The sequence below is a fragment of the Pelodiscus sinensis genome, chromosome 14, assembly GCF_052426305.1.
Source record: "Pelodiscus sinensis isolate ZL-2025 chromosome 14, ASM5242630v1, whole genome shotgun sequence".
Lineage (NCBI taxonomy): Eukaryota > Metazoa > Chordata > Testudines > Trionychidae > Pelodiscus > Pelodiscus sinensis.
Window position 1 is genome coordinate 35,115,323 of NC_143065.1, and position 72,089 is coordinate 35,187,411.

A 72,089-nucleotide genomic window follows, 5' to 3' on the forward strand; every position below is an offset into this window, starting at 1 on the left:
AAACAAAGACCCATCCTGAACTTTTGCAAATGTTTGCAGAACCTAGCTTCATTCCCTTCCCTTACCCCATCATTTTTGTGTTTCAAGCCACCTCTGGAATTCTAGGTTCCACCAAAAATGGCTGTATACGGTGCCAAAAAAATTGCTACCTAGAAGAAAGCCCATTGATGTAAATGAGAGTTTTCTTCAATGGGGTCTTTGGATTAGGCCTTTAATGAAAATTATTGTGCTTGCTAGTATACAGTGTAGTCGTACCTATCTCATTTGTGTCATGTGGCTCAAAAGCTTGTGTCTCTCTCTTGCAGAAGCTGGTTGAATAAAAGATATGACGCTATCTCTCTGTGCTCGGTAGTGTATGTCCAAAAATAGGCCAGACAGGCTTTAATAGAAGAGCTAACGTTTAGCTGTCATCTCTTCCTCATTTATTTTCTTCTCCTTTTTAGTATACACACTCCCACCCCAAAACTCAGCAACTCACAGAGCCTAGGATTGAAGCAACATCTGGAAAAAATAAAGAACATCTTCCCCTCAGGTTTGCTTATTTCCACAAATCAGTTCAACTTTCTTTTAAAATGCATTTCTAAAATTGCCAGCATAACTATTTTCACTATAGTTCAGATCTGTGCCGCTCCACACTTGTACATTCAAGAGGAAGTGTCAACAAACTGAATACGAAAGAGTTGGTTGGGGGAGAAAACGGGGGGAGGGGAGGAAATCTTCCAAAAATTCACTGAAAATGTTTCAATTTCTTACTCTAATTTTCAAAAGTCTCCTTCCAGCTCCACTGTCTGGTGCTTCCAGTAGGTTTGTACTTAGGCAGGACAAGGATGTTCATCAGGGCTTTCCTACTGTATTTTAATGACTTAACACAGAGCAGATGAATGTTCATCAATTTATCCAAGCCAGGTCTGAACCGGGGATATTAGATATCGGTTAATTGACTAGTTGAGTAACCTCATGAATTCTTATCAGTGAGTCGACTATTCTATAGTCACCGGGGGCAGGGCCAGCAGCTCTGGCCCCACTCCTCAGGAGCCCCCTGCCACGCCACGCTGCTGCCTCTGTATCAGAGGCAGAAGCGCAGGGTGCCAGGCAGGAGCTAGTTTGGAAGGGCAGCCAGTTTAAAAACCAGCTCCTCTTGCAAGCCGGCTGCCTGTTGCCCTGTGCTGCTGCCTCTGATAAAGATAGCAGCATGGGGTGGCAGTAGCCCCTGTCTAAGGGGGATGGGGTCTGAGCTCCCAGATCCTGTGAGAGTTGGAACGGAACCAGGCTGCCTGCCTTCCCGGGTCCTAATAGACTTTAAATGCAGAGTTGCAGCAGGGGTAGGTCCCAGACCTGTCGCAAGCCAGGACTGAGCCAGGTTGATGACCAGTCTGCTAAAATATTTACTGGCAAGGGCAGGTGCCCCAGGTGGAATGTGCCATCAGCACCCCCACCTCCACAGCCCTCAATGGTGTGACGTCATCATTGGGTGCCCCCGAATCGGCCTATACGCACAGGCTGCCCCTGAGTCTAAAGCATTAACCGATACGCTTTTGCTTATCGGTTAATCGACTACACTATTACATCCCCGGTCTGAACACCTTTTGAAGTTTGACCATTTTCAGTATACACAAAAGATCATCTGGACCTAAAACCGTGTCTATAAACATCCATGAACTTTCGGGACATTTGAAACTATATCTGAATTTGGCTATGAGCCTAACTCTGTAAAGAGTAAAATTACAACTCCATTATCTAAACAACATCAGACCCAGAGGCAATTCAGATCTGAATCTTAGCTTTGTGCTCAAAGCCCATCTTCAGCACACATACAATCTCACTGAACTTATGGAGTGATGCTTATGGGTATCTGAAAGCACTCAATTGTGGTTTAAACTTGGTATTAATTTCATCATATGGGAGAAATAAAACCCCAAATTTAAATAAAGTTGCTGGTCTCCTCTCCTTTTATTCCAGATGGTTGCTTCTTTTGGGTTTTGTATGCCTTTTAGCGTCACATCCTATATAAGCCTCAAACTCCTTAACATGATTATCGCTTTCCCCTGCCTGTTTTTTGGCAGAGTGTGTATGTGTGTAGAAGAAGTGGAGTTCTTATAATAAATGCAGTTTTTTTCAGGCGTCTTGATTTAATTCATTACTCATAATTTATTGTTAGCTGCTTGGATCTAGCAGTCATGACAGTTGTAATGAAAGCATTTAAATAGGGATCTGTTTCTATGTAAAATATACTAACTGTGGTCATGCAAGTTTTCAATGAGAGACAAAGGTCCTCTTACTAACAGCCATAGCTCTTAGGATAGTGATTTTGTTTCACTTTAAGAGGCTTTGGTTCTTAACCGTAACAGAGCAAATCTATGAATTACCTGCTGACTTATTATTTACATTAGCATTTGGTATTGTGTTAAGGACTTTGTGGCAGAAGCACTGTGATTTGATGGGGGCTGGTGACTAGAAAACACTTTGTTAGTCTGAAATCAGTTCCTTGGAGGCAAAAGCCCTGATTTACTATAACTGGAGTGGATTGTCTTAATCTGACTGCTCGAGTATTTTATGTCCAGTCATTCAGGCTTATATCTGTAAATGCTTAGATAAGCTTGAATCAATTACTCCAGTGTTTCTCTTTGTCTCCTATCATCAGAAATGGTGGAGTGTCATAATATAAGCAGGCAGAACAGTGGGATCAGGGATATGATACTTCATGCTCATGGAACAAGGAAGTTGTTTGTTACAACCAGAGGGAACAACTGCCTACAAACATTGGTACTTACATTGGAATAAGGAAACACTGTTTTGATTTCTTATTCAGTACAAACAAGCAGGAAAGTGAATATTGGTACTGGTGAAAGGTTTTGGACTAATGTAATTCTGAATGTCGGGTTGGATCAATATTCATTTTTCTCCAGTGGTGTCCCATTTTGGGCTTTAATGTCTAAATATACTGTAGAATTCTCTGTCAAAATTTGCAGCTGTTTCCTATAGACTAAAGTGCATGGAGAGTTTGTTTGCTATACCACTTTGATTACCTGGGTTCACTGGAAAGATTTATGCATCGCACTTGCCCTAGCTTTAAAAAAAAAGGAAAAGTGATGAAGCAAACTAATTGAAATATAGTATTCTGCATCTCACTTCAGCACCATCGTGCCAAGGGGGAACCGGGTGGTTCAATGTTAATAGATTGGAGCATTAAAGATGGCATTTACCAGTGTGAAATGTAGCGCCATGGAGGGCAAGCATGGGGAACAGTATTGCTCTTTGTAACCGGCTTGGAGACCTGACTACATTCTCTTTAGTACCTCTAGATGCACAAAGGCCTGGTTGTGAAGGTGGTGGGATCATATAAAATCTATGAGTGCACAGCTTTGTTATATTTTTTATCATAGGCTGGTCTCAGCTCTAATTAACCTACTCCCCTGTCATTACCCCTTTCCCATATGCTTTCCCCCCCTATTTTTGTGATCTCCATTTCACAGAAGAGATGGCCCAGCAAAAAGACATTATTCTAGTTAGAAGCCAAGCACCTCACTAGGGGTGACAGGCCTGTTTTTAGGTCATTTATCTAATTGCTCTTTGCAGATAAGAATTAATTAGCCTGATTATTTTTCTTAGTTTTAGGATGGATTCCCCACCTGGAGAGAAGAAATTCCTCTATGTCAGTGATTAATTGCTGAGCCAGAAGCTTATTGCCTTGCATTTGTAATAAATGTTGATTGGTTCTTTAGGTCGCATTAGGAACGAGGCAGATTGCGGTTAAAATGCGCAGGATAATAAAGCAAGTTGTACAAACAAGATCACGGCTGTTTGAATTTGATTAAATATTTCTATTTATCTGGGGGTTGATGCAGGCAGCCAAAGGTTTAAGGTCTCCTATTCCTGCACTTTGTATTAATTCAGCAAGATCAGTGCATCCCTTTGCTGCATAATACCAAGGACACCGGATGGCAAGGCTTCAGTTTAGGATTTTTCACAGATGCTTGGTCTCACAATGCTTGTGGTGTGTGCAGGGGAGGCGGGGGGAGGGGGAGAGAGGAGAGGGGAAAAGGGGCTTACTGATGTGTAGCTGCTCCAGCTCTGTTGTGATCCAAATTGCCTACATTTGCCATTGTTCCACCCAACCTCTTGCAGAAAGTCTATGTAAGCAAATGGTGGCTGATTCAAATCCTGCCAAATGCACAACAGGGGTGGCAAAAATCCTTTCAATGGGGCAGTGCATTCGATTGTAAATTAAAGGAATGGCAGTTCAGGCCCCTTCCCGCCCCTTCCCCCTCAGCAGAAAGATTTGTTGGTCTTGAATTTTGCTTTGGTTCGCCTGAGAAGGGCTCCTTTCCTACCTTGTATTGGAGGTCAGACTACATGATATAGCTGTCCCTTCCTGCCTTAATTCCTGGGGCTTCATCAAATACCATTATCCCATTTATTTCATTACACTTTGGATCAAGCCCATGATAATGCTCAAAGCCTGTAGGAGAAAATATTTGTTCATCTTATTCAGATAAATGATCACTTCTTGCCCACAAACTCCTCCACAAGTATCGCTACTGTTGGCTGTCACTTTGGTTGAGCACAGGAATGAAAAAGCAATGTGAATGAAGTACTCTCTCACTCCTAGAATGGGATCCATCCCACATATAATCAGGGGACTTCATTGGACAATGTGGGTGCACATTGTATGGCTGTTGCCTATTCGATAGATAAATCAAAGTCTCTCATCTCCATCTTCTCAGAAACACTAAAATAGTCCCCTTTCATGAAAAGGTTTGGGAATCCCAAGGGTTCCACTGTTACACACAGAATTATTTTGTTGTTCTAGGATTGTATGGGAGGGAATAATTCCTTCATTGTGTTGTGAATAGGTGGGGATAAATGACATTTATTTTATTGATAAGAAAGTAACATATAAATATATACACACAGAGTGAGAGAGAATGAGAATACATGCTGCATGGTTGAAAAGGCCTGCGGGGACCACAGTAAGTCTGACCTCCTGCATAACGCAGGCCCTGAAATTCGTCTCAGTGATTCTTTCTATTAAGTCATAAAGTATTGGGTCTTTGTCCCCAAAATCAAAGGTGTTTTTTGAAAATCTCATCTCCAATTTTGATTTAAAGATTTGGACGTGTTGGAGAATTTACTAGATGTCTTAGTTAGCTGTTCTAATGACTAATTGCCCTGAATGTTTAAAATTTGCTCCCTATTTACAGTTATTTCCCTCTAAGTATCATTTACAGCTATAGGATTCAGATGTCAGATTAAGTGTCTTGTGTCAGGAATCCTCTCACGGTGTAGATCCACATGGACTATGATCAATCCTGCTATTAACCTTCTGACTGATGATTGCCCTTTCTTTAATAAGTTTGATTTTATCCCTTTTGTCTCATTCCTATGTCACATGTAAACTCTTCAGGATGAAGGCATAGCACAAGGAACACCAAAATTTGAGAATTTTGGACTCTACTTATAGTAATAATTTTGGGAGAAGCACTATATATAATATTCCTAAAGCCACATCTTCACTGCCAGGAAGATCAACACTGCAGAGGTCAATCTTCCAGAGTTCAATTTAGTGGGTCTAGTAAAGACCTGCTAAATCAAATGTTGAGAGTGCCCCCCTTCAATACCTTGATTCACATGGAGTAAGGGAAGGGAGCATTTGCTTCCATCTCCTTCCACTGATAGCCCAAAGGTCAAATTCATGTATGTCGACTCCAGCTGCACAATTAACGTAGTTGGAGTTGTGTATATTAATTTGCCCTTCTGGGAAAGTATAGACAAGCCCTCAGAGGAAAATTTTACTACCCCCATTTTATACATATAGAAAGTGAGAGACAGTGAAATTAAATGCTTTTCTGAAGGCCTTAAAATGAGTAAATGGAAAAACTAACTCGAAATTTTAAACATTCCTGGCTTCTATTCCTGTTCTCAACCCACATTAAACCACTTAATATAAGTAGGATTTACCTCCACCACTTTCAGTTTCATATGCTGGCACTATACATAAGGAAATTTAACAATAACAAGGTGAGGGGTCCCAGTTATGATGATGATAGATGGCTGCTGAGAAAAATCTTTATGAGAGCCAAGAAATTTATAATAGAGAGATGGAACTTTCCTTATAGATGCAAAATAATAGATGTGATATATCAAATGTGTGACTAATCTATTCTCAAGAATTTATCCTTCAAATTACAGAACATGGTGGAGACATTTAATGCAATATGGTCTCCCTTCAGAGAGATCTAGCATGTGACTAAATATCTCCTGTGAGTAATATTCACACTTACTCAAATATTGTAAATATATCCCTGATAAATCTGGAGAGCAATTTCTTGTAAATCCCTTGTTTAACACCGGAAGGGAGCTTAATAACTTTCCAGTCTTTCAACATGTTTTAATTTTCTACTGTGCAGCCTGTAACTGAAGCACGGTGGTTAATCCATGAGAGGCAAAACTAAGCTGGAATGGGCTATCCTGTGTCATGATTGCTGAGAAATCTCAGGATCAAAAGTGCTATAGACTCATTGTGTGGATTTAGCAGGACAGCTTCATTTTTAAAATCTAGCTTAACATTGTAGCCATACTTAACTGTGGATGCAATTTTGCAATTAAGTGCACAGGCAATTGAGGTCCTGTAGTTTCGTTTAAACAAAAACAAATTCATGAGTGTAAATGGCTAAATACTTGATATATGGGTACATCCGCAATTAAATTTAACTTGATCCACACATATTTTGTAGGTACAAAAAGATAGCAGATTTAGAATGAGGCATACACCGAGTCTACCTATCTCCCACAGATGCTGATGGAACACTAGATGGGGAAGGCTCTGAGTTACTACTGAGCAGGCCCACCCAAGCGGGAGGGAGCAACTCCTTCGGGGCCCAGGGATTCAAAGGGATCCAGGTTGTGGCAGCTGCCACTGTGACTGTGGTAGCAGCAGTGGGTAGAATCTCAGACCCTTTAAATAATTACCGGAGCTCCAGGTGGTGCACTCTGGATGGCACTAAGGGGGTGGAGGGCATGGTCCCAGTGGTGTTGAGGGCCTACTGCTCTGGCACTGCCCCTTCAGCCCAAGGCCCCACCACTTCTAGAAGCCCAGGGGCCTGGCGAGTCTATTGGCAAGCCTCCTACCAAGAATTCTGTCCCCACTGTCTGGCTAGTGGGGCTTGCCCATATGTTCAGGGTCTAACTGATCACCATATTAGGGGGCAGGAAGGAATTTTCCCCCATTGGCAGCGACCACAGTGAGTTTTCGCCTTTCTCTGCATCATGGAGCATAGGTCACCTGCAGGCTTTAACTAGGGTAAATGGATTCTTTGTACCTTGAAGTCATGATCTGAGGATTTCAGTAACACATCCCAAGGTTACAGGCCTATTACAAGAATGGGGAAAGTTCTTGAAGTCATGATCTGAGGATTTCAGTAACACATCCCAAGGTTACAGGCCTATTACAAGAATGGGGAAAGTTCTGTGGCCTGTAAAGAGGAGGAGGTCACGTTAGATGATCATGTTGGTCCCTTTTGACCATCTGAGTGAAGATAACCTATTGCAAATGGGGTATAATATGCTAAGATATGTGACCTGCTAAGGTTACTATAAGGATTGGCTACTTAATAAATTATGTCTATAGAGTGCTTTGAACAGTTATCTGCTTGGGTTTTGAGTAAGGTCATGTGTCCTATATCCATGCTGAGGGTTCACATATTGTGGAAGAATCCAAAATAATCTTCCAAAACCCCAGTGTTTTCTTTTGTTTTGTCAAGTTATTACCTAAATCTTATCCATTACACTATTCTAATACAGGCAGTCCCCTGGTTACGTACAAGATAGGGACTGTAGGTTTGTTCTTAACTTGAATTTGTATGTAAGTCGGAATTGGTACATATTGTAGGGAAACTCTAGCCAAACATTTCTCCAGAGCTCAGTTTTATTTTCCAACACCTCACTTCCCTCAGTCCTTTATTCTCAAGCTGAGGTGTCTGCTGAGAAAAGCCGCTCTGTGTCTCCCTGGTCTGCTGGGGAGGCAGGGGGGTGCTAGCTTCGCGTCTCCCTGGTCTGCTTGGGGGAAACAGCTAGTGCGGGGTTGCCTCACTCTGTTTGTAAGTAGGGATCCAATGTAAGTCAGATCCATGTAACCTGGGGACTGCCTGTATGTAAAAACAAACGTGAATGATCGTTTGCTCACATACAGCTCACTCCCCTGCCCGCAAGCTAAAATCTGAGAAAAGAGATGGGCCATAAAAAGGCATTCTGTTTCTTAACTCATATGCCGTGGTGTTAATCAGAAGCATGTCTACTGCTGTTCCTTACATTTCAACCCAGAGGCCAGAAGACCAGAACCAATTTATCAGGCTCTGTTGATCTGGGGGAAAGCAAATTCCCAAATTAAGGGATTTCCACTGAGAAACTGAAGAGGTAGCTTTGATCTCAGTGACAACAGTATGAATCATCAACCACTGCCCTGATGTCAGAATGTCTGCTCCCAAACTGACACAAAAAGTCAAAATCTAGACAATTTTCATGAACTGAAAATACAAGAAAAAAGTGGCTCAAGTCAATTGAAATACTTTTTTTGGGGGGTGGAGGAGTCTTTTGATTTTTTAAAATTTTTGAAATTCACTTCTTAAAACCTTTTTTACTTTTGATCTCACATCAAACAGGAAAAAAAAAAGGGTCCGGGGGCAAGTTATTGAGCAAAAAAACAAAACAAAAAAAGGTTGCCTGACCCTTTTAAGGTGGCCATTTTGAACTGTGTTGTTCTCCGCAGCACACCTCCAACTGCCTCACAGCACACCGGTGTGCCACAGAACACAGTTTAAGAAACACTGGGATAGATTGTTATCCATGTTCTTTTCAAACTTCTGGGATACTGCTGTGTTCTTTCTCTTCCAGCGGTGGCAACTTTTGTTTAAGATTGCACTGCACACCAAAAACACTGATCTGCTGCCATAGATATCACCTAAGATACCACCTTACTTTTGAAGAGCATGTCTATACTACAGAGAAGACCGACTCATTTGCTCCTGTCGGCCTCCCACAGCATAGAAACCTCGAAGGCTCAGCTTATGGTAAGCCGAATTCTGCTGCACCTTAAGCCGACCTGCCTGGTCTAGTGTAGACCAGACCCAAAGATAGTACTTATAGGGGACAAAACACAGGACAATGAGAGCTGGAGTATTCTTGGATAGAAACAGCTCTTATGCTTCCAATTGGATGTTTTTATTGCATATTAGTTTACTGTCCAAAATCTTAAGGCAGTTAAATGGTGCTGTGTCCTCCCCTAGAAGGGTCTACATTTCACCAGTGGGTGCAGTAGAAGCTGAATACTAGTTTGTAAAGTGTCTTGGGAACTTTCGGCATGAAAAGCATTAAGTATGATCACAAATGTTATTATTATGCTATTACTATGGTCACAAATGTGCCTTCAATCCCAGCATGAAAGCATGCAAATTATCCAGGATAGCAACTGGCACAGAGCTGCATTAAGAAGCAAAAGCAAAAATGACGTTGTTCATGAATCGCAGTGTTCAAGTGGTACCTGCTTGACGGCTATGATCTTGAAAGTGTTAATGTGGATGCTTTTTTTGGCCTTTTCCCTTCCTGGTTTTTTTTTTAAATATAATTTGAAAGAGCTCCCTTCAGAATTCCTATACTCTTCTGTGTTTCCATGGTTAATTGAAAATAAGTAGATTTTTCTTCTTCTGCCACCTGCCAAGACTTTCCTGTACCTCCTTCAAGGCTAAGCATTTTAGATCTTTTCTATTTTTTTCCCCCCATAGAAATGATGAAATTAGCTAGCAAGCTGTCAGCCATAGAGATTTTATGCAACATTCTCTTTTTCCATAAGCTGTTTTAAAGTAATTATTGACACAACTAACATTCTACTCAGTTTACTTTAATGTGTTTACAATTCCAATAACCTCAAATGAAGACTTTTTTTAAACTTTCCATGACATTTCAGACATGCTTAAAATTTGGTCCTACTTACTGTATTTATATATTGCGTTATGTGCCTGCAGATTGGTTCAATTGAAAGTGAAGAAAAATCAGACATGTGGCCAAAGAGAAAGATTGTAGTAGCTAATCGTGGTAATGTGGGTCCGTAAGTGGAAGGCACTCCACCAACTCAAAGCACTCCATGAACGTGAATGAATTAATCCAGATAGGCAAATATTGTCACCTGTTTTGCTACAGATGGGGAAACTGAAGTATGGAACAGCATGTGCTCAAGGTTTCACAAGGAGTCTACAGCAGAGTTAGGAACAGAACCCATGTTTTCTGACTCCTGATTTTTAGGCTCAAGACTATGCTTACTCTAATACATATAGCTCGGAATTTCAGCATTCTACAGACCACTAAACTGCACACAGAAAGGTCATACTAGCCAGCAAACAAAGAATCAGATCACAGGAGTCTCCCTTTTTCAATACCGATATAACTTTTATGGTTCCACTATGTGCTCGCTCTCTCTCTCTTTCTCTGTCTCTCTCTGTCTCTCTCGGGAAGTGCAGCTCTGTATACTCCTAAAGGCATTCTGCATCAAAAAATTAACTACGGTGCACAATATTTTAAAATTCTGCAAAATTTATTTGTCAAATTTAAGTGGTGGCTCCAGCATGGAATCAGGGACCACAGGCCACTGGCTGCACAGAGAAGGGAGATGATTGTCAGGGCTTGGTGCAAGCTCACCATCGAATCTGTGTTCTGGGGAGCAGCTGCACAAAGCATGAGGACTGGGTCTTCCCCAGAAACATTCCAGGGCCCTGCCCTCCATGCCAGGTGCACCAGGTGTGGGCAGGCAGGATCCAAGTGTGGAGGGACTTAGTGTGTGTGTGTGTTGGGGGGGGGGGTGACAGGGCAAGGCAGCCCCGCACTGAACCTGCAGGGCCCTGCCAGGGTTACCTGGCTGCAGAGGCCCTTCCCCACAGCCCTACTGAGCATGCCCAGGCTGTAGCTCCACTATAAAAGCCTGGGGAAGGACTCAGTTGGGGGAGACAGCCGGAGGAGAAGGACTGGTGAAAGGGGCTCCTGCACAGCTGTTGCCAGGGTCTCCAGGAGAGGCCGGAGGGGATGCAGGGGACACGGAGGAGAGTTGGTGCGACCCAGGGACTGCCTGCAGAGGAGACGCTGGCCCGGAGCTCGCAGCAAGCTGGGCAAGTACAGGGGAAGGAACCCCAGGGAACCAGGTAGGAAGTGGCCCAGGGCAGGAGCGGGAGCCGCCTCTCCCATCCAGAGAACCTCGGCGTGTTTCGGCCGGATTGCCCCGCCGAGGGAGTGACCCACTACCCGGTCGCTCACAGGGCCCTGGGCCGGGACCCAGTGGAGTAGGGTGGGCCCGGGTACCCCTACCTGGGGTGCATCCCCGCTACAACCCTGAACTGTGTTACGGACTCAGGCCGGAGGGCCTTGGACTTAAGAGGGCAGGCGGGAGGGGCCCGCCACAGGGGGGGGGGGGAGATACAGGTGTGGGTTAAGAGGGTTCTGTGTGGGATAATCCGGGTGTGGGCAGCTCAGTAGATGATATGAGTGTGGTGGGATTTGGATGCAGAGAGGCTGGTTCAGGGTTCTGAAGCAACAGTGATGTGACTCTGCAGGAAGGGTCCTGGTAAAGGTGGCTGGTGTTCAGCAGAGGGGCTGCGTATGGGGGAGATAGAGCTTGGAAACAGGATATGGGTGTGTGGAGCTCAGTGAGGGGTCCAGATGTTCAGAGAGTGGGGCTCAGTGGGGTGGGGATTCAGGTGTGGCCAATATGTACTCACCTGGATGGTGATCCAGTTACCTCATTGGGGTTCCAGATGCCAGGGGATTGGGGCTCATTGTGGGAGTTTGAGTGCAGGGGAGGTGATGCTTGGCAGGAGGGCCTGGGTATGAGAAGGTCTGGATGCACAGGACTTAGGCAGATGGGGAAGCAGCTCGCTGTACAGGGATCCTTCCTCCAGCAGCCAAGGCATGATGGGTTCAGGAAGCAGGTGGGGGAAGAGTTCCTGCAGTTCGGGGAGAACTCTGGGGTTGTTCTGACACAGCCCCAGATGCCATGCAGAGGACAAGGAAGTCCCTGTCTTCCTCAACCCAGCTAGGATTAGCGGCTGAACCAAGAACAGGGTAGGAGCCACCAGCTGGGTCTTCCCCAGTTCAATCCCATGCTCCACAGTGATTTACCCTCTGCTGGCTGCCCTGGGCACCCAAAACACATTGATGGGTAAGGTTGCATTCCAGCTCATATCTAAACCCTATGGGGAACCACAGGACTCTGCAGGGTCAAAAATTCCATGCATGCTCAGTGGTGCAGAATTCCCCAGTAGTATCTGTATCATCCTTAATATACGCCATGCCTAAATGGCACAACTAAATCTTTAGTAGCTCTCCTTCATAGCTCTACGACCTGTGTTTGGTCATTTCTGGGCCATGTTCATGAAGACTGGTCCATTATCATGACCATGAACTTGACACATTGTGTACCTCTGAATCTAGAATTTGTTAAATGCCTCTTTGTTAGTTTTGTCTGTTACAGCATTGCCTGAAGAAACTTGCCAGTGTTATTTTTGCCTCTGTAAAGTCTAAAACTCTAAACGATACTCTTGGTTAGATGTAGTATATCGCTGAGGATATCACTAACCCCTCTGAGCCCATCTGTTTGACTTCTAAATTCACAGCACTAGGCTGTTTGGATTTTTTTCTCTCTGCTTAATCCTTAAGCATTTTCTCCTTAATCCAGAAGTTTCAAATGCCTTGACAAACCAGCTAAGTGTAAAGAAATAGCTGCTTCTCTTAGCTTCTTCTCCTGCCAATCATTTAAAACCCAGAGGAATGTGTGATGAGGATGACTCAGATTGCAGAAAAGCGGTTGCACAGCAGCCGGTTAATGTTTTGAGAGATGATCTGTTTGGTCAGACAGGATGCTTACATTTCTTATCTTAGCACCATCCCTGATTAAGGATTCTTAGTAATAGGATGTACTGGCTATCGCAGCATCAGCAATGGTAGGTAATGCTCTGATGTTCACAGCTTACATGTAATTCTGTAAGTCTTGCTCATTGTATCCTCTGGTCCTGTCAGAGAGGTGTTTCAGGGAAGTTGCAGTGTATTGGGGATTGCCAGGTAATTTATGCATGCTTGAGGAAGTGGCAGATTCAACTGCCTACCAGTAATTTAAAAGATGGACCTGCAACCCACTACTGGGAGTCTTCACATTGACTTCTGTGAACTTTGGATCAGGCCCTAAGTGATTTTCTAGGGGGATGACAAAATATGGCCAGCAAACTGTGATCCCACATGTCTGTACATGCCCCTCCTGGGTGGGCAATGACACAGCATCCAATTTAATGGAGCTGTCCAATATAGTTCAAGAATTGTATTAGTCAGTTTTGTATCATCCGGCCCACTCCTTACATTAAATACATAGGGCTGTGTATACTAGCAGATGTAAAGCCGTGGCAGTTACAGTGCGGCTCACAGATCACAGCAAAATGCCATTGGGTGTCCACATTGTCAGCTGCCAGCGCATCGGTGGTCACACCACACACACGGCACACGCAGCACCTTTAGGAGTGGTGCATTCTGGGCAACTCTCCCACCAAGCACAGCTTCTCCTGCTGCTGCTGCAAAGGTTTGTGTGGAGGTGCGGGGCCTCTTGTGTCCTGTCCATATGCCCCATGGTGCATCACTTTGCATCCCAGCAACCTCTGCAGTTTTGTCCGCATTTGGTACCATCTTTCAATGGCTTCTGTGCAGCACGCTCTGTCTCCTTGATCTGCAGGAATGGATCCCCAGCTGTTGATGCAAATTCTGATAGGTCTCACTAACACATCATGCATGGCAAACGAGTTATTCTTGAGGCTGCAAAGTGAGGAGGAGTCGTCCAGGCAGCATTCACACAACATGAGATTTCTTGTGGCATTCACAGAGGTGCTGACCACAATGGAACATTACGTTTGGGCTCGGGAAACAGGTTCTGAGTGGTGGGATCCCACTGTCACGTAAGTCTGGGATGACGAACAGTGGCTGCAAAACTGTCAGATGAGGAAAGCCACGTTCATGGGACTGTGTGCTGAGCTCACACCCTCCCTACAGCATCAGGACATGGAAATGAAAGCTGCCCTGCTGGTAGCAGCCCATTGCTAATGCTAGACTCAGCACTGGCGGAGGGGCTGGGGAAAGGGCCGGGAAAATCCGTGCTTTGGCAGCGTGGGTGAGGGTATCCCTTTGTGCAGGTGGGCAGTGGAAAGGGCAGGGGAACCCCTTGCTGCAGAATCCTGCTTAGCCAGCTAATTTGAGGAGAAGGATGGCACAGCAGCTGCATGAAGTTTTTGATGAGGCTAAATACAGAGATGTAAGACATTTCATCAACCGTTTGTTTGCCATCTCACTCACCCTTTGTTGGTAGCAGTATCACACCGAACACCTCCTTCTGGAATGCTCCCGGCAAGTTTCTTTAGTGCTTTCCAACCCACTTACCAGGTGTCACCGAGCAAACGGGAAAGGGATTTTCAAATTTGAAAAGGAACACAAGGGCAGGTGTTGGTCACTTGGTTGGTCACTTGAACAGGACAACAGAGTTAAAACAGATTACCAGAGAGGCCAAAACAGGTGTTGTAGGAAAGGTGCCAGACACCCGTCAGGATGCACTACGGTGTCCACACTGTCACCCCAGCATACTATCAAGAGTGAAGCAAGCTCTACGCTTCTCACAAAGGTGGTTTACCTAGAGCTTACTAGCTGTGGAGGCACTAAGCGTCTTGCCAGTGTGAACACCACAAAAGTTACAGCGCTGGGGGCTGATTTAACTGCACAGGAACTTGCCGGTGCAGACTTGGCTTTATCTATTACGTAGCTGGAGATACTTGCACTTTTCTCCTACAGTCTTTGATTCAAGTTGGATTAACATTCATTTTCCCATCCCTGTGAGAATTTAATTGATAAAAGACCCACCAATTGATTACCATTCCCCCAGGCTTTTCCTCAAACTTCCTATCTCTTACTACATGTGATTTTGGATTGGCCTGTAAAAATTTTATGACAATTATGTGTTGACCCAGGTATTAGAATATTTACTATATGACTGCATTGATTAAATTTAATAGTAAGCTATTGGGGGGGAAAACAGGAAGGCAAATCAATTACATAATATAAACCATCACTCAACAAACCCTTCCGTGTTGTTACAAGACAATGGAAGAGACAATGCCTGAGTTATTAACCGTGAAGTTTCTACCTTCCAGTTCCAGAGGAATCACACTCTGGCTGCGTCTAGACTGGCAAATTTTTCCGCAAAAGCACTTGCTTTTGCGCAAAAACTTACCAGCTGTCTACACTGGCCACTTGATTTTGCGCAAAAGCACTGACGTTCTACTGTCCGAAATCAGTGCTTCTTGTGCAAATGCTTTGACGTTCCTGTTCGGGCAAAAGCCCTTTTCCGGAAATGTTTTTGCACAAGAAGGTCAGTGTAGACAGCTAAAAACTGTTTTGCGCAAAAAAGCCCCGATGGCGAAAATGGCGATCGGGGCTTTCTTGCACAAAACCGCGTCTAGAATGGCACGGATGCTTTTCCGCAAAAGCACTTTTTGCGGAAAAGCATCCATGCCAAAGTGCTTTTGCGGAAAAGCATCCGTGCCATTCTAGACGATCTTTTCCGCAAATGCTTTTAACGGAAAAACTTTTCCGTTAAAAGCATTTGCGGAAAATCATGCCAGACTAGACGTAGCCCCTGTGTTTTGCAAATGTAGGGAACAAAGAGATCAAAAGGACTATAAGAAGTTAAAATGGACTCTGGTCATCTGAAGAAGTGGGCTGTGCCAACGAAAGCTCATGATACCATCTACGTTTTGTTAGTCTATAAAGTGCTACCAGACCATTTGTTGTTTATTCCTGTACAGACTAACTCGGCGCCCCCCTGAAGCTTCTCTTTGTCCAGTGACTGGGGAACTGTTCTGGTGAACTGACTAACTCCTGGATCCCCAAAGATTAGAGAACTGAGTTAAATAGGTCTGCCTAGAATTATTTAATAAAATAGACATGCATGTAAACCTTTAGTATTTTTAAAATCCTTTCCCCTTATGTTTTACTTTGTCCCTACTGTTAAGATTAAACTATACTTGGTTTAAGAAAGCTGTTTGGTTATTGTATTCACCAATGGTCACAAGTTTCTGAAGGGAAGATACACAAATACCAAACCCCTTTGCATCTGCTTGAAGAGATATGATTGGTACATTAGATGCTGTAGCCAAGGGCCAAGTCTGAGATTAGGAGTATTATATAGTTACATCTTTAGGGCTGTGTCTAGACTACATCCCTTTTCTCGAAAAGGAGATGCAAATTAGACACATCGAAATTGCAAATGAGGCCAGGATTTAAATTTCCCATGCTTCATTTTCATAATGGTGGCCACAGTTTTTTTTCCAACATGGGGCTTTTCGAAAGAAAAATGGCTGTTTGGACAGGGATCGTTTGAAAATAAAACCCCTTTTTGAAAGGTCCTGTACTCCAAAAATGAGGTTTACAGGTTCTTTCGAAAAAGGGTTTTATTTTCAAATGATCCCTGTCTAAACTGCCGTTTTTCTATCGAAAAGCCACGTGTCGAAAAAACCATGGCCGCCATTACGCCATGAAGCACAGGAAATTTAAATCCCGGCTTCATTTGCAATTTCAAAGTGTCTAATTTGCATTCGGGATGTAGTCTAGACACACCCTAGGAGAGGTAAAGGTGCAAGGCCTGATACCCGAAGGGATGCACTCAGCCCTGGTTTACAATAAGGCGTTATTTCAAAATAACTCCTCTTATTTCAAAATAACAAATGGAGTGTCAACACTACCAAGCCCGTTATTTCAAAATAAGAGACTGGTTATTTTGAAATAATAACTTCTGCTTTTAACGAAGAATAAGGCTTATTTTGAAATAGTTATTTTGAAATAGTGGTTGTGTGGATGCTTCTCTGCTATTGTTTGAATGACTCTGGGGAGTAGTTATTCTGAAAGTAATTACTCCCCAGTCCTTCCTGGGGCTCTATGTGAAGGTAGCACTTCAACTAATTTTGAGGCATGTAGTGTGGACATGCTATTTTGAATGTTAATTTGGGAGTTATTATTTTGAAATAAGTTATTTCAGAATAATTTCCTAGTGCAGACATGCCCTCAGAGACCAAAATGGGGCTATAATTGCAGTTAGCCTTGATACCCGACTCTTCATAACAGAGGCCTGTTGGTCCATGTAGGCAGATCCTGACTCAGAAAAGTTAGCACACGTTCTGTAACCAATTAATTATGAACCTGCAAATGAACTCTGTGGTTGACTTGAACTCATTCATCTCAGCATGTTTATTTGGCAGGATGATGATGATGTTTGATTTGATTGTGGTTTGCAGGTAAATTGTCAGGTAATTTTTTTCACCATGGAGCAACAATCCTGCAAAATCATGGAGAAACATCTGTCTAGTTTGCGGAGGGCAGCCAGTGCAACAGATATTAGTGTGGTGATTCATTAGTATTCTTGGAGTTCCTATAGTCGCTGGGCCTCATCCAGAGCAGTATAATGAGACAGTCAAATCCATTCATAAGCTAATACTGTATGCAATGACCATGTCACTCCCTTTCTGAGTCTCTTCCCTGACTCCTATCTGTTTCCACCTCACATTAACACTCCTTGGGTGAAAATGTGACCATGTTGGAGTCAGTGGCAAAGACACCCATTGACTTTGGTGGAGCAAGAATTTTCTCCTTCAAGGCACTTTATGACTGCACCCCCTTAAATTTCTTTGCTTCATCTCCTACTATCTACCTATGTGTTCCCTCTGTTCTATTAAATGCTCATTCTCATGTTCCCTTTTGTCACCCGCACAACTCCATCTCCTCTTTCATACTACTTCTTCAAAGAACGGCTTCTGTGTGTAGTAACATTCTTACAATCAGAGCCTTCTTTAAAACTCAGTTCCTTTGGCTAGTTTTCCACTACTCACCTCCACACAAGCACTCTTCCTTACCACTTCTGTATGTGACCACGATACATTGAAAGTTGATATATAAAAACCACAAGAATGAGGTATATGTTATATGTCAAATGATAGCAGCCCGTGTTTCCACATACAGAACACAGAGTAAAAAAAAATGCTTCCTACATGTTTTCTCCTTCTCTCTTTGGTTTCCCATTGTACTGCTCAGATTAGGGATTCTATAGGGCCATAAAGATATCTATTTATATATTTATCTGTAAATCATCATGTATAACTATCAAATAATAAGTTTGTTGGACACAGAGGCTACATCTACAAAGTTTCCTTCTTCCACAAAAGCCTATGCAAATGAAGCATGGATTAGCATTTTGCCTTGCTTCATTTGCATAATTAATTAGGAGCCATTTTTGTGCAAAAAGTTTTTGCACAAGAGCTGTTCTTCCTGAAAAAATGAGGAAGAACGGCTCTTGAGCAAGAGGGGTTGTTTTGCACAAAAGTGCTGTGTAGACAGTGCCTTGTTGTGCAAAAACCTCTTGCACAAAAAAGTGGCTCCTAATTAATTAATGAAATGAAGCACGGCAATATGCTAATCCGTGCTTCATTTGCATAGGCTTTTGCGGAAGAAGGGAGCTGTGTGGACGTAGCCAAGATGTGTACTGATTAGATGTGGCATGAACCGAGAGCTAAATTGTATTCAAGTCAATAATAGTTTGCCTGAGTAGGAACTGACTTAGAGCTAAAGAGGATCTCAGAATTTCCATCAACATTCAGTGTACTACTAATGAAGGAACAAATTTGTCTAAGCCAGGACTGACTAATAGGGAGCCCAAAACAGCTCCAACTGAAACCAACCAAAAGATTCCCTTTGATTACAATATGAGCAGGATTGAACTATAAATAAGGATTTCTATATTTGACCCATTGAATCTAATTGTACCAAGCAGTGAGGCAAAAGGGAGCTAGTAACCGGAACAATGATAAAACCCAGAAGCTTTATACTGTTGACTTTATAGTCTTGAGTTCTAAGACGAAACACCTCAGGAACAGCTATTCATAACAAAAGGATATCTATTTGCAATAGTGAGTATGGATCCCTTGTGTTGACCTAGTTTATATTTACAGATTCAACTTACACAACTCTTCTCACCAGCTGCTTTGAGGCTTAGGGAGATGGGGTGTTAATTAATGAAACATTTGTTGAAATTTATAAGGGCTTTTCCTATCCAGGTTAGACATAAATTATGAAGGGTGTGGGAAAGTGGGCAGCATATTCTGTTGACTGTAACTGTTCTTATTTTAGAAAATAGGTCTTTAAAGAATGGTTTATATTCAAGAACAAGCTTGGGAAGAAAAAGAACATTTGCATAAAAAGAAATATGCTTACTTAGTGGATTTTTTGTGTGTTCTCTTTACTATTATTTCAGAGATTTTCCTGTAATTGAGGACTTTTAGCCAATGCAGCTTCCTTTCCTCATTAATCCTTCTTGTAAAACATTATCCCATGCCTCCAAGATTCTCATCTGTGTGAAATGAATATAATGTCACAAAACTCAGAGTTATCTTCTGCCTGGATGTTGTAGAGATAATACATTAGAAATGCACATACAGAAAGAAAAATCAGATACACAGTGGTGCAGCAAATACTTTGATTTTGAAATTTGTTTTCTTTGTAAATGGGAAGGCAAGATAAAATTTTGAAAATTTCCTGTAAAATAACATTTATGCAAAAATTATTTTGGTTTCATAAGAACCATTTGTTTTGATGAAAACTAAATATCTAGTTTTTATGCCAATAAATCTGAAAGTGAAAAGGGATTTCAAAACAAAAACACTGAAATATACTGTTCTGAAAAAATAGAACACTTGAAAATGAAATTTGTTTGAAATTGATACATTCCTTCAGAAAGTTTGATTTTGACAAAACCACATTTTCTGACAGAAAATAATGTTTCTTTAGAAGTTTTTCAGCCATCTCGAATTAGATAGATTTACTTTGATTGTGTCCATATACTTGTAATGTTCATTTCTCACACATTCTAGAAAAGAAGTTCAAAGGCAGGAATAGTTAAGGAAACAGCCAATTTAAAGAAAATGCTATATAAAATAGAAAAAAAAAAGAACGTTACATTTCAGAACTATGAGCATTACAACGGCACTTGTAATTATAAGCATGACACTTCTTCAGTTATGGAAAAGAAGCACATAACCCTTGTTTAATCAATATGGCTCTGTCTCTCTCTCTAGTGGCTGGACCTCACATAAAAGTCCCTGAGATTCCTACTGTCATGGAGTTAACAAAGCTCTAAGTCTTTCAGCTCAAACAGCAGATGTTCTTGCTTGTGGATCTAGAGATTCAATCTTTTTGACGACCGCCCTCCCATGTGAACAGTCATAATAATTTGCTTTATGCATAGCAAATACAATGACCCCTTCACAAACCACCTAAAGACTAAGAATTAATTACAATAATTGTCCAGAAAATAATTTGGAATAATAAAAACATCCACAAACAGAAAAATGGGGGTGAAATCCAGTTAGTAAATTATTTCTTCACCTATCATTTGTCTGTCTTTCCCACCACCAGTAAGAGGATACCAGTTTCAGATTGTACCAGCTTATTTTTATGGCTACTCAGCCAACAAAGAGAAGCCACAGGTGCACTCAGTGAACATCCCTCAGAGGCCCAGGATGTGGTTGTATTGAGTTATTAGCAGCAGCTGTGCCTACTTGGTCAGCTCAGAAAAATCCTACATTCATCTTTACATAGGACCTACGACATATCTCTACATATGCTCTGTGTCTCTCTACTCCTGGAACTCTTTACCTATCTGCTTAGATCTATAGGACAATAAAAGCAGCCATTGTATATTTGGTATCGGGAATCAGGCCTCTTGATCTCTTATCAATTATCTGTCAGAAGAAAGGGTGTGCCTGCTAGCTAATGAGTCTCAATGTGACAATTAACAACTGATTATCAAAAGCCCTTCAGAGCTGAGCTCACAGTTGACCACTTGCTCAATAAATATTGACATAGACATCTGTAGAAGTATGTCAAACAGGCATTACATAAAAACAACTACAAAGAGAAAAGAGACAAACAAAGGACTCCAGCAGTATGACTGGCCTTTAGAGGATTCTTCTGTTACATTTCAATTCACCAGAGAGCCAAATTAAGGTGGGGTTTGTACAAATCCTGGTTGTCTTCTTTCCTTAGCCTGGAGTCCTCCCCCCCCCCCCCAATTTTTTTTGGACAGGGTGAGGAGGTAAAGGAGAGAGGGATACCTTCCTGTTGAAATAAACCAGTGAGAACTTTGTCAAGGAATGAACTCTTAGTGTAACCCACACCTCATTTGTCACCCTGATGGGCTGAGGAAAAGTGACATTTACAAACTGAGAAGGAAAGCACATCCATTTCACCAGTCTGACACCCTGATATAATAACTATTTACCTTGAGAAAGAGGGACTGAGATTTCCGATTCTTGTGAATCTTCTCACTTTGGCACTTATTTTCTCACTCTGTCAAACAGCCCCAGATTAATGGAACAATTTGTTCAACAAATCATATTAGCAGAAAGCGCACAGGGTAAAGAGAGGGAGGTGGGGGAGCAGAACATTTTTGCTCATTCATAGCAGTGGTATCTCTGCAAATAAAAATGTAGTTATGGCTGACATTTACAGAGGTACGATGTGAAAGGGAAAAAGTGTAATGACTTTGGGCAGTTGAGAGATCACTTTGCAAGAACAGTAGTGCTCAAAAGGGAATAAGATAAAGTTACACAGAACATCTAGATTGAGCGTCTTTCTGGAACATATTTGTCAAACACAGCAGGATCAGTCTGTGTTTAAAAAAGAGTTTTCTATTAAAATTAAGCACCCTGTGCTTTTCCTAAACTATAAAGGAATATTCTCTTACTGGCTACATTTCTGAAATTTTAGGCAAAGAAATTAAAGTAAGTTGGAGACATATGGTGAATAGTATTAATGCTTCTTGAGCTGCTTTGATAACATTTAAAATCCTGATCCAAGGTCCACTGAAATAAATGGAAAAATTCCCATTCACCTCAGCGGGCTGTGGATCAGGCCCAAATTGACTAGAATTACAGCAATGTAAATGAGAATGAAGTCTGGTTCCTTCAAAGTTACTGTGGTTCTAGTCTAGTCTATTTAGTAGTTGTGGGTGTATAATGAAGTGGGCTTAAATGGCCTACAGGCTGGACGTGGTTCTTGAGAGTTAGCCCATGGCAGGCTGCTGACCCTTTATTTACCTGCACATCTGTAAGTGTGGCCTCTTGCAGCTCCCGTTGGCAATGGGTCACTGCTCCGGGCCAATAGGAGATGAGGGGAGTGGTGTTCTGGTCTGTGCTACTTCCTGCATCTCCCACTGGCCAGGAATGGTGAAATCATAGAATCATAGAATAATAGGATGGGAAGGGACCTCGAGAGGTCATCGAGTCCAGCCCCCCACCCTCAAGGCAGGACCAAGCTCCGTCTACACCATCCCTGACAGATGTCTATCTAACCTGTTTTTAAATATCTCCAGAGAGGGAGATTCCACCACCTCCCTTGGCAATTTATTCCAATATTTGACCACCCTGACAGTTAGGAATTTTTTCCTAATGTCCAATCTAAACCTCCCTTGCTGCACTTTAAGCCCATTACTCCTTGTCCTGTCCTCAGAAACCAAGAGGAACAAATTTTCTCCTTCCTCCTTGTGACACCCTTTTAGATATTTGAAAACCGCTATCATGTCCCCCCTTAATCTTCTTTTTTCCAAACTAAACAAGCCCAGTTCATGAAGCCTGGCTTCATAGGTCATGTTCTCTAAACCTTTAATCATTCTTGTCGCTCTTCTCTGTACCCTTTCCAATTTCTCCACATCTTTCTTGAAATGTGGCGCCCAGAACTGGACACAGTACTCCAGCTGAGGCCTAACTAGTGCAGAATAGAGCGGCAGAATGACTTCACGAGTTTTGCTTACAACACACCTGTTGATACAACCTAGAATCATATTTGCTTTTTTTGCAACAGCATCACACTGTTGACTCATATTCAATTTGTGGTCCACTATGACCCCTAGATCCCTTTCCGCCGTGCTCCTTCCTAGACAGTCGCTTCCCATCTTGTATGTATGGAACTGATTGTTCCTTCCTAAGTGGAGCACTTGGCATTTCTCTTTATTAAACCTCATTCTGTTTACCTCTGACCATTTCTCTAACTTGATAAGGTCATTTTGAATTATGTCCCTATCCTCCAAAGAAGTTGCAACCCCACCCAGTTTGGTGTCATCTGCAAACTTAATAAGCGTACTCTCTATCCCAATATCTACATCATTGATGAAGATATTGAACAGTACGGGTCCCAAAACAGACCCTTGCGGAACTCCACTTGTTATCCCTTTCCAGCAGGATTTAGCACCGTTAACAACAACTCTCTGACTACGGTTATCCAGCCAATTATGCACCCACCTTATCGTGGCCCTATCTAAGTTATATTTGCCTAGTTTATCAATAAGAATATCATGCGAGACCGTATCAAATGCCTTACTAAAGTCTAGGTATATGACATCCACTGCTTCTCCCTTATCCACAAGGCTCATTTTCCTATCAAAGAAAGCTATCAGATTAGTTTGGCATGACTTGTTCTTCACAAACCCATGCTGGCTATTCCCTATCACTTTATTACCTTCCAAGTGTTTGCATATGATTTCCTTAATTACCTGATCCATTATCTTCCCTGGGACAGACGTTAAACTGACCAGTCTGTAGTTTCCTGGGTTGTTCTTATTCCCCTTGAAATGAAATGCAGCCAACGGGAACTGTAAGGCACCATACTCGAAAAACCACAGGTAAATAAAGCGCTGGCAGCCTGCCAGAGGCTAATCTCAGTGAACCCCATCTAGCCCACGGGCCACTTATTGCCCACCCCTTTGTATAGGGCTCCCATCATGTTGGTCTGAAAATATGAAGGAGTACCGGCTAAGCTTCAGCCAGTGGAGCTGTTCCAGATTTACATGCAGGGGCGGATATAGGGCAGGGCGAGCAGGGCGGCTGCCCCGGGCCCCGCACTTCAAGAAGCCCTGTGCATGCGCCGTGGCAAAGGGGGGCCCCGTGAAATTGTGCTGGCTTGGGCCCCACAAAATGGTCATCTGCCCCTGTTTACATGCCATACATAACAGCTGAGTTTGACACCAAAATTCAGTTTGGACAGATGTTTTGGGTAACTGTTGCCAATTATTTCAGATTGGGCCAGTCCAATGTAGTTTATATATGTGGTACCAAAGTTAACCTGCTTCCCTCCGCTGCCTGCTCCAGATCTCCTTGCCAACATTTTGAGTCACTATTCAAGATATATAAGAAGCTAGTTGATTATCTTTAAAATATATATTTCTTTAACACTGTTATGCCTTTTTTTATGATAGGAAAATATACAAGGCAGCCTCATTCCCCCCACAAACATACTTTGAGAGGATACTTCAAGTTTGCCGTGATATAAATGTATTTCTGTTAGCTTGGTATAATGGCACTGTACCTTGCATTCTCAATGAAAATTGATGCTCCCTTATTCCACGTATCTTTATGCCATGACCTTGAGTGTCAAGAGAAAATATTGCTTTGCATCCTCATGTTGCTTGAGTCCTGTTTCTGTCTTTATAGGTTATTACTTGGCACCTTCCAGAGTCTCATGGGCTACAGCGAGAGATGCACCACACAGCTGGGAACAGTTGGGTTCATTCGGACTAAAGAGAGAGCTGCAAGTCAGCAGTGAGTTTCTCAACAATTTGCACAGAGATTCAAGTTTTAAAATGGCTGATTCAACATTTTTCGAAGGTAAACTGATATTTCATAGTAAGAAATATTCTTTTAGGGTCTGTCACAAGGCCCAGTAAACCCAATAGACATTGGATCAGGTCCTTACAGCCAAAATCCCAAGAACTGTATGTATTCAGTCCTCTCTTGGGTTAAAAAGCCATTGATATCAGGCAAAGGATGAGTAAAGGCCTCAAGATTTGATCTATAGTTTTGTGATGCCTGTACAAGGGTTTTTTGGAAGTGGAGAGATGTAACCAATATGGCTCCCTGAGGCTGTGGTGACAGTGTGTGTATGGTGTAATGGAGATATGAGAGCAGATACAGGCTTCTACATAGCTGGGATGCATGTAGCTGAAAGGATGGAGAGATTTTACCACCTGCTAAACCACATTATTTCTGCTTCTCCTTGAATAAAACACAGCCGTGTTATTTAGAAGGTGCTTAGGTAGGTTCTGAACTCATGCAATTCTGTGCAGTTACTGAATTCAGCATTCGCATCCATGTAACTGAGCTCAGAACCTGGCCCATTACATATATAGAAGTAGACAGGAGGGCCAATATCAACGAGTCCTGAGCAATCAGAAGAAATGTACGGTAGGCAAACCCTAGCTGATCTGATCCCAAATGGAGATGGTTGGACCAGTTTGAACTATTTCAATAAAATGAGATTCCCCCTTAGGAAATTCTCCGCGCTGATTAAACTGATCCTGAAACTACAGGTCCCTCTCCCAGTGCCCACCCCACCCCCACAGATTATTTGTCAATTTTGAGTACCTCTGAACTATTCAGTCCTCGATGGGACTGAAAGCAGAAGTGCTGAAATACTGAACGGTTGGCCTGACCAAAAGACAGAAGCACCCAGTACTTAGTAACAGCTGTTCCTTAGGAATCGCCAGCAGGATCGTGCATACAAAAGTGGTTTGTATAATCATCAGAACAAATCAATCCTCTCTGTATGCTTTGAGGTTGGCCCATCACTAATCCTAATGGATGATCCCCACGCTCAGCACTCCACTGACAGTAAAATTAGAGTATAAAGAATCCTTGATAGGACACAAGTTTGCAAAACTTGGCGTGTATCATGGTGAGATGGAAGGCTCCAGTGCTGGTCTGTAACATAGGGAAAGATAGACCCATTCCAGGCTGGCAGAAGGAGATTCACGGCAAAGTTTCTTTGTTTTTCTAAATAGGGATCCTGTTCTGTCATCATGGTAACCCATGGCAAGGAAAGGAATCATGTTTTATGGCTTGAGGGTTCGATGAGGTATTGAATTTTGGTCAGTTGTGCAATTTGACTGAAAGACCCTCTTGGCACATTGATTGTGCTGCTATTGAAACAAGTCCTGTTTCTACTCACAGTAGCATGAAAAGAGGTATAAACAGGCCCCAGGTATAAACAGGCTGGGCCCCAGGGCAGTTGCCCCTATTATACCCTGCCATTGGCGGGCCTGGGTATAAAGGAGACCTGTTTAAAATGTGGTTATTTCACAACAGGAAAAATGCCATAAGAAAGGGTACTTTTTTTTCCCAAATTTGTTTCAAAAAATGTTTCTAATTGTCAAATTCATTGAATTTAAACCCTTCCTCAAGAAAAGCTCCTGTTTCAGTGATTTGGGATAGTTGGGGATTTTGACCAAAATATGCCTTTCATTTCACAGCTCCTGAGATCTAACAGGGAACTTTCTTCACCTTTTGCTCCCACCTATTCTGGAGACTCTCACTAGAGTACTTAGCATAACAAGGGGCACAGTAAAGGTGAGGTCTCAGCATAGACATGGGAAGTAGAGGTGCAGGGGTGTCTGGGCAGCCCCTCTGGGGTCCTGCAACTTCGCCCCCCCCCCCATGATCCCATCACTCACATCCCCGCAAGCTCTTCAACCCTCCATCCCTGGGGTGCAGACCACTGGCCCTGGAGGCTTTGCTGCCACTTGGGGTCCCATCACAGGCCTGGGGCTCCACAGCCATCTCCAATCATGGCTAGCCAGCTCTCCTAAACTGGATGTACTGGATGTCATTTGCAGCAATGGCATCCAGTCTGGGAAAACTGGCAACCCAAAGTGGGATCCCAACCTGATGCGCTGGGGGGCATGAACAGATGTCAGGGGGAGGGGTATGTGCTGTTCAGCACCTCCACCCTAAAAATACTTCCAGCATCAGTGGGCTGCAGCTATACTTCTACTGCATTAGCCAGGGGGGTTGGCCCAGGATGAGGAGTAAGGGAGCTCCTCCCTTTTAAAAGGTGGCATAAGTGCTGCTCCCATAGACAACCAAGAAGAATTTTGATGGGGGTCAGTCAGAATTCCACCAGTACCAGCCACTGCTTCTTGATCCTGATCATCTTCTTTACCCCATCACTGACTGACCCCCACCCCCGCATCAGCCTCATTGCCTACAGCAATAGACACACACACAACAACAAATCTCGTGCATCCTTACCTTAATCTTACTATATATTTTAGAAATGTGCATCTCTCTGTCTGTCTGTTTGTGAATCTGCTTTTTCAAGAACGCCTCCTACACAGTAAGAACTAGGACCACCAAATTTGGCGTGCAGCTTCCTCTTATCATAACTTCAGGCAAGGTCAGGGTATGGCTGTGCCAGGAGAATGGGAAGTATAGCTTTACAAGTTATGTAGACTAATCTATCTATCTATCTATCTAGCTAGCTTTCTCTCAGGTGTGTATGGAGGCAAACATGTATTTGTACGTATGCACACACACACTTACACACGTAAACATGTATACACATAATTTCCCTTCCTCAGAAACCAGATTACTTCATTCGTCTGTGCCAATACATAAGTATTAATTAAACGTGGCTCTACTTGCTGCATGACTCATCTAAAATGGGTAAGGAGGCAGGGTGGGTGGATTGTCAATTACCCATAACACATCCTTGGACAAACCAGCACTGGCCACCCACATATTCAGAAATCGAAATTACCTGTAAAAACTTTCATCACTCCTCAGGTTAACATGAAGAGACTGGTGTGAGTTTTATACAATCTGCTCATCAGGCCCCTCCGTAGAGTCTAGCTGAGCTGAGACATAAATATGGCCTAATCACCCAATGTGAATTCAGATCCCTCCTGCTGAGCAGGTAACAGTGTAAAATGCTTAACCTGATACCTGCTCAGCATGGGGTATCTTAATCAGCATCGGACTCCTCCACCTCTTCCTCTGCTGTGCTCTGCAGAGATGCTGATCTCTGGAAGATGGTTTAATTATACTCCTATGATTTGCCTAGCTGAATAATTCCTTTAACTCCTTCAGTGCCCCGTGGATGTACATTACAACCTCTGTGCAAAACAATGCACTACCCTGATGGAGGTGACTATAGTGATGGGACTGCAGGTGAGGGTTGAATATAAGGAAACTGGTTTCACATGTGTCTCCAGCCTCTGGGGGAAACAGCTTTTGGCTCCATTCCAAGAAATGCAGAGCATGGGGATGGCTAGGATCTAGCCTCAGGCAGATTTGCAGGGCACATTCTCCCCTGACAGGCTGCAGAGATGTGGGGTAACTACATGAATCTTCACCTAACTAGAAGATCCGGGCAAAGGCAGATTCTCTAGCACCCTTCCCCCAGACTGTTCTGGCAACCCTGCATATGGCCATGAGGGTGCTCCCTTAGAACAGAGGTCTCTTCCAGTCAGGGCACCTGCAACCTTTGTGCCTTCCTTCTATCCCACCTTCCCACAATGCACTGTAGAAGTGTGCCAGCTCCCCTGCTAGGGCACCCTACCCACCACTGCCATAGAAGAGGAGTCTTGGTTTATTATAAGATGTACTCGCTGCCTTTACAGCTAGCAGGACAGTCCATAAAAGAAAAAAATAAATTCTAGGTAGGAGCCTGAACCAAAACGCCAGAAATTCAAACCTAGATCTAGATTTTGCATATGCTCCTGATAGTTTTGAGCAAGCTGAATCAAACATATTAGTCTGATAATACTGTGTGTGTGTGTGTGTTCAAATTTCACAGCCTCTGATTTCAGTGCCTTAAATAAATGAGTCCCTTGAAAACTGTGTTTGAAAGGAGACGCTCGTGTATTTAAGCCCAAATGAAGGTTCCTATCCTTCCTGCCATGGGCCTGTAGTCATGCTTTGCCGTGCAGGTGAGGAAAAAGAATGGGTGGGCAGTTGGGGTGCAGGGGGTGGATGAACATGGGCTGAACTGGTGAGTGAGCTCACTTAGTTTCCAACTTTCACTCGAGTGTCAGAGAAGTTCAAGCAGCCAAGCCCTGTGTCGGATCAAGTAAAGGAGGGCTTATCTTTTCATCCCAGAACTTCCCCCGAGTATGTGTAGGAGTTAGCCTGTCATCAATTTCTAACAGTGGTGGGGCCAAGGCCTCCTGACAGGAAGGCTCTATTGCAGCCCTACGGAACAGCTCGGACGCTTGCCGGCCGACCGCGAATAGCGCAATCTGGCAGCTGCAGGGGTTTCCCGTCGCTTCCGCTCGTACAGGCGCAGGCCTTCTATCTTTTCCTGTGAGGGTGGCGGCGGCTTGGCAGTGGCCTCCCATCCTCAGGAAGCAAGCCATCCGTGAGTGGTGGCGGGCGGCGGGATAGGCTGTGGGGTGCGGTTGGCAAAAAAATATTTGTTAGGTGGCTGCCGCACCGACACGCGCTGGCCAGGCAGTGGGAAAACAAAAGAGGGATGTCTGCATCAAAAAGGCAGGAAATGAGGCAGCATGGGGGGACAGAGAGACCTGTTGGGACTGGGCTGAGGCTTCTCTCTCTTACCCTATTGTTTAATTAAAAAAAAAAAAAAACAGAAAAAGGAAAAAAAAAAGGAACACATCCTGTGACCTCTTATCAAGCCATCGGCAAGAAAAACAAACAGCTCATTCATCTAGAGGTGGAGGGCGGTTTTGATGTGACTGCTGGACCTGTGAAATCTGTCGGCTCAGACACTGCAGAATGGCAGGGAGAATTGGCTCCTCTCTGGCCTTATGACTGACACTGTACTGTGGTCCTATCTTTTTGCCACCACGTTCCTGTTTGTTTGTTAGCATTTCTACTGCACTGGGCACTTCCTAAACCCCCCCCCCCCCACCTCTGCAGCCTGTGCTCTGTTTTTACGGAAGTCTTTCATTCCTCTCTTATCTGCAAAGCAGAAGATTTTCTCCAGTGAGGATGACTGATACATCCCTTCTCCTGTCCCCTCCCCTTTTTTGGCCAGACACTTTTAATTTCCCACTCTTCCTTTTTCTTGTGAAGATGCTGACATTTTAAAGAAAACAATGCAATTGCTTTATATAGCTCCTACCTATCTAGGAAGGGTAGAATTGTGGCTACTCTAAATACAGGAAAAACTGGATATACTATCTTAAAACATTGCAAAGGGTAACATAATTTAGCAAGCTTCAGCAAGTTTTCATTGATACACACATGCACATGTAAACTTTATGTATACAAACAAGTGAGGCTCAGCTCTTGTTGGCAACTGGCTCAGTTCATAGATTCACATTTTTTTAAGGCTGCAAACAACCATTTGATGATCTGGTCTGACCTCTTGCATAACACAGACTATAGGATTTTATCCAGTTACCCCTGTATTGATCCCAATAACTCATGTTTGACTAAAGTGTGTCTTCCCATCTTAGTAGATGGATGAATCTGTAAATTCAGTGTTTATAAGTCATCCTTGCTGTATGTTGTTTTGGAATAGAAATGGCCAGTAGAGATCACTGAATCTAACACAGGTAATCTAAGAAACTGATTTCCCAAAGAAGCACCCAGTGTTGCAAATATACCTGTGAATCTGAATATACCCCTCTGTGTGTGCTTCTTGAACACTAATCTCATATATAGACAGGTGACAGAGTTCATCAGATATGCACACAAATGCTAGACTTTGCACAGGCAGAATCCACCTGTAAAACCAGGTTTATTTTTTCTCATGTGTATGCACACATTTCAGACAGGGGTCTCAACTCCCAGACCATGGGCCACAAGCGGCTGGCGCAGTTGTGCAATCTGGCCTGAGAGTCCTGATGGGCTGTCTCCCGAGCCCCACCCCTTCTCACCACTTCCCTGCCCTCTCTCCGTTATGGCACCTCATGTCTCAAGGATGCAGCTTCAGGGATTACTGGGGGCCTGGTGTAGGGCAGCGGCAGTGCTCAGGCCCTCCACTTTCCTCCCACATAGGCAGGAGTCACAGGGTAGCAGGGTGAGTGTGCTCGCCTACTGCACTCAGCATCCCTGTGGCTCCTACTGCTATAGAGAGTGCAGGGGTGTCTGACTGCTGTAGCCCCATGCCAGCCCCAGACCCCAGCTCGCCAGGACTCCCAGGCTGGATTGGGCAACTGCTCTGGAGGGGAAACCTGAGGGGTGTAGAGCTGCCCCTTTGGTGCTGTATCACTCCACAGCCGTGACACTGCTGGAGGTGATCCAGAGGGAAAGGGGTGTGGTCAGAGTATTACTGTGCTCTGGCTATTGCAATTGCTGAAATGGCCCTTTGGGGTCAGAGGCAGCTGATTGGCACAGGAGACAGCAAGCACCAGGCTATTCTAACTTGCAAAGCGGCCCACTGGCCAGCCCCAGCTCAGGAGCGGTGTAAAGCCTTTTTTGCCTCCCCACTCTCCTCGAACTTTATGAGCAACTGCGCTGGGATGCAGCAGTGAAACAGGCCTATCCTGTGTAAGTGAAGAAAAGGAGTCACTTTCTAAAACTGGGGGGGGGAGGGCATATTTTTATTTACACTAACACTGCTTTACAGCACTTCAGCAATGGAAGGGGCCTTGCAGTTGATGCGCATATAATTTTTAAATGTGTAATTGCCAATCCAGCGCTAGAGCTCTTAAGATTAAAATTTCAGATGAACCATTGCTAGGGGTGCTTCATTTTCTAGAAAGCACTCTGTGCTAAATACTGAATGATACATCACTGTGAAATGCTGCTTGGAAGGCCACTTGACCTCTTAGACTTGATACTTCACCCAGTAATCACATGCTGCATAAATTATGGGAGTGAAGATAATTATTTAGTTCCTTGCAGCTAAAAAACCTCACTACAGTGTTTTCTTTGCAGGCCACAGCCTTTCACAGACAACCAGGAAGCAGGCTAAGAGCATCATTGTCTTCCCATGATGCTGAGCTGTCTGTATATGTGACTGCAAAGCCTGAGAATGAAGAATTGCAGTCACTCATTACAAAATGATCACCGGTCAGTGAATTGAGGGGCACAATATTTCTCTTTAATAATAGGCACCCAAATCCAGATTTATTGGGAGATTTTAAAAGGAAAGATAAAATGGAAGTTAACACCCCATTCTGCAAAATGGTCAGCTAGCTTCCCTGTGAAAATTTCCCCACTAGATACCTTAAAAGGAGCCTGGTTTTCAAAGGTGCTAGAGTTAGCTGCTTAAATTAGGACAAATAGGTTTGAAACTTTTGACCAGAGGATTTGGGGCTACCTATACTATGTTGCTATGAATCCCCATTCTCTCTGCTGCATAGAACAGTTAGGGTGTGTCTCCACGGCCAAGTTATTTCTGAATAATGGGCGTTATTCTGAAATAACTATGTGAGTGTCTACACATCAATTCCATTATTTCAAAATAATTTCGAAATAACGGACAGCTTATTCTGATTCCTGTACACCTCCTTCTACAAAGAATAACGCCTGTTCTGAAATAGCTATTTTGGAATAAGGCATATGTAGACACTCCACTTCTGCTGTTTCGAAATAGCCCCTCACCAGGGCCATTCTCATTTATTCCTCCTGTAAATAGCACGTCTACATTAGGGAAGCCTGCGTCGGACTAATTTTGAGGCTTCCCTGCAGTGTAGACTATTCCGGAATAGCTTATTCTGAAACAACTGTGCAGTGTAGATGTAGACTTAGGCACCTGAATGAAAGTAGACTACTAAGCCTAACAGTCCAGTGTTTTAGCCAATTAGCTAAAGCCAATCCACTGCCATGTAGTCTTCGGCTAGCCACTTTATACTAGTGGTGGGCAACCTGCAGCTTATGGCCCACATGCAGCCCATCGGGGTTCTATGTGTGGCCCAGGAGACCAGGTATACCACTGCCCACATGCAAGGTTGCCAGGCTCCACTGGTTTCTTCCCCTGTAATTTTTTTCCCACCAGTTTTACTAAAGTGACATGCATGTAAAGCAAGGGCATGTGAAGTGAGGTGCGTGCTGATTGCACACAGCATTGACTGTGACAGCCGTGAGCTCCCACTGCATCCAACCTAAGCACTGCGACTGTTCATTCGACACACCCTGGAAATTCTATGGTAGGCAAGTGAAGTTAGAAAAACTAACCTATCTCGGGAGACCGCCTGAACTGTAATAATCTTGCAGCCAACTGAGATGAAGGAAAGCTTCAGGGATTACTGGGGGGCCTGGTGGAGGACGGCGTTAGTGCCCGTGCCCCTCCAGCTCCTTCCCATGTTGGCAGGAGCTGTGGGGTAGCAGAGTGAGTGTGCCACAGGGTGTGCAGGGCAGCCCAAAAGCTGCAGCTGCCCCATGCCAGCTCCATTCCCCAGCTAACCAGGACTCCCAGGCTGGATTGGGCAACTGCTCTGGCTGGGGATGGCCCACAGGCTGGGAGTCTGAGAGCCCTGCTCTTAGGGTTTTGATATCAGTGCTCTCCACCTCTTTATACTAGCTTGGCTGGCATAAAGGGGCAATCAGGTGGGACGGTTCGGCTATCTGGAAATTCCCTTTGGAGTCAAAGGCAGCTGATTCCAGGTTAGAATAGCCTGAAGCCTGCTGTTTCCTGTGCCAAAGTGGCCCACTGGCCAGCTCCAGCTCAGGAGCAGTGCAAAGCCTTTTTTGCCTCCCCACTCTCCTCGAACTTTATGACCAACTGTGCTGGGATACATCAGTGAAGCAGGCCCATTCATGTGTCAGGGAACAAATGGAGCTCACTCACTAGGCTAGGTTGCCCATTGCTGCTGTATAGTGTCCACTGCAGAGATAATCTACCTCTTTAATCCTTAATCGGGATGGGTGAATTGGTTCTAGTAGGAAAAGGCAGGAGGGGAAATGATGACTAAAGCTGAGATGCAACACTTCTCTAGAACTTTGTAAAAGTCCATTTAACCTCCTGTCCCTCTGGACTTCCTGCTGTTAGTCAGAAGCTATTCTCATGTTCTCTTATTGGTGTGGCTGAAACTCAGCATATATTAGACATCTTACTGGAAGGTTTGAGTGCTTATTCAATGCTTATCCAGATGTCTTTGGTCTGGGAACTGAGGAAAGAAACAAGCTCAAACTGTAGGAGTGTTCAAGATTCCATTCCAGTTCATATATAAAAGTTTATTCATCAGCTGGTTCTGAATCTTATCAGTCTGACTCTTCAGTTAGTGACAGGACCTCAGGATTGGAGACAGCATGACTTTCACTAACATGACTTTCACGCCCCATTGATTTCAGGGGGAGTCCTGTGCCTCGCATAACTGTAAGGACAGGCTTTTCTTATCCTCCCCTTGAGTGCTAGCAAGATTCATATTGTTCCACCGAGGGGAGATCATGGTCCTTACTGTCTGTTCCATTCATACATATTAGCCAAACATCCAATATGTGGAAGGTCAATAACTCATCCATCTGCCCCCCCCTTTCACTAGCTTAGGGTACCCTACTAGCTTAGGGTAATGTAGGCATACCGCACTTGCAAATGAAGCCCGGGATTTGAATTTCCTGGGCTTCATTTGCATAAGCGGGGAGCCGCCATTTTTAAAACCCCGCTGGTTCGAACCCCGTGCAGCGCGGCTACACAGGGCTCGAACTAGGTAGTTCAGACTAGGCTTCCTATTCCGAACTACCGGTACACCTCGTAGAACGAGGATGGAACGAGGTGTACCGGTAGTTCGGAATAGGAATCCTAGTCCGAACTACCTAGTTCAAGCCCCGTGTAGCCACGCTGCACGGGGTTCGAACCAGCGGGGTTTTAAAAATGGCGGCTCCCCGCTTATGCAAATGAAGCCCGGGAAATTCAAATCCCGGGCTTCATTTGCAAGTGCGGTATGCCTACATTACCCTCCTAGTTCGAACTAGGAGGGTAGTGTAGACATACCCTTAGTTCTTAGCTCTAAGAAATGTGTCTCTAAGATATCAGCCAACTACAACAGAGGCTGTTAAAATAGGCTCTAGCTACCAGCAGTGAAAAGGAACCCTTCAAAAGCTGATTTTCACACGGAGATTGGCTCCAGTTCCTTTTAAACACATACAAACAGAATGATAAAAAGTTGACAAATATTTGTACATATGGCTAATGAGAACACCTGGCAGAGCAGGTGAACAAGCTAGCGGGGAAGAGATGAATGGATGCAGTCTCATAGTACATACTGCATTCCAATCAACTCACCCTTTCCTGACAGCCCCATTGAATGGTCTGTTAAAACAGTGCCCTAAAGACTGCAATTCTCTCTCCGCTTAGTATCAGGATACATACAGCAACACCAGCATATGTGGCCCCGCACCATCGTGATTGAGAGATCATGTGAGTTTCCATGTACATTCTGTCATTGGATCCATTGCTGAGATAGCCATCAGTAGCTTGTTAGCAATGGGATAGAGCCACTTGTCTCCCAGGACCTGGACTGGCACCACCAATTTATTTCACACAGTCTACAAAACAACCATCACTTTGTAAAGACTTTCATTTATTACTAGTGACTGGTGAATCTTGGGGGAGGAGGGTTGCTGGGAGAAGAACCAATTCAACAGCCAAACCAAATCTGAACTCTCTGAACCTCTTGAGTGTACAAAATTGGGTTGGAAATCTCATCAGATAAGGATGTATCGAGTGATTGGTTGGACTGATTACTCCCAGATGGACTGGAATGACTGGTGGCACTGTCTTTCTTTTGCTATTTGGTGTTTCCACTTCTAGCCCAGGCCCTTTGGAAGTACACAGGTGACAAATCTAATCTATCAGTCTCTCTGTCTATCTAATGTAAATTTCATTTTACTGCATGATGGGTTTGCATCAAAAGCTGAGTTGTTTCCTATTTTACCTAAGAGGGCTTTCCCTTTAGCACTATTCCCACTGACCAAAGTGGGATTTGAATACCCCATGTATGGCAGTAATACTTTTTAACACTCAGGCTACCTCTAGACTGCAGGCTTCTTTTGGAAGAAGCTTTTCCAGAAGAGGTCTTCTGAAAAAACTTCTTCCGAAAGAGAGCATCCACGTTGACTGGACACTATCTTGCATTTAAGATGTGATTACAATAGACGGAGTGGCCACCAGTGCACCTGTGCTTTTTCCTCTTTCCTCTTCTTTTGAAAAAACTCCCTGTTCCCTGTCTACACATGCCTTTTTCCGAAAGAGCTCTTTTGGAAAAAGGCTTCTTTTTTGTAGAAAGAAGGTTAACAATGTCAGAAAACCCCCTCTGTTCTTTCAGTTTTTTTCCCAAAAGAATATGATTGCAGTGTGAACATAAGTGAAGTTTTTTCAGAAAAAAGGCAATTTAAAAAAAAAAAAAAAAACCTCCACAACTCTGTAGTGTTGACATAGCCTCAGATAAATCAGCATATGGACTGCTCCCAATTACTTCTCATTTTTGTCAGTATTAGCTAGGGTTTTTTAGGTTTCACTGTAGGTCTTTGGAAGAGATGTGAATGAACACAGAGAAGTTTTTCTATGACTAATAGATGCATAGAAACAATGAGCAGTCCTTGTCATCTTAGAGACTAACAAATGTATTAGGTTGTGAGCTTTCATGTGTTAGTCTCTAAGGTGCCCCAGGTCTGCTTGTTGTTTTTAAAGTTACAAACTAACATGGCTACCCCTTGGAAATTTTTTACCATGCTATGTGCATGGAAGAACACAGAGAGGCATTTGTAGAAGTAGACACAAGAGACAACAAGGCTACCAGCACTGGCAAACAGAATGGTGCAGAAGGAGACAAGGACCAAAAGGGACAGAAGGACAAAGTTATCTAGCTTCAGAGGGGTAGCCGAGTTAGTCTGTACAGGATAAACTTAAAAAACAACAAATAGACTACTGAGTTTTGTCGACAAAAGTGGACTTTTGTCGACAAAACTATACCAGCGTCTACACTACCGCTGAGTTCTGTCGACATAACGTCGACAGAACTCAGCAGTTTTGTCGACGCTGGTAAACCTCATTTTACGAGGCATAACACCTTCTGTCAACAGAGTTCTGTCGACAGAAGGTGTTATTGCCTGTATGGTTGCGTCTAGACTACAGAGTTTTGTCGACAAAGCAGCTTGCTTTGTCGACAGAACTGAATGTGTCTAGACGCTCAATGTCGACAGAAGTTTTGTCGACAGTATCTGTCGACAAAACTTCCATCGACAAAACCCTGTAGCCTAGACGTACCCATAGTCTGGTATCTCTTTAAAGGCTAACAAAACATGTAGATGGTATCTTGAGCTTTCTGGTCATCTGAAAAAGTGTGTTCTGACCACGAAAGCTCATGATACCATCTACATGTTTCGTTAGTCTTTAAAGTGCTACCAGACTATTTGTTGTTTTGGAAGTTTAAAGTTTACAGGGCTTTGAATGGGAGGACAAGGCACTTGAACTTGATGCATTGGAGGAGTAGAGGATCAGTGGGAGGATTCAGAGAAGGGGATGGTATTGTCAGGAAGATAAGCCAAGTGGCAATCCTTTATATAAACAGGAGTGGGGCATCAGGGAAGCCAGAGAGGTGGAGGTTATATAAATTGTTAGGCTTGTAAGACTAAGTATAGCTTAGAAGAAGAAGAAAAAAGACCCCCTATACTATGAGGCTGAAATGGGTCCATGAGCGACAGGCAACGTTGATGACACCTCATTCACTCCTGATTAGGAAGAGAGGAATTACCATCCGAGTACAAATCAATGGTCCATCTAGTTCTCCAGCCTCTCTCTTGACAGTGGCAATTTTGAAAGATGAGAATTGAAGATTACTAAACTGTGGTGTAGTCTCCCGAGGGAAGTGGTGGAAATCCCACGTTAAGGGACTTTTACAACTAGACCAGACAAAACACTAGAAAATGTAGTGCAGCTGTAGAAAGCAATTCTGCATCAGCAGGGAGATGGATTGAACGATCTAATATGGCTCTACCATCTGTAACTCCTGCGATTCCATGAATCACTTCTGTGTGCAGCAACGTAGAGAGTAAATACAGTACACAACAGCTTCATCAACTATCTTGGTATATCTGTAACAGTAACATGAGTAAATTAGGCAGACAAATTCCAAAATGAAATATGTTTGACTCTACAGTTCTAAATCCATCTTTCCATACTGGCTGCGGTACACTGAGCTCTGTGCTGGTACGTGGCTATAGTAGTTATATGTAAAATCTGTTATTAGAGAAGATTTATAACTATTATTCAGCTAACCCTTTTGCTGTAAACAGTTAGAGCATGGCTACACTAGGAAATTATGTTGAAATAACTTATTTTGAAATAATATCTCCTGAAATAACTTTTGAAATAGTATGTTCACACTACAGGGAAGCCTCAAAATTAGTCCAAGGCAGACTCTGGTCATCTGCAGAAGTGGGCTGTGCCCATGAAAGCTCATGATACCATCTACATGTTTTGTTAGGCTATAAAGTGCTACCAGACTATTAGTCTGTACAGGATAAACTTAAAAAACAACAATCTCAGCTACCCCCTGAAGCTTCCATTGATGTAGACATGCTACCTCCACTTAGAGCCCCAGGAAGCACTGGGGAGAAATTACTTTGAATAATACCGCTATTTCAAAATATCTATTTTGAAATAAGCGTTATTCCTCGTAGAAAGTGGGAGTAGTTATTTCAAAATAACCAGCCTGTTATTTTGAAATAATGGATTTGGTAGTGTGGATGTACCACTTGTTATTTTGAAATAAGTCCCCTTATTTCAAAATAACAATTCCTTAGTATAGACCAGGGCTTAGTGTTCCCTGACACAGTGACATGTTTTGGATTAATACAAAGACCAGACCAACCATCTATATTTTCCATGCATTTTAAGGTTAACCATATGGAAGAATTTGCAAATGCAGACCATAAAAACTGAAGAGATGGCAATTTATGATATACTTTGCTCTATGATTTGGGAGAGAGAATAGAAACACACACTTGATTTGTACATAGAGGTCAAACTGCCACTGAGTAATCACGGTTCTGTACAGAGAGAACTTTAGCATTGCTATTATACAGGATTAAGGGCTATGTGCAAAGATACCACTTTGAATGAGGAGATTTCAAAACTTTTATCCTGGCAGTGTTCAAGAAGAGAAGAGAGCATTTCCCATAAAGCTACACAGATGCTTTTATAGCATATAATTTTTTTTTAAATTAAGCAAAAATAAAATAATGACCTTACTTGTTCTTAACATTCCTGGTGTAAACTCCTACATTCCAAAGCTTATTTTCTCATCACTCCTCAATCCCTCCCCATACTCTTTGTGACCTTTGTATGGCCCTTCTTAATTGCCTTCATTCAGTGTTTCTCCATTTGCTGTATATGTACTATCAAATCTCTGATGGCACTTAGACCATGTTTAGAGATACTTTGTGAGAGAGAGAGATGGGCCTCAAATTGAATTCCAGATTAGCTTCTCTCTGCCAAACTCTGGGAAATTTCAAATCCGGATTCAGATCCAGAGCCACACTTCATAACCCAGGCCTGCATCACTAGTGAACTAAATAAGAAATTTGAACTTAAATGTATGCACATTAGATTTGGAACTAATTCTAGTTCAGATCCAAATTCTGTGACTTGGGACCATACATCTCCAGGGTGCATTTATGTACAACTCTAGCAAAGTTGCTCAAATTATATTAATGGCAATTCTTAGAATTCTTTTCTAAATGAAGTAAAATGTTGACTTTGTATATTATTGCTTGTGAATATTTATCATATTGCTAGCATTCATGAAAATACTTGCAGTTCTGAAAAGTTTAATGAATTTTAGCAAAACTGATTACTCACCCGAAATATCACCCAGAACTGTAGTATTAATTCTATAGTCTTCTTGGTTACGTCTACACTGCACGGAAGAAATACTCTGAAATAGCTTATTTCAAAATAGTGTGTCTATGCTACAGGGAAGGCTGGAAATTAGTCTGTGGCAGACTCCCCTAATGTGGACATGCTACCTTCATTTAGAGCCCCAGAAAGCACTGGGGAGTAATGACTCTGAATGGCCTGGGAGAGGAGCTATTTCGAAATAGCAGTAGTGGAGCATCCACACTATTAACTATTTTGGAAGAGGCATCATTCCTTGTGGAATGAGGTTTACAAACACCAAAATAAGCCACCCATTATTTTGTAATTATTTTAAAATAATGGGCTAGTTGTGTAGACATTTGCATAGTAATTTTGGAATACCATACTGTATTCCGAAATAATGCTGCTGTGTAGACGTACCCCTTCATTCATTACTCTTCTGTTTAATACATTGAATTATCCGGAAAAAAAGATAACTATGTGAACAATCACACATCTTAACAGACCTCAACAGCTTGCAAATAAACCATATTCTGATATTTGTGTGGCCATCCTCATGTACCTTTCAAAAAAAAAAAAATGATGACTACCTATGATTAGAATTTATTGGAAATTTTCCATCTACACTTTTTCTAAAATAGAAAGTATTTTTACATTTTAAACATTTTCATGACAATATTTGCAATTTTTTCTCCCATTTTTAGACTATCTTTACTTTTGAATTCATTGCAAATTTTAACCTCTTGTCAGTTCAAGAATAGTACTGCCAATGAATAATTCAGCGTGGTATGTTTAACTCTTATGTACAACGATTTCTTAGAACAGCATTGGTCACTAATAGTTGTCTTGGTAATATTCTTAAACACCCAGAATTCTAATTTTACTTGAACTTGGAGTTGTACCTGTATAAATCAATGATATAATTCTCCATACAACTGCTATAGATTTAATGCCAATATTTAATACACAAGCACAGATATTTATATAATATCTCTCTTGTAATTGGACTGTCCATAAATGAATCCATAACTGCAAGGAAGAAATCCTTCCATAAGATTCAGAGATGGAGTAGGTTGTGACGGTTGAGAAAGTCCATAGGATGTTCTGTTTCCTGCAGGTTTTCAGATTAGCCAGGATGTGTGCAGAGAGACTTGCAATATAATGTAGCTGAAAAAATCTAAATGTTGTGACATTAGCAAGTATCTTATAATTAAAGTATGTTGCCATTTCACCAGGCTTTCATTTATAGGAGAAAGAGCAAATTCTATTCTGTGTGAACTTTAGATACATCCAACTTTTTTCTTTGTTCTTTTCTTTAAAGCTTTGCAACAAATGCATCCCCATATGCTTATATTAGTTAATCTAGTATTAAACATATTGGCTGTGCAAAATGTTGGCACGCATTAATAAATGTTTTCATTTTTTTATTCTTTTTTTTCCCCCTTTAGATTCTTCCTTTGACTACACAAGCAACAGCTGTCTAGCTTCCTGTTCTGTACTGGATCTAATGCCTCTACAGAAATCTAGGTCAAAACACTTGGAATGCATGAATATCAAACAGAGTTTTCAAAACAGCAAATGAATACATCTTTAACTGGTGACATTTTCCTGTAGCATATGGCTGCAAGCTCAGGGGACTGCATGCTTTTTTGATGAATATCTTCCGTCAAAAACTAAGGAATGGCAGTGGGCTTATATTACCTTCTGTTTTGCCTTATGAAATGATAATGCAAACTCATAGATAGGTACCACTGTCATAAGGCTTTTACCTTTTTTCTAATCCAAATGTAGTGGCAGGCCCACTGACTGAGCAACTAACTCTCAGGTATGAAAATAGCTGTCCAACTTGCACTTTTGCAAAGCGCTTGTCCGTGCCATGGAGGGCATGAATTTAGCAACATTTCTGTACTTGTTGAAAGCAGCAAGATGCAGAACAAGGGAGCAGACACAATTAGTTTAAAAGGTTTATGCTGCATTATATGATACAAAGCACTTTGGCACAACAGTGACCTTTTATAGCAAAGGTAATATGAATACATTGCCCAATTGGCTAAACTGGCAAATTGCAAAGTTGTATGCCTTTGATGATGGAAAACAGAATGCAAGCATAGGATGAAATAAAAATTGGCCTTAAAAAAACCCCAAATAATTAACGTACACAAGAAAAGTTGTCTATCCACTGTTAGTTAGGTAGAGTGCATTGGCCCAAGAGGAAGGGGCATCCATATACTAGTACTAAAGACAAGAATTGGTTAAATAATTGAAAACATCTTAATATAATCTACATGCTGATCAATAGAAAAAATGAGTAATTTATTTGATTAATATTATGAAACCCTCTATACATCTAGTTGAGTAATGAATATAATGTAGTCATTGCTGCTGTGTTAATTACTGAGGGAGGTGGGCATACATTGTATAAAATATTTTCTAAGACAAGACCCCGGATTATCAGTGGACTTAATCATGTGCATAACTTTAAGCATATGAGTTGTCCCATTGACTTTAATTGGATGACTCATATGCTTAAAGTTAGGCATGTATTTATTTACCATTCCTGAACAAGGACTCAGTTTCCCAAAGGATGAAAGCTTGGCTCTTTTGAGGACAAAAGCAAAACTTCGGTGGACTTCTGAGGGGTGAGGATTGCATGCACGCACGCACCCACCCACACCCACCCACAGTCAAAGGAATTATTCTAGATTTAGGATTATGTAACTGACATCAAAGTCTAGCTCACTGGGCCAATTATGGCCTGGTGAGACATGAACACAGGGAATAGCCCCTTTACTTCTTCAGCATTGATAGAAGATGCCTGTAAGAGATAGCCCAATAGCTCCTGAATGGCAGGTGTATGCAGGACAGCAGCAGCAGTTGTTCCTTCCAAAAATTATAGCCATATTTTCCTGTTATACCTAAGCCCTGTGGAAGCTGATTTTGGCTATAGGATAGCTCCCAGCCCCATCCAGATATGCCCATTGCTGCTCCCCAATACTTGTTCCTCCAAAGCTGCAGCTAATAATACATAATAAGAATGGTCAATAACGATGTTCATCTCACAGTCTCCCTTCCCATATTAAAAACTCCACTCTTCCCATATTAAAAACTAAAATAAAACAGAATGAGCTCCCCAACCTACCAAGCCTGGCTCTCGGCTCCAGTAAAAACCTGAGGAAACAGACGAGCTCAGCCAGATGCTTTGAAGGATAACAAACCTGAGCCAAGAAGGGAAAAGAATTCCAGAGTTGAAAGCCTTCCACTGAGAACACCTTGACCCCCAGCTCACAGAGACACATATCTAGGGACAGATAGCACAAGCCTCACAGCTGATCTTTAATGTCAGATTAAAGCATGGAGAGAGAGGCAGAAAAACCCAAGCAAAGACTATTCAGCTGTTTGTCTCTCATTCTCTGACCTTAAATGGAAGTGAGGCATGTACACATTCTGATTTTCTTAAGGTTTATTTCACTACCTAAGGTATTAAAATGAATTATTACAATGTTCCTTTGATGCGTGGCAAGTACAATGCCTTTTCCCTAGAGTCTCTAAAAAGGGAAATGGACTTCCCTTACATAGCTGTATTAATCAAAGTGAAATGGTTAAAATGTACCTGTGGTGGCCAAATACAGCGTTATGATATATCTCGCCAACTAATCGTCTTTCGTCCACCGCTGGTAGCAGAGCACTAATTTCAGGGACACTTCGACCATTTCCAGTGAGCATGATATTATTATTATCATCAATACCATGAAGTAACAAACAATTTTTGAAAGACATAAAATCCATTGTAAGAGGATCTCCCTGAAAGATAAAGAGGAAGGTATTATAATGCAATGTTAGCATATCCTCTATTTTTATCCACATACTATGCTTGCTATGCATTTTCATTGTTTTTGCGACAAGCCCATGAACACACTAAGCAGAAATTAGAAATTCGTGTGAACCAGCATTTTTCCAGCTAAACATATCTAAACTTTGTGTGGGCTCAAACCCGGGATTTTCATTATCATTTTGTTTCTGGTTAAATCAAAACATCGGAGTTAAACATCTTGGATCTCAGATTGATTTAGAAGTTAAACCGGAATTTAGGTCCCCTACAATGGGGCTTATTAACAAAAAATTAAAAACCTAGATCAAAGCAGCACTGGGGAAGGTTCAGAATCTTGATTTACATTTTGTTGCTAGGCCCATTCTCAGACGAGACTTAGGCTCTGTCAGAAAGAAACAAATTACTTCATAAATGGTTTGCATTGCTCATAGACTTAAAACCTTGGGGTGTGTCTAGACTACATGCCTCCGTTGATGGAGGCATGTAGATTAGCCAGATCGGCAGAGGGAAATGAAGCCGCGATTAAAATAATCGCGGCTTCATTTAAATTTAAATGGCTGCCCCGCTCTGCCGTTCAGCTGTTTGTCGGCAGATCGGGGCAGTCTGGATGCGATGCGCCGACAAAGGAGCCTTTCTTGATCGGCACAGGTATGCCTCGTGAAACCAGGTTTACCTGTGCCGATCAAGAAAGGCTTCTTTGTCGGCACGTCGCGTCTAGACTGCCCCGATCTGCCGACAAACAGCTGATCGGCAGAGCGGGGCAGCCATTTAAATTTAAATGAAGCCGCGATTATTTTAATCGCGGCTTCATTTCCCTCTGCCGATCTGGCTAATCTACATGCCTCCGTCGACGGAGGCATGTAGTTTAGACGTACCCTTGATTACTGCCTATCAACATGTACCTCAGGCTGTGTCTACATTGGCGTGTTCTTGCTCTTGCACGAAAACACGCCGCCTGTCTACACTGGCCATGCATTCTTGCGCAAGTAAACTGACATTGTACTGTAGAAAATCAGGGCTTCTTGCACGAGAACTCTGACACTCCCTCTCAGAAAGACGCCCTCTTGCGCAAGAGCTCTTCCAGAAGAGGCCAGTGTAGACAGGCAACATGAATTTCTTGCACAAGAAGCCCCTATGGTTAAAATGGCCATCAGAGCTTTCTTGCGCAAGAGAGCGTCTACACTGCTATGGATGCTCTTGCACAAAAGCACATGCCAGTGTAGATGCACTCTTGTGGAAGACTTTTTGCACAAGAACTCTTCTGCAAAAGCGTTCTTGCGCAAGAAGCTGCAAGTATAGACGTAGACCTCAGAATGCTCTCTTGTGTTATCCTCATGAGGGCCCTTGCTCATCTCACATCCAGCATTCTTGAAATGACCCGACTATTAGGAATTCAAAACCAAAGGGAGCATGTAAGATATAAACAATTACATCTACTATATACTTGAGTTTGTCTGTGTGTCTGCCCATCTGTCTGTCTGTTCAAGAACTCCTCTTAATGGTAAGAACTAGGACCACCAAATTCAGTATGTAGTATTCAGTATCCTCTTATTATAACTTACAGGGTTTGGTTGTGCCAGGAAAATAGGATGTGCCTAGAATGGGATAGTTTCTCATAAAAATATACAGAAAAGAGTCTCACCAGGCAGGTGAAAATGGTGGCTGGGGGCATGTCACCCCCTATCCCCCAGCCAGCCCCGAGCCTCCCATCCCCCAGGTGTCCTTTAGGAATGGTAAGGGGGGCTGAAGTTCCCCCTCCCAGATTCATTCCGGAACACTGCTGGCTGTTCCCTTTCATCAGGGAACGAGGGAAAATGCTGCATTTTTTATTTTGGCTAGAGAGCACCGGGGGCAGATGAAGTTGGCTCTACCTCAGCCGGAGGACATACACCCCTTCCCTGGCTGTGTCCGCTGGAGCTGTAGTGGCCATGGGGAGGCTCGTCTCACCTAGCCCCAAGCTGCTGCAGTTGGATTGAGGTAGTCCTCTCTCCATGGGGTAGCTACATACCAAACCCCATCATCCCCAGCTCCACCCAAAAGCAACAATTTAAATGAAGCATGTACATTTTCATTTTGTTTTCCAAAAAATGAAAATTAATCAAGTTAAGGATCCGAGCAACACTGGATAAATCTAGTCAGATTATAACACCAAAGTGCCCTGGTGGCCATTCTGCCCATAGTAATCACAGCTTACATGCGAGATAACATCCATTCAGTGTAGATGCTACCTGTCGAAAAAGCAGATCGCTTTTTCAATGCACTTTCGCAGTGTGGACAATCTCTTCCAGAGAAGTTTCTTCCAAAAGAAGCCTGCAGTCTAGACACAGCCTGTGTGATGAAGAGTGAGTCTATAACTAGAACTGGATGAAAATTTTGAATGAAAAGTATTTTAATTGAAAAATGGCTTTTTAATAGAAAAAAATCACAAAAAGGTTTTTTTTTTAAATTGAGGGAATGATCTGAATTTTTTGCAACATTTTAAATATAAAATGACTATTAGAATGCTTCAATTTTCAAAATCAAGCATTTTTTTTTTTTTTCAAAAAAAAGTTACAAATCATTTATTTATGGCTTCAGTAAAGCATTTGATATAAATTTTAGTGAAAAAAATGAAAAAGTGGGTCAATGCAAAATGGGCACAATTTCAAAATTTCAAAACATTTTGCAAGGTTTTATTTTCAGTTTCTACAAGTTCTAAAGTTATGTTCTATTGCACTTCAATACTCTGTTTTAAACATCTTGTCACACAGGTGAAACTTCATAAAATCCAGCTGTAGCAGGGATTGGGGGGTTGCATCAACTTTCCAGTCTTCACACTAAAGACAAATTTCACTTTTAAGAATATCTTAGAAATAGTCAGCAAATTGGGCTAAAAATAACACTTCAGTTTTTAGAGCTTTAGAGCTGGATGAAGAACATTTCATTGCTAATTCTTATTTGTATTGCTGTACAAATTAGACACCGGTAATATTTGTCCCCTGTTTGAAAGATATGACCAGTTCTTCCAGTATATTCCATTTGAATTACACATACTGTCCCTCAGCGCATCAACATAAAATACCGGATGCACGAAGCTAAACCAATTTACAGTAACCTGAAAATCTAGCTCAGATTTTTTAAGTATGTCCACTTAATTGCAAAAACAAGGTTTGGATGTTTTTCATGTGGAGAATTAGGATGCATATAGACAGCAACATTATTTCAGAATAAAGTCCATTATTCTGAAATAACTTTGCGAGCATCTACACAGCAATTCTAGTACAGGCAGTCCCCGGGTTACGTACAAGATAGGGACTGTAGGTTTGTTCTTAACTTGAACTTGTATGTAAGTCGGAACTGGTACATATTGTAGGGGAAACTCTAGCCAAACATTTCTCCAGAGCTCAGTTTTATTCTCCCACACCTCACTCTCCTCAGTCCTTTATTCTCAAGCTGAGGTGTCTGCTGAGAAAAGCCGCTCCGCGTCTCCCTGGTCTGCTGGGGGGGGAGGCACTAGCTTCGCATCTCCCTGGTCTGCTGGGGGGAAGCAGCTAGTGCGGGGTTGCCTCACCCCGTTTGTAAGTAGGGATCTGATGTAAGTCGGATCCATGTAACCCGGGGACTGCCTGTATTTTGAAATAATATCAAACAAATGGGCAGCTTATTCCAAATTCTGTAAACCTCATTCCATGAGGAATAACAGCTTTTCTGAAATAACTATTTCAGAATAGCAGTAGTGTGGACGCTCCATTGCTGCTATTTTGAAATAGTTCCTCTCCCAGGCCATTCAAAGTAATTACTCCCCAGTGCTTCCTGGAACTCTAAATTGAGGTAGCACATCTACATTAGGGGAGCTGGCCTCTGACTAATTTCAAGGCTTTCATGTAGGGTGGACATGCTCTTTTGAAATAAGCTATTTTGGAGTATATCTTCTGGAATAGCTTACTCCAAAATAAGTGTGCAGTGTAGACTTAGCCACATAGTTTTGTGGTGGAAAGTTGCCAAAATATGTTTGGGACATATTAACCCAAGCATGATTTGTCCTGGCTGGGAAGGACCATACGGAATTTCATTAGCTTGGAGGTAGAAAGTCGTTTTCTCTGGCAGTACCAGAGAAATTGTTAAATCTTCACCCTCTGTCCCCTCTACCTCAGGTGAAAGGCAGGGACACATATCTGACTTGCAGTGCACATATTACAGAAGTTGGCCTGGGAAGAGAAAGTGCTAGCTAAAGAGAGAAGCAGCAATAATATCTGAGCTATGATCACAAGGCAATTTTATGTTGCAGGCTTATTTTCTTTTTTTTCCTTAAATCAACATTAAGAAGGAAAAGTTGAGATATTAATTACCCGTTTATTGCCAATGTAGCGGAAAATGTAATTTATAGTCCACTTGAAAAAAGAAAAAAAGCTTGCTTAATTTATGAACTCAAATTATTCAAATAACATTTTGAATTTGATTATTCGTATAATTGAAATGTTGCTCTTACAGTCTGAATTGCTTCTGTGAGTTACAATATCAGCAACAGTTAACTAAAAGCTCTCTGTGGAAATGATCACAAGTATGAACAGGAAAGGAAGAGTGACGAGGCCAAAGCTTTGAATTTACCTGGGGAAATGTGTCAGATACAGTGTCAATGGTTAATATGAATTCATGGTACCTACTGTCTCCAGTACCTCTGTGGACACAAAGCTGTAGATAGTGGCCTACAGTTTCAGAGGGGTAGCAGTGTTAGTCTGTAACTGGAAAATCTTAAAAAACAACATATACTCATGCAGCACCTCAGAGACTAACAAAAAAATGTAGATGGTATCATTTCTAGCTATGGTCAAAGCCATCAACTTGCTTTGTATCTCTGAAAGGAGTTACCAGCTCAAATCAGAGCACCAGTTGTAATTAGCTGCCACTGCCTTTGATCAGGTGGTTGGCGGAAAATGCTCAGAGGGGCACTTCAATCCAAATGCAGGTGGAGATTTCGGACCTCAGCCTCTGCTCAGACAGACTCATTGAAAACATTGAAAGATGTCCATTTGAGGTAAAAACACCATGTGTGGTGGCAAAATAGGAGGGAGGGTTGTCAGAAATTGACATGATGCATGAAAGGAGTCAAAATGTAAGACACAAAAAATTATTTAGTCAGGAAATTTAAAATGTGATGGGATCCATTCCTTTAGTGTATGTGGGGGGAAAGGTAATTTTGAGACTAATACAGATTCACCGAGGCCAGAACAGATCATCACAGTCATCTAGCCAGACCTCTTGCCCATTGCTGGACACAGAATCTCTCCCCCCCCCCACACACACTGTAATAGGCCCATAACCTCTGGCTGAATTACAAAAGTCCTCAAATCTTGATTTAAAGACTTTATACCTTCTCTTGTATTTCCCAGCTTCCAGTCAGTCAGCATTAAACTACCTAACTTCCCCTCCCCCACATACCAAAGTAGCTATTTGAGGATTCCAAAAGGGGGTGATCAGTAAGAATAGCTTATCTCATTATTATTTTGTCCACAAATTAGGCCTAATTTTTAACACACCAACCTTGGGTCACTGCTTGCCAGTGCCACCCCGTTCCTTGCTTGCCAGCCATGAGATTAAAACAGTCCTTGAGCTGTATCCATAGACCTTTTTTGTTCATACTAATTCAGTCTTTCTGTCACCCTTATGCATTGTTCCCATCAACACCTCAGTCCCTCATATTTTCTGCTTGGATCATATAAAAGCCTGGTCTCCTGTGGGCTGTAATACTTTGGTTTAATTTCGATTGTTGGGTGCAGCTCCCACATGGTGTTGGAGCCTGTGACAGGTCTAATAGTTGCACTGGGCCTTAAACTAGCCGGTTGTCACAAGCCACCCTCCCTCTCCAAGTATGTGGGCCTTAATCCACTGCATGCCAGTCTGGCAGCTTCCTCTTTTTCCTCCTTGAAGCTTGGGTGATGCAGGGGAGTACTGAGAGCTAAGGAGAGATAGTCTTTCTGTTCTCAGTTTCTGGGTCCAATGACACAGCAGCCCCTGGCAGACAGGGTAGGAAGAGAGACAGGGTAGGACAGCTGAAGACCAGTGTGGACTGCTTCCTATCCCTTAAATAGAATTTCCCCAAGATGAGAATTTTTTTTTACCTTCTTCCCAATGGAAAAATATCAAATTCAAGATGGATTCCAGAACCAGGTGGCATGGTCACATGTGTTTGTAGGACCAACCAGAGTTTGACTTACAGGACAAACAAAACCATTTACAGATCATCATCTTGAGCACCAGGCCATTAAGTCCCTAAAGTACCACTGATAGCTCTCACTAGTAATTCTAGATTAATAAGCAGGTTTACACTTCATATTTCTACCTTCACATACCAGAATGATACATGCACACAAATATACATATTCATGGAATCACAGGATCTTGGTCTGTTTTGAAAAAAGCATATTTGAGTTATGCACATACATATTCAAAAACATATTTCCATTAAAATATGGGGGTGAAATGCCACAGTAATATAATACATAGACTTAAAAACTTCTCATGAATATTTGTTAACTCAGGTATAAAATCTACTAGCCACCTATTATCATGATGTCAGTAATGACAAATCTAATGCACTTATCTAAGCAAAAAACAGTTGGGGTGGGCTTTTCAAAAGGATGAAGGTAGCCATGACACATTAAATTTGCATGCCAAACTTCCTTAGGCTCTGAAAATCCCACTTTTAATCAGAAGAATGAAATAAAATGAGTTTGAAATATGCAAAGATCATTAAAAAAGAAAATTGTTCAGAGACAATAAATATGTTGAGCTCTGCGTGGATACAAATCTCTATCCATGGATGCAGATATTACAGCCAGTGGAAAGCATCATGGGCCCACTGCTCCTGGGAGCTAGTGTCCTGCACCAGCAGCTCCTCCCAGTTGTGCGGAGGAGTTGTATATCCCCTGATAGTCCTCCTGATGTGGTGTCACCTGTCTGTGGTTGTACAGCCCAGCTGGGGGCAGTACATCTTGATGGCCTGGAGGAGCTGCTGTCATTGGGCATTGGCTCCTCAGAGTGACAGGAGCACTCTTCTCTTCATTGGCAGTAAAGCCCTGCGGAGCAGCAAATACTGATGTCTGTCCATGGATATCCACATCTGCTCAGGGCTCTATACATAAAAGAAACTCTCTTTTCTTCATAATTCTCAGTGTCAAGAGCACAAACTATACTTTGCTGCTGAGAACATCAAATCTGTGGGTAGACAATTCTTTCTTTCTTTCTTTCTTTCTTTCTTTCTTTCTTTCTTTCTTTCTTTCTTTCTTTCTTTCTTTCTTTCTTTCTTTCTTTCTTTCTGTATGTCTAGACTGCATCCCTCTGTTGGCAGAGGGACGCAGATTAGGCAGGTCGACATTGCAAATGAGGCAGGTATTTAAATATCCCGTGCCTAATTTGCATAACAATGGCCACCACGTTTTGCCGACTCAGCACTTTGTCTGCAAAAAGCGACAGTCTAGAGGGGGATCTGTCGAGAAAGAAAGCCCTTTTTGACAGATCCCTTATGCTTCCTGCAAGGAGGTTTACAGGAACTGTCGAAAAAGACTTTCTTTCTCGACAGATCCCTCTCTAGACTGTCGCTTTTTGCCGACAAAGTTCTGAGTCAGTAAAATGTGGCGGCTATTTTTATGCAAATTAGGCACGGGATATTTAAATCCCTGCCCCATTTGTAATGTTGACCCGCCTAATCTGCGTCCCTCTGCCAACAGAGGGATGCAGTCTAGACATACCCTTTCTTGCCTAATTCATCTTTCATAGTTTGGTTTCCCATCCTACTGCCCTTTCCTCACCTCAGCTTCTCTTTCAGATAAGAAAGTGTTAAATAAAGACCTAAATAAGCTGTAAATGCAGGCATTTATGAGTATGAAACAAAAAACATTGCTTGAAACTCTTCTGCACTTTAGTTGTTAACATGGGCAACCTGTGTTAGCTTTTCCTTCTCTCTCATTTTTATCTCCCAGCTTTACATTACCTGAAGGGACAAATTGCTGAGTATCCCCTCTGGACTTTCTTGCACTGAGTAGTCAGCTTTCAAATTCTCAGTTTGATGCTAACACCCCTCCCTCAAAATGTCTCCTGGCAAATTTAAAGGTGGAATTATTACATTCAACAGACTGACTTATCTGTGAAGCATTTCACCCTCACTGATAGGCAGCCAAGTGAGCAGGGAGCCAAACTGGACAGACAGAGTGCCCAGCAACATAGAAACCCCCATTAACAATTCCAGAGCTGGAGGCCTGACTGTCAGCTGGGAACAAGGCCCCATTCTTGTGTTACTTGGTAAAATAAAAGTTCTTTTCTCTGAGAAACTTTTTACAATAAAACAACTCTCCGTCATTCAAGAGTCAGAGGCAAAGAGAAAAGGGGCTCAGTGTAAAGTGCTGTAAACTGGCACATTGTTTCTAGTCATTTTCTCACTATTCACATGCTGGAGGGTGTGTGGAGAGACGGGGAGGGAGGGAAGAACTATGGGAAAGGATGGGGGGCAGGCTGAGAGGAAAGAGGGGGCGAGTCATGGTATCTTTTGACAGAAATGTTGGATGATCATGGCCATTACAGAGGGCTGATTTTTGCCTGTGCGGTCTGCAACTGACCCTCTCACCATTCACTTCCCCCCGGCTGCATCCCTCTACCATCTCCCACCCTGCTCACTTTCATCTGTGAGGGTGGTATAAAAAACAGAGCTGGGATGATTCAGTCACTGATCCCTGGGTGCAGGGAAGTGGTGGACCTCTCTTGGCCTTGGCCTCATTTCAGATCTGCTGGTTCCATTATAATGGACCCCATTAGTAGCTCAGTTAGATGCTCTGAGTCCAGCACAGGCCACCGAATGGTTTTGAATATCAACCGCATGATAGGTATCAACTAGGCTTAGAGTTATAGAGTATATCATTAAGGAGTCTTACAGCGCTTCACACGCATTCTTGGCTGAAGGTGGGCTCCCTGATTATTATTATTACTATTATTATTAATTAATTAATACTACATTAGACTCATAAAGGAGACAGTCTCATCCCAATTTTACCAATGTGAAAATGAAGGCACAAAAAGATACATCTCTTGTCCACTACCTCTCTAATCTGGCACTCTCTGGTCCAGTAACGTTAGTGATCTGGCATGATTTTAGCTAGCCACATCCATGATAAGTGGACACCAGGCTAAGTTTCCCGTGGTTCCGTAAAGTTTGTTTTCAGCCACTGGTCCCGGCTCTCAGTCTTCTGTGCTCTCAGAAGACATTTTAGGGGTAAATTAGAGCTAACTAAGATCCCAATAAACAATGGAAGTGTTTGTAATCCTGCTGGACAATATTGTCCTCCCATCGTTCAGCAGGTTCTCTGACAGGCCCTGAGGGTGCTGGACTACAAAGGTTCTGTACTGTACTGTAATTTGTATTGCCTGAATGAGTAGCAGAGCTTAGAAGAGAACCCAGGAGCCCTTCCTCATCATACTACTGCTCAAACCATTAGGTGATGCTACCTACCGTCTTCCAAACTCAAGAGGACTGTTTCCTCCAGGAGACTTTGAGGCCCAAGGGTAGCCTTTGCAATAAGGAAGACCTGTAAAAGGCAATGGGCCAGATGCACAGTTGTGCTGAAGTCATTAGCGCTCCATCTGAGCAGCTGAAATATGCCAGTAGTACTTCTTGGTTCAATGTTCCTGGGGGTTTAAAAAAACCACAGCAAACTGCTTTTAGAAAACAATACAACTGGCAAACTGAATGCAAGGGAAAATTAGAATGAGGTCAAAGACATGGGAAGATAGCCCGGAGCACTGGTGGGGAGAGGTAGAAAATCATGGCACTGCATTAGCTTGGGGACTTATCATCACGTTTTAGAATAGAGACCTCGCTGAATGCCCATTGCTCAAGCTCCGTTGTTTATGGCTTGAGTTACCATGAGATTTTAATTCACTAGAGGGGGCTGTGGGTAAGAGTGATGCAGTTCCAGCTGAGGGAAGATTGATTGCTTACAGTCAGTCCCCCACAGCCTGAAAAATGTTCCCTATTTATTTTATACAGGTGTCTGTGCTAATATGTCCCAGAGTTGCCAAGTCATTTTTCCCCACTGGTTTCAGTCCTTTTTATTCCTTGGTCACCTGTGTGATATGATCAATTTCCAAAGCAGTCTAGAAACAAACTCTTTTGTAGACCGACCTCCCCCAGTGCCCAATCTGGTGATAGTTGTATGTTTTACATCTGAGACTGCTCCATAACTTATTGAGCAAATACAATTTTTACTTTAACTTGTTTCCTAATTAAATATGACATTGGACTGCATCAGAACCCTTATCTGCATCTTAAATCAAGCCCAACTCCAATTTTAATGGCAAGTTTCTTCATCTCTGATGAGTACACTGGTATTAAAACCACACAGAAACTGTTTTAGCCTTGTGTCTCTAACGAATCCATGACTGCATGGTCATCAGTTGTAGCATACAGCAGGAGAGGCAGGAGAGGCAGACTGCAAGACTAAAAGTCTCACACTGTCTCTCTCACATTCTAAAAGACCAGCTCAAGTGACAGAGCAGTAGAATCTATGTTGTTCAGTAATATTAAAGCTTATCTTTCTTGCCCCCCCCCCCCACTCCAAAAAGCACAAATACTAAAGCAGAACTGATTCCTTCAAGAGGACAATAGTGCTTATGCAACTCACAAGATGGTGTGCATTTTAGGCAATCAGAAGACAAACCTTTGTGCAACAAGATGGCTGACCCTCCTGGCCAGGCTAAGAAGGAGTACCCCAAAGAAAATCAAAGCTTTCTTCTGAAAACCATTCTGCCAGTTGTATTTAGTAAGAGCTATTTTTCAAGAGATAACATTTCAAGCTCCCCACTCAGCAAAAGTAGTCTTTGTGATCTATCTATCTATCTATCTATCTATCTATCTATCTATCTATCTATCTATCTATCTATCTATCTATCTATCTATCTATCACCTGATACAGTGATACCCATATTAAACCACTACCAGTACCAATAGTTTGGCATTAATGTCATTATTATTGTGAACATACCTGCTGTTTCCCATTGGATCCTGTCATGTCCTTGTAGCATGGCAGAACTCTCTGAGAGGTTCACTTCAGACTTGCAAAGTGGCAGGTAGAATAAATGCTCCATTTTTCAGAACACAAGATGACTGTCCATGTTGCCAAAACAGTGCTTCCTGCTCCTGGCAATTAAGTGGATGAATACCAGGAAATCTCAGTTTAAAGATGAAATTCAATAATGATCTTTCTTTCTTATTGCAAGACACTAAGCTGTAGTTTACAATAACTCCCCTTATTTTGAAATAACAAGTGGAGAGTCCCCCCCATCAAGCCCGTTATTTGGAAATAATGGGCTAGTTATTTCAAAATCGGTACTCCTACTTTCCTGGGGAATAAGATTATTTCAAAATAGTTATTTCAGGAGTCATTATTTCAAATTTAGTTATTTTGAAATAATTTCCTAATGTAGCCATACTTGGGAGTTCATTTAGGGCAAGTGATTGTGTACTCCAAGGCTCCTAGACAGCAACATATGAGTTCATATTTTTTCTGGGGCATGGGTACTCTTTAAAACTGTAGGGGTGCGTCTAGACTGGCAAGATTTTGCGCAAAAGTGACCACTTTTGCGCAAAAACTTGCCAGCTGTCTACACTGGCTGCTTGAATTTGTGCAAGAGCACTGACTTTGTAATGTACAAAATTAGTATTTCTTGCGCAAATACTTTCACGCTCCTGCTCAGGAAAAAGCCCTCTTGTGCAAGAATACTTGCTCAAGATGGCCAGTGTAGAGAGGGAAGAATTGTTTTGCACAAAAAAGCCCCGATGGCTAAAATGGCGATCGGGGCTTTCTTGTGCAAAATCGTGTCTAGACTGGCCACAGATGCTTTTGCGCAAAAGCACTTTTTGCGCAAAAGCATCCTTGCCAATCTAGACGCGCTTTTGCGGAAATACTTTTAACGGAAAAACTTTCCGCAAAATCATGCCAGTCTAGATGCAGCCTAGGAGAAAGGCAGGTAGGAGGGTTCCATGCATTAGCTCAATAAGCCTGGTCTACACTACCTTTTTTTTTAAATAATAAGCAGAGCGTCCACATTACCAAGTCTGAAGTAACAACTCCTGCTTTCCATGAGGAATCACGCTTATTGAGAAATAGTTCAAAAGAGCGGTAGTGTGGCTCCTCCGCTGCTGCTCTTTCAAAATAGCTCCTCCCCAGAGTCATTCAAAGTAATTAATCACCAGTGCTTCCTGGGGCACTAAGTCGAGGTAGTGCATCCACATTAAGGGAGCCTAGATTAATTCTGAGGCTTCCCCATAGTGTGGACACGCTATTTCAAAATAGTTATTTGAGGAGTTATTTCAAAGTGAGTTATTTCAAAATAATTCCCTTGTGTAGACATGCCCTAAGACAGCAAAGAGCCATTTTCTGCTAATGCAACAACTCTGTGATACTACATTCTTCAGGGCAACAGTGGTTTGAACTGCCTTCTCCGATTACCCTAGTCAATAACCTCTTGCTTGTGTGAATTATAAGTAAGCTTTATGACCATAAGCACTAGATTTAAATGTATTAAACATGACAGGCAATGGCTGAACATCCACAGGCTTTTATTGAGTCTCATTTTGTGCCATTATAATGATCACTGCTATCATTACTATTATTATTATTTTATTTTGTGCTATCCAGTGCTTATGTCCAAAGGCTTAAAAAAAGATAAACAGGAGATGTGAAAGACAATTTCAAATTAGCATGCAGCCATTTGAAAACTCTGTGAAAAGTTATGGCCCTATTAATGCAATGTTGTGTGAAAAATCTCTCAAGAGCATTTGTCTTGCATGAAATCATGCAGAGCACACAGGAGGTTCAGAGTGATAAAGGTGCAGAGAGTGAATCAAAACCACATGCGGCCAAGCTCACTGAGGTTTCAAGAAGGAGGATCTAAAGATTTTCAGGGCTAACCATACATCTATCTAAGTATTGATAGGGCTATATATTAAGATGCCTTTGGCATATTGTTTTATTACAAGTATTTGTTACAAGTGATTTAGCTGCTGTTTCAACCTGTAGAAAACGTACTTTCCACATATGTATTACATATACAAGCAACATGATCTAGTGGATTCAATCTGAGGGCAGATGTTGGGAATTCCTGCGTTCTAAGTTTGCTTTTGCCATTCATTTGCTGGCTGGTATTGGGGAGACTGTTTTACCTCAATTGCATCATCTATAGGGATAATAGCCCCAGTTCAGCAAATCATAGGCTTGGAGCCCATTGACTTTCAATAAATAATGAATGCCACATGCACTTCGTATGTAATGAAATGTCCTCAGCATATGGAGACTGATTATTTGTGTCTGTGCACCATGCTTTCTCCACAGGAGTTAGAACAAGAGAAAATAACTATGCAAACTTTTCCATTTAAGCCTGAGCTACACCAGGTAGGGATTCTTGCCAGAGGCACAAGGGCAGGGTTTCAGGAATTCCTAAAACACTGTTTTTCACTTAATATTTTTCATGAAAATGAAGGCAATCAGATTTTGGAGCAGCAAACCCAACAATTTTCTGATCTGAAATTCTGGTTTTGCTTTACAAATGGGGATACATTTTTGTCCCCAACACAAGACTCTCCATCCCAGCTGGCATTGATTGTTTCTGGGCTCATTGGAGAGGCCAAGGAATGAATGAGACATGAAGACTAACCATCCTTCTCATGCATAGCGATGGCCCCTTCTGCTCAAGGATGAAAAGTTTGCTTGCTGCCTTCTAGGCTGTACATGTTCTCTGGGTAAATAAACGTCTTTTATAAGTCCAAGAGAGAGTAAGAGAGTACTTTTCACCAGCATTTTGGTCTTACACACACATGCAATCACGGACACATGCATGTGCATGCACGCACACAGTAATATAGTGTAATTTTTACCAGACAAGGTTTCAATGAAATGTGTATTGATGAATTAATAATAAACTTATTTTCTGTCATCAAGTTTCTGTTTCAAATTGGGTTTCATACATCCCTGTTACTATTCTCTTCCTCTACTGATGTCTGGTCTATACTAGACCAGGAAGGTACTTAAATCTAGCTACGCAAAATGCATAGCTGGAGTTGGCTTACTTTAAACCGAGCCATGACGGCATCCATACACCACCCACTGGGAGGCTGATGGGATTAAAAGCTCCCATTGGTTCTCAGAAGGAGGAGTACTGCATTCTGGGATGGGTTGCCCTGAGCCTTTGATTTAGGGTCTATACTAGACCCGCTAAATCAAACACTAGGGCTGAGTCTAGACTGGCCAGTTTTTCCAGAAAATCAGCCGCTTTTCCGGAAAAACTTGCCAGCTGTCTACACTGGCCGCTTGAATTTCCACAAAAGCACTGACGATCTCATGTAAGATTGTCAGTGTTCTTGCAGAAATACTATGCTGCTCCCGTTCAGCCAAAAGTCCTTTTGTGCAAAACTTTTGTGCAAAAGGGCCAGTGTAGACAGCTCAGATTTATTTTCCGCAAAAAAAGCCCTGATCACGAAAATGGAGACTGGGGCTTTTTTGCGGAAAAGCACGTCTAGATTGGCACGGACGCTTTTCCACAAAAAGTGCTTTTGCAGAAAAATGTCCATGCCAATCTAGCTGCTCTGTTCCGAAAATGCTTTTAACGGAAAACTTTTCCATTAAAAGCATTTCCGGAAAATCATGCCAGTCTAGACGTAGCCTAGAAGATCTACCCCTGCAGTGTTGATCTTCTCATAATTATAAACGTGCCCTGATATCTGAACTCACAGGGATTGTTCTTCAGTTAAAAGCAGTCTGTAAATCACCTTCCTTTAACAGATCTTTTGATTCTTGCTAGTGGCTGTGAACTTCTTTAGGTTGAACAACTACAGCAAAACCCAAAACAAAACAAAAATCAAACCAACCATTTGAATAAAATCATAACTCCTTGCGTATGGTTCTACTTGTAAAAGCTGCATGGCTGCATAATTACCCTAACTCCAGTGCCAGGCAGAGAAAGTTAGTGACATGGTGAGTGAAATGCTGCACTGTGTTAATAATGGTTTTGAAAGAAATCAGAAAAGTTAATCATGTGTGGACACAGGGTTAAGAAGCAATGTAACAGGCTATTAAGTTTAATATAGATATGTGATATAAGCATATGCAGACAGCCATTAGCATAAATTCATGTTACAGAAGAGTAGTGCAGCATACTGCACGATGGATTTATAGTGTATGTGGTGGGCAGGATGGGCATCAAATCGAGGGAGAAGTGGGTCAAAGAATTCATAGCATCAGACTGGCAGAACCAGGGCAAATTTAGCGAGGCTGCCTTGGAAGGATGATGTTGTCTCTGAGTGGCTATATATCACATTGCCTGGCTGCTGGTTTTCTATGGACAAGGAAAAGGAGAAGAAAAATTCCACAGCCAAGGAGTCTGTCTTTGGATGCCCACTGAACTCCAGGGTACAGCATGTTCAGAGGAACTTTTTGTCCTGACTCTCTAGTGGAGCTAATGCCCAATTCTGCAGTGACAAAAGTCATGAGCTACTGAACGTGAGTCAGAATGGCACAACAAAGCCCGTTTTCTTTTCTTCCTCTGTTACCAGGCTCAATTGCTCTTTTAGTGCTGCTGAGTTCTTGAGAGAGCGGAGCAAAAACTCCACTCGGAATTCAGTGATTTTTGTGTCTTTTTCTTCTTTCTGGATTGTCACATGTTTCCAGACTTAATCAATGGAATTTCCCCCAATTTGTTAACTTGGTGGCTTTCTATTTGAAATCTTAATTCTGGAATGTAAGCACTGTGGTTTAGCAGGGATTAGGTTGCATGCTGTCATTTCTCTTCCTTGATTATGTGGGCATAAATTTAAAGTCATCTGACTATATGTGGTTAAATTTGCATCATTTCTGCCAGTAAAATTTCAGTGCATGAAAGTTCCCAGAAAACAGACACAAAAGAGTTTCAAACTGAACCCATTCAATTTCATTTTGGGTCAGATTCTGCCCTTATGATTTATACATTACTCTGTGAGAATTCATATAAAAATCATTAGGGTTACCGGTTTTTTATTTAAACTTCTGCACCCTCCAACCCCCTCTTCCTTCCAAGCCAACTGTTGGTGCAACCTACACTAATTGGTAAAAGGCTGCAATTTGATTTTCAGTAATATCCAAAGCCCCAGGCCAGCAATTTGTACTGGACCCCTTTTGCCCTTCATAATCCAGAAACTAGCTTTACAGGCAACATGCTGCCTTCAGTCTATGTCTTTCACAGTAGGCTTAGGCCAAAAATTTCAGACCAATCACGTTTCCATCAGTACGTATTGATTTGAAGGAATTGATATGTTCCCTGGGCTTATCATACTGATTTTGTTGAAACTTTTGACAGAAACCAGGCAGACAGGTGAGCTCACTAGCAAGGCTGTCTGCCTGGTTCCCTGCCAGTCCATGCTCCCCTGGCTCCATCAATCCTCAAGTGACTGCTTAGCCAGCTGCCCAACACCCCAATCCGCTTGTGCTCTGGGGAGCTGGGATGTACAAGAAGTAGTTGCCTGGGGCATTGGGCAGCCAGAAGAAAGCCCCAAAGTTCAGTGTGGTTGTGCTGATCTTTTTCCTCCCATGGAAAATCTTGATTTTGCAAACTTCTCATCCCAATTTGGGATGTCCCCACCCTCAAAAATGAAATTTTCAGCCATGGAGGAGTTCCATTTTCCATCTGTTCTAATTCAGAGCACAGAACAACAACAAAAACAAAACCATGGGCCTGATTCAGACGAATGATCACATCACTTCATACCCATAACATCCGAGAAGTGATGAACTCTGAGTTAACACCCAAAGCCAGGTAGTTGACGTTTCAGTCTGTGTATGAAGAGTCCAGTTTGAGTTACTCTATGCAAACCACTCCAGGAGATAATATCTCCATGGTGGGGTTTACTACCTGGTTGATATGCTTTAATTCCCAGCTACTCTTTTTAATTCTTGGAATTCTTATAGCCCTTAGGACACAATTATAAATAAGCCTTTCATTTAAAAGCAATAGACCCCATAAGATATTGGAAGAAGTTGCTCTGATACACATGCTGCTCCGTTCATGCTGTTTTTTATTAATACACCAGCTACCCCCATAAATGTCTTCATTTTGGTTTGCTATTGGGAATTTCTGTAGCAACACGATTGTCATCTAAGGGTGCATCTAGACAGCAGGGCTTAACTCGAAATAGGACATGCAAATTGAGCTTTGTCAATTGCATGGGGCTTATTTTGAAATAGCTTATTTTGCATTTTGGTGCTGACTACATAGCACTTATTCCGAAATAGAGCACTCTTCCTCCGACTTCCCTTACTCCTCCTAAAATGAGGGGTAAAGGAGTTGGAGTAAGAAGTCCTCTAACCTGACAGCATTTCAACATTATGCCAAAATAACTGCCTGCTGTGTAGACGTGGGCTATGTTATTTTGAAATAACACTAGTTATTTCGAAACAGTGTTGCTGTGTAGACATAGCCTGACTGGGTTACCTTTGGAAATACAGATACTCTCATCAGCTGCATGGGCCCTTGAGACTCAAATGAGAGCTAGGCCTAGCCTACAAAGTTCCTCTCTTTTCTCAGATTTGAGGTTGTCCTTGGACCTAGGATTTTGGTTCAGAGCATTTCAGAAATAGATCTGGATCTGAACTTCCCCCAAATGTAAGGGTGATCAGGTTTTGTGGAGTTTGATTTGGGTCTGGCTCTTGTTTCAGTCGTTTATATAATCCTTCAGATTTTAGTGGTTCGTACCAGAGTCAAACCTCTGAACAGTTTGAAGTTTCCCCCTCATTCTTTATGAGACATTATTTTGCTTGAATCCGTTGAGGAATGCAGTTCTTTTCAGGCATATAGTTCTAGCCAATGCAGCTCTATTTTGGGGGAAAAGGGGTAGTTTTTGGTTTTGTGGAGGGTGGGATTTATAATAGTATTCTTCTGGAGGAAGAGAAAACCTTACTAACCTTAGGAACGCCAATCACGAACTGCACCAAATTGGATTTTTGCTGTTTGCACTATGATGCCAAAGAGCAATATGTCTGTGTGGCTTGCATTGCATGTGACTGGAAGATCAATGACCAGGAGACCTCTTGAGACCAGTGCTGAGTTGCTGAATGGCATGTAATATGCTGCAGATGATAACATTGCACATGTGAGATGGGAGATGGGTGTCGTTGGTAATCCTCTGGGATGAGGCGATGTACAGCAAAGAACAGAGTCCAGAAGGCAGGGAGAAAGAAAGAGGAGTGGTGGAATTTGCTCCAAATTTCTCAACAAAAGGAGGAGCAAAGACATCAAGCAGAAATAGGACCAAATACGCCATGCACATACTGTATGTATTGGACTGATTGATATAGATATAGATATATATTAGAATGCCATCTTGCCTACTAACACACTGAGTGCGTAGTGCCTCCCCCCCCACCTCAAGCCCTTTCCCCTCTTCCTCGCCCTTGGCTGTAGTGCTGTGGGGTGGGCAGGCTAGGGTGGTGGCCTGGGGGGAGAAAACAGGCCTTAGGCAGGCTGGAGGGGTGACCTGGGGTGGGGGAGAGAGAACAGGCCCCTAGCCTCCTGCACCACTCCCCCATCCAGCTCCATCCCCCCCTACACACACACACATTGGGTCTCTGCCCTGAAGGACCCGGGAAACACCGGGTAAGTCTGCTAGTAACATATATTTTCTTAACTCTTGGTACAGTTAGTTGTGCCACTGTTTGGGTGCTTCTGGGTTTTTTTTTGTTTTTTTTTGTTTTTTTTGCTGCTACCGATTGGCTTACTATTGGGTGCTTCATCTCTTTATCCTCCTGTTTAAATTCATTTTGAGAAAAATGAATCAGCGTAAAAGTACTTCAACTGGAAAATGAAGAGGATTTCTAACCAAGACCTTATAGGGGAGGTTCCATATTGTTTTTCACCTCCTTTCTGTTTCTGACCATCTGAACTGAGTGAGCTATATTGCCAAGCTAGATCCTGCTTCCCCAAATAAAAAAAATCCCTCCCATCACAGTTATTAAAACTCCAATTCATCACAGTGATTGTTTTAAAAAAATCAGTTTCTTCAGCACTCTTGGAAATTATTCTAACATTACATTTCAATAAAATCCCTCACCAATCCTCAGTGTTTAAGCAATCAATGGGTTAAGTTAGATCACTAACGTATGTTCCATGACCCCAGAATGCTTCATCAAATGTACTCATTACCGAGTAAGCAAGTGAATGAGTAGTTGTGAGCTGCAGCTTAAGCGCTGATGGGATTGTGTGTGAGCCCCAACGTGGCCGAGGTATTTAAATTTTGATTTTTGTAATGGGCTTTGACATGTTTCATTTCCTCCGAGGGAGCACTCAAGACCTCTGAAAGTAAATGTTGCTAAAAAGTCATCAAGGCAGAATATTAAAATGCCATCAAATGAAAATTTCACTAATGCAATCCGGCTAGGGCTTCAGGTATCGGAGCGAAAAGGGGAGTGCCAAAGGTCCTGCTTCTTTTAGTGAAACATTATTTGTTCCTCTTCGCTGGCTGTTTCTCCAAATAAATTATTTAAAGTCTTATTTCTTTTTTTCTCCTGGGCCCTTTAAAGTTCAACAATGCTTAAGGGGAGGAGGCAGGGAGGAGGGAAACGGTATCATACCTAGAAATTTAACAAATCATTGTCCACGCACTGAGTAGGGGTAAAGAGATGGTGTTCGTTTGCGGGATAGTTACGGCCCTGATCCTATGGTGGGATCAGCACATGCAGTACCCTGCAGTACCCTGTAGGCATGTATATCATTTCAGAATCAGGACCTGGCCTTACAATGACTGGGAATATATTCAGCAGCTTACAAGAGATTCTCCACTCCCTGCAGGATTTGTATTCTTTCCTTAGCAACCAGGGGCTGTGGTAAACTTTTCTTGCCCATTCTCTATTGAAATGATAAGCAACAAGCCAGGAAAGCAGTGAGATTGTAAACTATTGGGGGTGACAGGGATAGGAAGTTTTTTTCTGCATGGGAAGCAGAAAAGAAAGAAACAGAAGAGTGCAGTGGTTGGAATAAAAGGACCCAATTCTTATTTCACTTCCCCTGGTTTTAAACCAGTGCAACTCCCTGCCTATGCTGGCGTTATGCCTAATTTACCCTGATGCGAGACAGGAGAAAACATAGGACTGTTGTACTTGAGTCTGGAGACCAATCAGAAAAATACAAATTGCTTTATTAAGAAGCTTAATTTAACTGAGTTTCACAAGCAGAATGAAGCAGAAATATCCTGACCTGTTGCTGAATTCCATCCTGTATGACTCTCACTGGAAGATATTATAACAGTGCGCTCAACCAACCAAACATAGGATAGGAGTCTTATATCATCAGCTCTATCTCTAGCTGAGGATACGTCTACACTACAGAGATGATCGAAGCTGCTGCTGTCAATCTTCCAGGGAGTCGAATTAACGGGTCTAGTGAAGACACGTTAATTCGAACTGAGAGGGTGCTCCCGTCGATGTTAATAGTCCTGCTCCTACAAGGAGTAAGGGAAATCGAAGGGAGGGTGTGCTCCTTTGACTTCCTGCTGTGTAGAAAGCGCCAAAATTCGAGTTCAGATACTTCGACTTCAGACACACAATTAACGTACCTGAAGTTGCATATCTTAATTTGAACTTCTCCCATAGTATAGACACACCCTGACTGAATATACACCGACAACTTGAACTTCTAAAAGCTGCTTAGCCCATCTCTGGCTGGTTGATGTACTACTAGTCAGAAGGCAGGCAACAAACCCAAGGCAGTGAATAACTTTTAGTGAAAGGTTTCAAAGTAAGAGATTCCAACTGATATTGGTTGCATAGTGTCTAGGTAATGTTTCCTCTAATCTTTTCCATCCATGTTCAGATTTTTTTTCCCATTCATGTATGGAATAATTTTTATGTGCACCGAAGCATGTGTGAATGTGCACCACCAATAGAAACACAACGTTTAGTGTGGGTGCTCAGCTACTCAGCATTTGAATTTCTTCTGAGTGGCCGCACAAACCCCCAGCTTACACTGCCCCTAGATTCTGTATAGTCCATCTAATGGGATTTTTCCATTGAGTGAACCGAGTGTTTTTTCTCTTGTACGTTAATATATATAGTTCAATGTGTTCTTATTAACACAAACTGAAAGACACACTGGAATATTCTCCCCAGCTCCTCTTCCTTCCCTCCCCCTGCTTCTCATTTCAATCCCCTTCTACCTGCCATTGACATTGTGCTGTCTAATTTCATGGGGGATGAAGATGGCATTTCAGCTAATTATCTACCAGCGACTGAGCCAAGGGCTTAGGTGAGCTCCAAAAATTAAATAGGGAAAAAAATAAAAAACCTTTCCAAAAATCAAAATGGATTAGTTAAAAAACAGTGAGTCTTTTCTGGGAAACCCTCCGAAAACCAAACCACCTGCCTAAGCAATCAGAGGTTTGGGCTTCTTGCCGCCTGGGGAGTATTTGAATTTACAAAGCATACACGAATGCCTCTCACTTTTGGGGAATTTTGTGAACACCTGATCTGTGAGCCATCTGCCAAAATTTTGGCTCAGATGCATTTCATCTCAATTGGGATTAGGGTGAGTGATCCAAAAATGTGCATTTCAATCTGAGTGTGGCAGGTCACATCCCATGGCATTGGTTATCTTGTCTACTGTGGTATTCAGTATGCAAATGTGATGCAGCATGAAGTGATCGGAAAGAAAGATGTGAAAGAGAGGAGAAAACAAAACAGGGTGACATGTCAAGGAAGGATAGGAAGCTGCACGCAAGGGTAGAGGTGGAAAAGAGAAGTTGGGCAAAGCTGTAATTGGAAACAGAAGATGTATCCAAGTCTAATGAGGTGTGTTAAATAGAAAAGATAGGATGCAATAGTGTGATAGAAAAGAGCTAGGAAGAAAGGATAAAGAGAAAATAAGGACATAGTATATGGAAGGTGAGGGACAAGAGTCTGAGCCAAAGCCCACTGATATGAATGAAAGTCCATTGCATTTATACATAGCTCTGTCACCAATTTTCCAGATACAAGTGTATCGCAGACCTTGTCTGCCAAATTCCAGGTTCACCAAAACTCTGCATCGGCTGAAGTTAACTGGGGATCCCAGGTGCATTCATTAAAGCTTTCTTGCATAATCTAAAACTCTACAGGGTTGAAGATTCAGACATGAGCCCCATCAGACTCCTAATATCCACTAATTGAATCTAAGTCCTGAAGAGTTCCTAAATTCCACAAATGCAGAGCTCCCCAGCAGCCATTCGTAAGTACATTGTCTGTTCCTATAAATTATTCTAGGGGCAAATTTGGCCCACAGATACAGCTGTGAGTCTATGTGTAGACTGCAGGCTTCTTTCGGAAGAAGCTTTTCAAGAAGAGATCTTTCGGAAAAACTTCTTCCAAAAGAGAGCGTCCACACTGCCAAAGTGCATCGAAAAAGCGATCTGCTTTTTCAAAAGATAGCATACACACTGAATGAACACTATCTTGCATTTCAGCTGTGATTACTATGGACGGAGTGGCCACCAGGGCACCTGTGCTTTTTTCCTCTTTCCTTTTCCCTGTCCACACATGCCTTTTTCTGAAAGAGTTCTTTCAGAAAAAGGCTTCTTTCTCATAGAATGAGGATTACCAATGTCAGAAAAACCCCTCTGTCTTTCAGTTTTCTTTAGGAGAACGTGATTGCAGTGTGGACGTAAGTGAAGCTTTTTTGAGCACGAGATCACTTTTTGAATTGAAGTGCAATACAAGTTCTACCTCAAATATAAATATCCTTGCCCCGCCTCCTTCTGCCCCTTCTCTGAAGCCCCGCCCCTGCTCACTCCCTCCTTCCTCTCTTGCCCATCCTCACTCACTTTCATCAGGCTGGGGCAGAGGGTGGGGGTGCAGGCTCTGGTCTTGGATTAATGGATCTGGAGTGTGAGAGGGGCTCTGAGCTGAGCTTAGGGCAGGCAGTCAAAGTGCCAGAGGGAGTTCTAGGTGCAGAGTTTGGGATGGCGTTTGGATGCCAGGGTATTCGGGGTTGGGGCAGGGACTTAGGTTGTAGGAGGGGGTACATGACTAGGGTAGGAGTTTGGGGTGTGGGCTGCAGCTGGGCACTGATGGTGACTCCTGGGTGGTGGTGCAGTGGGGCTAAGACAGGCTCACCCCTGCCCTGGCCCTTTAAAGCAGCCAGCAAACTCCCTCCCATGTCCTGTTGTGCCCCCTCTCTGCTCTGTGGAGAAAGGATACAAGAAGGGGGAGAAGGGGCATCTTGACATCAGCACCCCTCCTCTGCCTCCCCTGTCCTGCACAGAAAGCAGGAGGCTCCCCAGGCAGCTCCAAGGCAAAGGGCAGGAGATGCACAGCAGTGGGGAAAGGGGCAACTGAAGTGCCAGCACTTGGTAGCCTCTTGGCCAAACCTTTCAGGATCACTTGTCAGAGGCTCCAAGATCTATCAGTAGATCCCGATTGACTGGTTGGTGGCCACTGATCTACACGTTTTGTTAGTCTATAAAGTGCTACCAGACCATTTGTTGTTTTAGTCTGTAGAGTGTAAAGGTTGTTTCGTGATAAATCAGGAATAATGCTGTAGGGCCAACCACAGATGATTGAATTCTATCCCCATGTACAACCCGAGATTATCCGTACTCTAAGTTCCAAAGAAGACAAAAATTCATAGATGTTCTCCAAACTACTTTGAGACCAAATGGGATTTTACAAAGACTTTCAAAACCCAACAGAGATTTTTGTTTTGTTTTTAGTTTGCAAGTTTGCTGTATTGCAGCTTACTGTATTTAAAAGAAACAAACCCTCGAGAGAAAAGATTTTAAGATGCCAATGGGAGCATTTGAAGTGCATCTTCCTCTATAGCTCAAATAATTTGGCCTTGTTTTATCTAGGTTGGCATATTTAAATGTGATGCTTGCAAAATATGCCCTGTTTACTTCAGCTTCTCCTCCAAAAACTCAATCAATATCGCAGCCTCACAGCCTCTTTTTATAATTGGCAATTACAGCTGGCTTGCCTTGACACCCAAATTTCTTTATGTATCTTATTCCCACTCTACTACTTCCTGAAGCAGGAGTCCTTAATGGAGGTTGTTTTGGACTTATATTTAGAGGAAAGTGCTGGCAGCCCAGAGGATCTTACATCCTAACAGGGACACAGCATTGACTGGCTATTTGTTCCTCAGAAAGTCATTTTACAACCAGTTTTCCAGCTGAATTAAATCTGATGGAAGGAGGTCAAAGATCTACATTTATGGCAGGGATTCCTAGGGAACAAAATGCAAAATTAATTAATACAAACTTCAAAACTTTCCTTTGGAAATCTTGGAACACAACAATTTTTGCGAGGGAAAAAAAAGCAAGTTAGGTTTTCCATCAGCTTCATCCTTGTGTACTTTCCTGAATTCCCATTTTAATTTGGGAAGCTGAGCTAGAAAGATGGTTCCACTGTTAGATCTAGGTGAAGGTCTATGGGAGGTGAGATTTAGAACAGCCCCTCCCTGCCACTGCTCTGCAGCTGGGGTTCATGAAAAAGCAAGGCACCATTTTCTCCATATATTCCTGCCGTTACACCTCATTTGGCCTTGAGACACATGCTGCTAATAGGGTGTGTCTAGACTACAGGGTTTTTTCAAAAAAAGTGGCCTTTTTTCGAAAAAACTTCCCCTGTGTCTAGACTGCTGCCATGCTCTTTTGAAAGTAAATCAAAAGAATGCAGCAGTTCTTTGACCGCGGAAACCCTTGTTTTATGAGGAATAATGCCTTTTTTCGAAAGTCCTCTTTCGAAAAAAGGCTCTATGTAATGCAAACTGTGTTTTTTCGAAAGAGAGCATCCAGACTGCCTGAGTGCTCTCTTTCGAAAAAGTGGCTTGCTTTTTCAAAAGTACTGCTTGTAGTCTAGATGCTCTTTTTCGAAAGAGGCTTTTTTTCCCTCCGAAAAAGCCTCTTTTGAAAGAGGCTTGCAGTCTAGACATAAGAACATAAGAACGGCCGTACTGGGTCAGACCAAAGGTCCATCTAGCCCAGCATCCTGTCTGCCAACAGTGCCCAGCGCCAGGTGCCCCAGAGAGGGTGGACCGAAGACAATGATCAAGCGATTTGTCTCCTGCCATCCCTCTCCAGCCTCTGACAAACAGAGGCCAAGGACATCATTTTATCCCCTGGCTAATAGCCTTTTATGGACCTAACCTCCATGAAATTATCTAGCTTGTCTTTAAACTCTATTATAGTCCTAGCCGTAGCCATATAGTCTCACTCCGTCCTTTAGAAGAGTCTGTCCATAGCAATAGTGTTCAGATGCCTGGGTTGCCTTTGGGGAGAGGAATGTAGCCAATTAGCACGGGGGAATAACATACAAAATACTCAGTAGTGAGCTTGGACTTTTCTAGGTAAGTGTATTCAGTGTATTGGTGCCCTACAAGCATTCTGCTTTCAAAGGCCAACGAAGATGGCACCTGCCACAAAACTTTCAGAGTTCCTAAAATCAAAATGCAGTTTAAGCACATAGTTCCAGTTATGTGGACTCGGAGTGTACAGAGGTTAGTTGGTGTCGCTATTCCTGGAGGGAAGGGGGGGGGGGCACTTGGACTTCATGGATAGGTGAATGGATGCTCCATATGGCGCAGCAATGAAAAAAAACCCCAAGAATTAGACAATAATGCTATAAATGATATAATTGAACAAATGGTATTCCCTCACCTGATATACTATGTTGAAATATGGTCATCCTCACTGAAAAAAAAATATAGGGGTTCTTAAAAGGGTTTCAAACATAGTAAGAGGCAGGGAGTACTATCTTATAAAAAGAGACTAAAACATTAGGACTCTAGTTTGAAGGGGGAAAGAATAACAAGGGGAACAAGAGAAATACACAAAATAATGAGGGTATAGAGAAGGTAAAGCAAGTGCCCCTATTTATCCCTTTTCTTGTAGCACAAAAGTAATGAGGGATACTGAGGAGAGGCAGTGTTGCCTAATGCACAGTGCACTAGTCTGAGCTCAATTCATAGTCCAGGCAAGGCATGTCACCTTTCTATGCTTCAGTAACCCCATCAGTAAAATGGGGCTCCTTTGTAGAATGCTTTGAGATCTATTGAAAAGAATTAGGTATCATACAGGAAACTAATTTATTACACAGTGCCTCATTAACCTATGGAAATCACTGAGACAAGATATCATGAAAGCGAAGAGCTTAGGAATACCGAAGAAAGGATTTGACATTTGTGCGGACAAGAACACCAACACCCCACAGTTACATTAAATAGGATGAAAATGATTTTTTTAAAGCAGGGATATAAACCCTCTTGTGTCGGGACATAAGTCAACCACTCACTGGTACCAGTCAGGAAGAAATTTCCTCTATGGACAGGTTTTTCCAGAATTGTCCACTACCGGATTTCTGAACATTCTCCCAAAGTAGCTGATACTGTCCAACATTGGGACAAGCTAATGGACTACATGGTTCACTGGTCTGGCAATTCCTATAATCTGCTGTACTATTGTAGTCCCTTAAATGAGCCCTTAATATGTGTCTATAATTTACACATGCTTCTTGCACTGAAAATGTTCCCTTCAGAAGAAAAAAAAGTCGATTTGTCCCCCGGTCCGGTTTTTGCTGATGCAATTCTGAACAAGCACATCAGAACAAAGGATTGTGTGGGAGCTGCAGAAGACATAACCTGGGAGTAACAATCCCACATCCCTTTGCTGGGCCTTTAATGGTTTATGTGTGGAACTGCAATAAACCTGACATACCCCATTAGGCAAGAACAAATTTTCTTACCATAATTTTATCTTTGTTTAATTGAATATTTAATTGATATAAATATGAAACTATTTTTTTTCCCATGTTCAGTACATTTCGCAAGAAGGGTTGCTCCTGGGCTGTATCTCGAGAGGCATTTATGCAGACACGGACAGCTACCATGCCCTTCTTGTCCCCTTCTGTGTGCTAATAGAAGTGAGCGGGTCATTTGGCATTAGCAAAGGAGTAACTTAGCATTTGCACTGAGCTGAATCTTGCCAGACTGTGTGCATATTGGAGCCAGTAGACAGCGGCTCCTTTCACGTTGATGAATGGCTTTTTTCAAGCGTTCTGCTCCCTAGTTATGAGAAGGGTGACCCGGTCAGGAGACGACTTTATGAAGCTATAAAAAATGTATGTCACTTCGGACTCTCTAATGTCATGGAAAAAAAAAACCCCTCTGTGCACAAAAAAAAAAAAAAAAAAATGGCACGGTAATAAGCCTGTTTTCAATGCTCTAAATAGCTTTCTGTCTACAGCACTGTGTATCCCTGTGAGCTGGGGCTGCCACTTGCTTCAACAAAGCGCTGGGAGTTGTGTGTGTGTGTGTGTGTGTGTGTGTGTGTATTTAAAAAGGTTGATTCTTTTTGCCTTGCTATCACAGAAAATGCTTATCATGATGACAACAAGGCATTCGGAAGGCAGGTCGGGCAGCACTATGAGGGGTGTGGAGGGAAAGGTATAATAAACTGAAAAAAGTGTAATCCACTCAAGGTGGCTCTGACTTTTAAGTATGCAGAACAGCTTGAGAGAAAAGCACTAGAAAGCAAAGTAATTTTGAAAGGGTCCTTTCATCTAATATTTTAGAAACTATTTTCACTGTGCCACAAAGAATAAAAAGTAAAGGATTGCCAGGTACATTTGCCCCCATGCCTTTGGTAGAATACTCTGGAGTTTAAAGATATTGCCATGTAGATTTTAACAAAGACAGCCCTCATTACCATTCATTGAATTTTCCCATTCCTTTTTAGGCTTTGATATGCATATTTCATTGCACTGGCTGTGTTTTCCTGCCCCCTCACTCCCCCCCCCCTTCAGAAATGTAGCACATTTTATGACTGATGTTAAAATGTTAATTTGAACAAGGTAAGTGGCCCAGAGGATCAAGGTCAGAGGTCTCTTCTTTATTAGGGTTTCAATTAGTCACAGGCAAACTTGGGAACACCCAGGTTTTGGGTTTGTATTCAATCTCTGCCAAAGCTGCGTTTTAAAGGCAACTGAACTCCTACCTCCAACCACTGTTTTACTTTCCTGTTTTTCCATGTGGAATTTCCAGGTCTGTCTCCTCCCAGCTTTGGAACAATTTGCATCACAGTACAAAGGAGTTGTGCATCAAGTGCCAGTTTTTTTTTATAAATCCATGGATATTTCTGAATAGCAACTTGGAAACCTCCACGGTGATTTGATGGCTCAACTGGGTCAAGGGGAGGAACAAATTCAGCAGAATCCAACAACAGTGACTTGTGAGCTGGTCATAAAGTGGGTGTGAGTGACAAAGAATTGTAACTTCTACCAGCCTGACATTCTTTGAGGCCTTGTCCACAAGACGGAGGTTGGTCGACAAAAAGCAGCTTTCAAATTGTTGACAAAACTGTGAATGCGTCCTCACAGCAATGCAACTTTTGGCAGCAAAAATGCCCCCTTTTGGCGAGAAAATAAAACCACTCCAAGAAGAGACATTAAGAGGTTTTGCTCAATTTTTTTTGACAGCAAAGTGCCAGTGCTGACCCTATGGCTTGATTTTATCACTTTAAATGGCCTCCAGGAGGTGTCCCACAATGCCCATCCTGACCACTCTGGTCAGCAGTTTGAACTCCACT

At 42.5% G+C, this 72,089-nt stretch overlaps 1 long non-coding RNA gene across 1 annotated transcript; it reads right to left on the minus strand.

Annotated features, from left to right (window-relative positions):
• Nucleotides 1–41,815: 41,815 nt before the first annotated feature.
• On the minus strand, nucleotides 41,816–43,956 carry LOC149523608 (uncharacterized). The gene is made up of 2 exons (XR_016350672.1): nucleotides 43,277–43,956; nucleotides 41,816–42,881 (listed from the first exon to the last, which is right to left on the minus strand). It is a non-coding gene; the product is annotated as an uncharacterized LOC149523608 (long non-coding RNA).
• Between the last annotated feature and the right edge of the window lie 28,133 nt (nucleotides 43,957–72,089).